This window comes from Hibiscus syriacus, unplaced genomic scaffold (genome assembly GCF_006381635.1).
Source record: "Hibiscus syriacus cultivar Baekdansim isolate YM2019G1 unplaced genomic scaffold, ASM638163v2 tig00111273_pilon, whole genome shotgun sequence".
Taxonomy (NCBI): Eukaryota; Viridiplantae; Streptophyta; class Magnoliopsida; order Malvales; family Malvaceae; genus Hibiscus; species Hibiscus syriacus.
Genome location: NW_024063040.1, coordinates 2,244,847 through 2,316,935, shown reverse-complemented (window position 1 = coordinate 2,316,935; position 72,089 = coordinate 2,244,847). Strand labels below are relative to the sequence as shown.

At 34.3% G+C, this 72,089-nt stretch overlaps 3 protein-coding genes and 2 pseudogenes across 3 annotated transcripts; 3 read left to right on the top strand and 2 right to left on the bottom strand.

Annotated features, from left to right (window-relative positions):
* Positions 1–22,610: 22,610 nt before the first annotated feature.
* Positions 22,611–23,185, bottom strand: LOC120157642. The gene is made up of 3 exons (XM_039168718.1): positions 23,158–23,185; positions 22,949–23,094; positions 22,611–22,862 (listed from the first exon to the last, which is right to left on the bottom strand). Exons 1-3 carry the CDS (start codon positions 23,183–23,185, stop codon positions 22,611–22,613), a joined length of 426 nt encoding a protein of 141 aa, XP_039024649.1.
* Positions 23,186–24,120: 935 nt separating this feature from the next.
* Positions 24,121–26,611, bottom strand: LOC120157579 (annotated as a pseudogene).
* A 2,605-nt stretch (positions 26,612–29,216) lies between these two features.
* LOC120157556 (adenylate kinase, chloroplastic-like) lies at positions 29,217–31,403 on the top strand. Its single transcript, XM_039168653.1, has 7 exons — positions 29,217–29,492; positions 29,587–29,682; positions 29,793–29,921; positions 29,993–30,127; positions 30,252–30,398; positions 30,533–30,607; positions 31,297–31,403. The coding sequence occupies exons 1-7, from the start codon at positions 29,274–29,276 to the stop codon at positions 31,399–31,401; spliced, it is 906 nt and encodes a 301-aa protein (XP_039024584.1). The 5' UTR covers positions 29,217–29,273; the 3' UTR covers positions 31,402–31,403.
* A 2,025-nt stretch (positions 31,404–33,428) lies between these two features.
* On the top strand, positions 33,429–33,990 carry LOC120157563 (cell wall / vacuolar inhibitor of fructosidase 2-like). Its single transcript, XM_039168658.1, has one exon. The coding sequence runs from the start codon at positions 33,429–33,431 to the stop codon at positions 33,969–33,971; it is 543 nt and encodes a 180-aa protein (XP_039024589.1). The 3' UTR covers positions 33,972–33,990.
* A 176-nt stretch (positions 33,991–34,166) lies between these two features.
* Positions 34,167–70,059, top strand: LOC120157641 (annotated as a pseudogene).
* The last annotated feature ends 2,030 nt before the right edge of the window (positions 70,060–72,089 follow it).

Here is a 72,089-nt window from a genome sequence, read left to right as displayed (position 1 = left end):
AGGTGTTTACATGTAATTAAAGTTTTGAATCACATATGCTCTGATAGTTTTTGTAAACATACTACTATATTTATGTAAACTATTGAGTTTTTAATTTCAATATAAGTTAAATTCTGTTTATTTACTTTTGATCAAATGTTCTACCACTTTATTTTAAATGTCTGTTTAAATTTCAACTATCTTTTAAAAATAAATGTTTTGAAAAGTCAATGTGACACCTCAGATTCGTATCTGGATCAGATACGGGTTGGGGTGTTACAATACAAAAAGACATTGTTAGCGCAGCTACTAGTGAGATTACTTGTGCAATTATTTATGAACTTGGAAATGATTTTTTTGCTATTTTGGTTGATGAGTCTCATGATATATCTATTAAAGAACAAATGGTTATCGTTCTACGTTACGTAGATAAGTAATGAAGAGTTGTTGGCTTTTTGTGTCTTGTTCATGTTTATAATATTGTTGTTGCTTCACTTATGAATGCTCTTGGAGATGTGTTTGTAACTAATGGATTATGTTTTTCAAGAATAAGAGGACAAGGTTATGATGGGGCAAGTAATATGCAAGGAGAATTTAATGGGCTTAAAAGTTTGATTCTAAGAGACAATGAGTGCGCTTTTCATGTTCATTGCTTTGCACATCAGCTTCAATTAGCACTTGTTGTTGTTGCTAAAAAACAAGTTGAGATTGCCTTTCTCTTTAATTTGGTTTCTAGTGTGGTTAATGTGGTTGGTGCTTCATTTAAGAGAAAAGAAATTCTTCAATCTAGTCAAATGATTAAAGTAAGGGAAGCATTACAAATTAGTGAAACCTTCAGTGACCGAGGATTAAATCATGAAATTGTTATAAAGAGAGTAGGAGATACTCGTTGGGGTTCGCATTATAAAACTTTTGTTAGCTTGATTACTATGTTTTCTTTTGTGATGGATATACTTGAAATTATTGAGGAAGTTCGAACACACTCAGAGCAAAGAGCTGGAGCATGTATGTTGTTGAGTTCTTTACAGTCATTTGTGTTTGTGTTTAATTTCCATTTGATGAAAAAATATATTAGGGGTTACTAGTGAATTATCTCAAGCATTGCAACTGAGTGATCAAGACATTGTGAATGCTATGCAATTAGTTAGTGTGCCCAAGCAACAATTACAAATGATGAGAGTTGTGGGGTGACAATCTTTACTTGAAGAAGTTTCTTTGTTTTGTGAAAAGAATAACATTGAAGTTCCAAATATAGAAAATATGTTTGTTGTTCCAAGGAGGTCTAGGAGAAAAGCTCGTGAAGTTTCAAATTTGCATCATTTTCAGGTTGAATTGTTTTATCATGTGATTGATAGCCAACTTCAAGTGCTTAATAATCACTTTTTAGACAAGTACAAAGTTACATTTTGTGTGGCTTGCTTAAGTCCAAGGGACTTGTATCTTTCTTTGATAAGAAAAAATTGATTATTCTTGTCGAATGTTATCATTGTGAATTTTCTATAGAAGATCTTATGTTGCTTGATTGTCAACTTGAGAATTATATTATTGATGTTCGTTCATATGAAATATTTTGTGATTTAAAAGGAATTTCCGATATATCTGAAAAGATGGTTGAGACAATGAAGCATTTTATAAAGAATCGATTGCGCAATCATGGATGATTTTAACTTTGTAATAAATATAAATTATCGAATTTATTTTCTTGAGAATCCTGGATGATTCTATCCTTTAAAGAAATAAATTGTTAAATTTATTTTCTTAAGAATATTAAATGATTCTATTTTGTTAAAGGAAATAAATTGTTAAATTTATTTTTTCGAGAATCTTGAATAAAAAATAAATTGTTGAATTTATTTTATTATATGGTTATATCTTTTAAATGAAAATAAATCATCTATTTTGGAAAAGGAAACAAATCGTTAAATCTAGTTTCCCGTTTTGTATAAGAAAATAAATCGAAAAATTGTTTAATTTATTTTCCCGAGAATCTCACATGATTATGATGTGTAAAAGGAAAAAAATCGTAGAATTTATTTTCCTGTTTTGAAAAAAGAAATAAATCAATAAATTTATTTTCCTAAGAATCTTGAATGATTCTGATCTGTAAAAGAAAATAATTCATAAAATTTATTTTCCTATTTTGAAAAAGGAAATAAATCGGTAAATTTATTTTTCTAAGAATTTTGTATGATTTGATCTGTAAAAAGAAATAAATCATTGGATTTATTTTTCTATATTGTAAAAAGGAAATAAATTTTTTGATTTAGTTTCCTATTTTATAAAGGAAATAAATCGAAATAAATCATTTGATTTTTTTTGGGTTTGTAAAAAGAAATAAATCGTTTGATTTATTTTCCTATATTGTAAAAAGGAAATAAATCGTTGGATCTAGTTTCTTTTGTAAAATAAAATAAATTGAAACAAATCGTTTGATTTATTTTCCTATTTTGTAAAAAGAAATAAATCGTTAGATTTATTTTCCTATATTGTAAAAAGGAAATAAACCATTGGATTTAGTTTTTTATTTTGTAAAAAGAAATAAATCGAAACAAATCGTTTGATTTATTCCTGTTTTGTCAAAAGAAATAAATCGTTGGATTTAATTTTCATGTTTTGTAAAAAGATATAAATCGTTGGATTTATTTTTCTGTTTTATAAAAAGAAATAAATCGTTGGATTTTTTTGGAATCTTGTATGATTCTTGTTTGTGAAAGAAAATTAATAGTTTGATTTATTTTCATAATTTGTAAAAGAAAATAAATCATTGGATTAAATTTATTTTCTTGGAAATAAAAAATAATTCTATTTTGAAAGAAAGAAAGAAATCATTAAATTTATTTCTTTAAAATCTCGACATGTTTGTAAAGTGATATCTTGTAAGTGAATTTATTTTGAAAATTAAATTCCTATCATAATAATATATTTATCCGATCTACTTTTACAAATAAGAATAAATAAATATTTTATTACCTCCATTGGTTATAACAAAAAGTATCGTTATATATTTGCTGAAGAGCAAAGGTGAAGCTATAAAGAAATTTATTCTCTATAAATTCACAGTTGAAAATCAACTTAATAAAAACCATAAGATGGTAAGAAATGATAATGGTGGTTAATAAATTGAACCATTAATTGGTCAATACTATGCACAACATGATATTATTTATAAAGTGACACCATCATGGGGTAGCAAAGCAAAATAATTAATGAACGCAACAATAAAAAGTTTTGGGTTATCACAGAACATGTGGGGAAGCTGTTTTTCAGTTAATTACCTTTTAAATATGGTTTTCCAAAAACATTGACAAGACACCATATGAGTTATGAAAATGTAGAAAATATTTCTACAATTACATAAAAAAATGTGGGGGTGTCTTGTAAAGATAATGATCTCATTATCAAAAGAAACGAAATCCAAAATCGGTGGATTATATTGGCTATGTAGATTATAACAAGACATATCGGCATCTTGTGCATGAATCAAAGAACCCTGAGATTCACACGAACACGATAACTGTCGTAGCCGTCTTTCGGTTTGGGCCCTGGAATTGGGCTTCGACTTAGGAAAATGGATTGGAGTCACCACCGACCACTTTAAAACGAATTTAGGTGGGTCGGACACCATCTTACCTGATCTGCGTTGTACCAGAAACGTGTCGGGTTCGGGAGTCGATTACGGTCAAGGAAGGATTAACACCCTTGAACCACCCTTTCGGTACCAATTAATTTGTCGGTTGTCTTAGTTGCGAAAATTAAAATTTAAAATTGAAATTTAATAATTCGGTTTGAACCGCATTACTTACCTTTGATTAATTGAGATTATTACTGAAAAAGGAAAAAAATGTTAGACAGAGAAAAACAATATATAAAAATAATGGTACTAAAAAAATAAACTGAAGGAAAAATAATAATGAAAATATGTATACCAAAGAAATAAAATACAATAAAATTAAAATTAAATAAATAAAAAAAATAAAGAAGTATTAAATGGATAAAAAAATTGGTTTAAAAGTAAAAATGAAAACCATATGAGGGAAAAAATACTAATAATAATTAAAAAACATGATAATAATAAATAAATAAAATAAAATAAGAATTTAGGGATCAAATTACAAAATATGTAAAATATAAATGAGGACCAAATTGAAACAATTGAAAATCCAGCGGCCAAATTGCATGTGGTGACTAAAACGAATTGCGACTCAAACTTACAAGGATCACGGAAAGGATTTAACTTTCCTGTAATTGCAACTTAGTCCCCCGTATATAAAAGGCCTAAAACCCATAATTTTCCCTCATTCTCTCATTTCACTCATTTCTCTAAATTTGAGAGAAAGAAAAATCTCTCTGAAGCTCTCTCGCCTGGGGGTATCCGGCCACTGCTCGATGACCCTTCCGTCGTGTCGACCACCGTCTCGGTCGCCGCGAGCGGCGGCCGAAAAATCTAAACGCCCAAAAATGCTTTCCTTAACCCCGTAACCCCAGATTCGAAGCCCGTTTACCTTAAATCGTTCTGACCTAGAGTAGATCTAAGCCGAAAGGCTTCGACTTTTACCTTTCCGACGATAACTCTTCAGTTTTTTTTTGTCGTGCTTGGTTCTTCTCGCGACCGGAGATGCTTTATTTTTTGTTTGTTTGTTTTCGATTTCTTACTGTGAGGCTTCGGCTTTTGGGTTCCTGTTTGGTTTTTTGTTGTGTTATGGTTCGAAGATGGTCACTGCTGTTTGTTGTGGTCTTTGTGGTCAGTTTTTTTTTTACTGTTATCTTGCTTTGATGGACTGGTTCCCTCCTTCTGTGGATATCTCCTCTTCGTATTTATAGCCCCCCAGTCGGGGCTGTTCTCCGTTTGTTTCGGGGGTCGTTCACCCCTGTTTCCCGACTAAATCGGGATGGTCGGTTGTTGTTGGCTGAGGATCTGGGATGGTGCAGTCCCGGGGATCTCGGCAGGAGACTGTTTGACGTTTTGATTCGCCTGGCTGTTGGCTTCGTTCTTTCCATGCGGCGCTGACTAAGACTGGGAAACCCTAATCCTTTACCGGGCTGGTTCAGGCCCATTAGCCTATGCTGGACCCGAACGTTCTTGGATCTGGAAAAAACAAAATAAACAACACAAAATTAATAAAACGAATAATAAATATAAAAATAAAAATAAAACAAATAATAAAAACAAATATATATTATATATTTTAAAAATGTTTTCAAATTTTCAGAAACCTTTTTCAAACTATATAATATATACTTTCAAAAATGCTTTGAAAAAATATGTTTCCAAAATATTTTAAAAATTATATAATATATATTTTCAAAAATGTTTTAAAAACTATATATTATATTTATTTTCAAAATGTTTTAAAAATTATATACTATATTTTTCTAAAACATTTTCAAAGATTATATTATATACATATATATATGTATATATATATATATATATATATATATGTATATAAAGCAAACAAATTCGGGAGTAAATGGGTGTCTACAATAACAAAATCAAAGAATATCTTATTCTTTGAAAATATATTCCCTTATATAATTAAGGAAGATGATTGAAGACTATCAATAAATATAAGTTAACGAAAGGTTGAAACAAAGATATTGTCATTATGACAAACCTATAAAAAGCAATTATGAGAGAACTTAGATATCTCATATATGCTCAAGAGTATGAATTGTATTATCACAAGATCATACTTTCTTAGAAGGATACTTTGACGCCAGTTGAATATCTGATGTTCAAAATATCAAAGGCATAAGTAAATATGTTTTACATTGGGAAGAAGAGTCATGTCATATAAATCCTCGAGAAAACGGTTATAACCAACTACAAAATAGAATAAACGTTTGTAGCTCTAGACAAGTTTATATAATAAGTTGAATGACTTTAGAATTTATCGGAGGATATTCTTGAATGGCCAAAGTTTATGCCCACAATATTATTATATTGGTTGCACACAAGAATATTATGGTTCATTAAGAAAATAAGTTGCTATATGGAATGATATTTTTTCAAATGCTTTAATTAATATTAAAAATACTTTTCAAATGATTTAATTACTTTTAAAGATTGATTTGATACTAAAATAATATTTGATTTGATATATTTAATGATTATGGTTTGAACAACGATATTGTTAACAAACTAAAATAACTTATGAAAAACATAGTTTAATAATAATACTTGACTTAAAAAATGTAATCAAGAGGCTGAAGCAAGGTACATATGCACGTTGTTAGATTTGTCTAGAAATTAAGTTGACAAGTTGGAAATTTCATCTTGGTTGGTGGCCAAACTTTGAACATGTGAATTTCATATTTGGTGGCTAACTTGTACACATTGGAAAATTCTTGGTAGGTGGCCAAACTTTGAACATATTGTTCTTGAAACTCAACTATAAATAGGCCTAAGTATTTCCATTAGAAATAATCCCAAAAACAAGTTCTCTCTTCCTCTTGTATTCTTCATTACCCCACTTTGGGAATTCCAAAGAATTTCATTTGTTGTAATATTGGTGATGAAGTATCATCCGGTGTGGTGCGAGGAGTAGACGATATTCTCGTCGAACCTCGTGAATTTGGTGTGTTCTCTCATTTATTGTTTTTAGTCGGTTCTTTTCCATTGTGTTTCAATATTCAATAGTTTGACAGGTTTATCCGTTGTGCAACCTTTGGTGGTTTTAATCTTGACATTTTAGGTCAATTTTAAAACTAAGTTCATGTGGGAAATAACCCGTTTTCCCCAATAATTGGCATCAGAGCTTCGGTTGAGGTTATCATGGTGGTTTCGTTGCTGAAAAGATACAGTTCTTGATATTGAATATTGTACGTTAGAATTAAAATGCCAAAATACGGATCAGTTGAGACATCAAGCTCTTCATCTGGACCGGTGAGGAGGGTGATGTCAAATGCAAATTTTTCGGTGGAGTTGTTCGATGGATCCGATCATTTTGGCATGTGGCAAGGAGAGGTGTTAGACGTTTTATTCCAACAAGGTCTAGACATCTCAATTGAGGAAGAGAAGCCCAAATATATGGAGGGGAAAGAATGGGGAACAATCAATCGTTTGGCGTGCAGCACGATTCGATCTTGTCTTTCCAGGGAGCAGAAGTATGGCTACAAGAACGAGACTTCTGCAAGTAAGATGTAGAAAGCTTTGGAGGAAAAATTCCTGAAGAAAAGCTCTCAGAATCGTCTCCACATGAAGAAAAGATTGTTCAGATTTGATTATCAACCAGGCACCAGTATGAATGAACACATCACTGCGTTCAATGAGCTAGTGGGAAGATTGGGTATGGATGAAACCTTCAAAGATGAAGATTTGGCTTTGATGTTGTTGTCATCTCTTCCAGATGAATTTGAGCACCTTGAGATAACATTACTTCATGGTAAGGATAATGTTACCCTTAAAGATGTAACTGTTGCTTTGTATAGTTATGAACTCAGGAAGAAAACCAAGAAATAGAGCAAGTACGAAGCAGTAGAGGCCATGGTGGCAAGAGGTCGCTCGAAAAGTCAAAAGCCAAAGTGGAGAGGGAGATCAAATTCGAAGTCCAGACCGGGAAAAGATGAATGTGCCTTTTATCATGAGAAATGCCATTGGAAGAAAGATTGTCCGAAGCTGAAGAAGAAAAGAAAAGCTGCTCCAGATGCATGTGTTGCAGAGCATGATGCACATGACTCTGACATATCATTGGTTGCTTCATCAACAACATTCCATTCCGATGAGTGGATATTAGATTCGGGTTGCACCTATCATATGTCCCCTAATCGGGAGTGGTTCTCCGATTTAGTGGAACTAAATGCATGAGTTGTTTATATGGGCAATGACAATGCCTGTAAAATTGTTGGGATAGGTTCAATTCGATTGAAGAATCAAGATGGATCAACCAGAGTTCTGACGGATGTCCGATACGTGCCCAGTTTGAAGAAAAATCTCATCTCGTTGGGAGCCTTAGAATCTAAAGGCTCAGTAGTCACTATGAGAGATGGAGTTTTAAAAGTCACATATGGCGCACTTGTGATGATGAAGGGCATCAGGAAAAATATTTTGTATTACTACCAAGGTAGTACAATTATTGGAGCAGTTGCAGCAGCTTCCGGAGGTAATGATTTGGACGCAACCCAGTTGTGGCATATGCGGTTGGGACATGCTGGAGAGAAATCCTTGCAAATTCTGGCAAAGAAAGAATTGTTGAAAGGTGCAAAGGCTTGCAAATTGAACTTTTGCGAGCATTGTTGTTGAAACATTTTAATATTTCGATATAACAAATTAAGTTAAATGGATTTTAAGATTTTCCAAATGATTTTCTAAGTATATTCGATATAACTATTCGAATATCAAAACATTACTCCAAATATTTCAAAAAATCATTTTGATCCTTACTTAAGTGTAAAATTAAGTTTTAATCATAAACAATTTCAAAATATTTTACAAAGTATTTCGAACCAATTCAAAGCCAAAAATTCCAGATTGCTCAGAGGGAACCGATTCCCCCCATAGGAGGAACCGATTCCCCCCTGAATGGTTTGGCTCCGAGATTTCCAGAATGCTCGGAGGGAACCGATTCCCCCCCAAGGGGGTACCGATTCCCCCCTGTTCAACGGTCGAAATATTTGAATTTTACACTTAGGGAACCGATTCCCTATGAGAGGGAACCGATTCCCCCCACGCTCCAAGCTGTTTTATTAAATGTTTTCACACTAAAACGGCTATAATATCTTCTCTAATTATCCCCAACGTTCAGAAGTGATCCAAGGTGTATTTAAGCAAGCTTAGAAGCCATTGATCAATAACAAGAAACATCAAGCAACTAGAACAAGAGAGAATCAAAGAGAAAGCATCAAACCTCAAGTTTGAGCATTTCAAGCCCATTTTCATTCAATATTCATTTTGCTTTCAAGAACACTTTTTGTGCTCAATTGTATTCATCTTTGAGTGTTCTTTTCTTTGTTCTAGAATTGTACAAACATCTTACCTTGTGAGGTTTTCTTGTAAGTTTGCAAATTTGTAATCTTCTCTTTGAGAAAAGAGTGTTCTCAAGAGTTGGGGTATACTCTTGAGGGAATTGTAAGGTTATCTCTTGGCCTCAAAAGAAAGAACAAATTAGTGAATTTGTTGGAAAATCCTTAGTGTGGATAGCTAAGGTAGTGGACGTAGACTTTGTTTGAGAAAGTCGAACCACTGTAAATCGCTGTGCAATTGCTTTCAATTTTCTGCAAAAGCTTCCACAAAATTTTTATTGCCAATTCACCCCACTCTTGGCCAATTTCGTCATTCGATTAACTCAACAATTGGTATCAGAGCCTAACTCATTTGAAGGTTTAATCGCCTCTTGAGTCGATCCGGGAAGAGTTACATCGATTACAAAGTCATCAATGGCCTCCACTTCAAACTTCGACTCCGGTCTCGATTCGATGCCCGTCAACAAGCCTCCTTTCTTCAATGGAGCTAACTACGCCTATTGGAAGAATAGAATGATGTACTTCATTCAAGCAAGTGACATGGGAGCATGGAATGTCGTAGAAGAAGGATACATTAAGCCTATCACTCATCCAAGGTTGTGGAGTGAAGGAGATACAAAAATGTTCCAGCTCAACTCCAAAGCCATCCATATTATCTTTGTGCTCTTGGACCAGATGAATACGGAAGAGTTTCATCGTGTACAACCGCCAAAGAATATGGGACAAACTTCAAGTCACACATGAAGGTACAGATGAGTAAAAAATCAAAAATTAGTATTCTAACGCATAGCTATGAAAATTTCAGGATGAAACCAAATGAAGACATCAAAGCTATGACGGATAGATTTTCAACGATTGTCAATGGTCTCAAATCATATGGAGAGTCATCTCAAATGAAAAGCTTGTGAGGAAGTTAGTCTACTCCCTCCCAAAATCATGGCAATCAAAGAAGACGGCAATCATCGAGTCTAAGGACCTATCGTCCTTAACTCTTGAAGAACTTATCGGTTCACTCCTCACTCATGAGATGATGCTTGAAGATGAGGTGACCTTGATAAAGTTGAAGAGACACCAAAGGAGAAGAAGAAAAACATTGGAGTTGCTCTCAAATCCACAAAGATGAGAGTGATTCTAATGATGATGATGATGACGAGGAATGGCATTGTTTGCCAAACGGTTCAGAAAATGAGACCTTACCAAGGAAGAAAATTCAAACGAAACGAAGGCCTCAAAAATGAACCAAAGAGAAGGACCCAATCATTTGCTATGAATGCAAAAAGCCGGGGCATGTCAAATATGATTGCCCACAATTGAAGAAAAAGGTCAATCAAAGAATAAGCACAAGGCTCATGTGGCTACATGGAGCGATGAAGAAGGTTCCGATGAAGAGGAACAAGAAGTAGCAAACTTGTGCTTGATGGCATTCGGGGAAGATTCTAAGGTAACCTCTAACTCATCTGATTTGATGATTTATCTTATGATGAGCTATTAGAGGAATATAATGGGTTGGCTTCGGATTATGAGAAATTATTTTTAAATATAAAAATGATGTTTCAAAGTTGAAAAATGAAAATAAACTCGTATCCAAAACCAACAATGATCTTGAAAGTAAATTAAGATTTGCAAATCAAACTAGAAGAGTTTGAAAAGAAAATTTAGATTTGCAGAATTTACTTTCAAAGGTCAATGATGATCATCAAAAGAAAATTGATGATCTTAAAATCTCTTTGATAAAGTTGGAACAAAACGTTTTGAAAAAGGAGAAAATTCAAAATCCAACTTTGTTAGAAAAGATTTTAGAAACTACAATCATAGAAATCCTCAACGAACCTTAAATGGTAAAATATTTAGAAGTATATGGGTTCCTAAAGGACTCATTACTACTAAAGATAAAGATATCCTACAAAAATGGATACCTAAGGGAACTAGGATTTTGGAAACTAATGAATATGGACCCAAAAGAATTTGGGTACCAAAAATCAAAAATTAATCTATGTTTGTAGGGAAAGGAGCATTGCTACAAGGCACGGGAAACAAATTCAAATTCATGGTACCTTGATAGTGGATGCTCAAGACACATGACCGGAGACAAAAGCCGGTTCATTGAGCTTAACGCCAAAAATGGAGGAGAAGTGACTTTTGGAGACAATTCAAAAGGTTACATTGAAGGTATTGGTACAATAAGTAATACCTCTTCCATACAAATTAAGAATGTTTTATATGTGAATGGATTAAAGCATAATCTATTGAGTATTAGTCATTATGCGATAAAGGATTCATGTCTTATTTGAAATTAATGGTTGTAAAGTCATTGACATTGCATCTAATCGGATTATGCTTGTTGGTCATAGAATAGGAAACATTTACATGGTGCATTTAGATTCTATTGATATGACTAATTTATGGCCTAGTTGCTAAGGATGAGCATGATAGTTGGTTATGGCATAGGAGACTGGGTCATGCTAGTATGAGTTTTGCAACGGTTAATTCAAGGAGACTTAGTAAGAGGGTTGCCTAAGCTTAAATTTGATAATGATAAAATCTGATGCTTGTGCTAAAGGAAACAAAACGAGTTTCTTTAAATCTATTAATGATGTATCAACTAGTAGAGTATTACAATTGATCCATTTAGATCTTTTTGGGCCAACTAAAACTACTAGCTTGGGAGGAAAACAATATGCATTTGTCTTGGTAGATGACTATTCTAGATACACTTGGGTTCTATTCTTAAGTACTAAAGATGAATCATTAGAAAATTTCATCACATTTTCAAAAATAATCCAAAATGAAAAAGGATACTCTATCACTAGTGTTAGAAGTGATCATGGAACTGAATTTGAAAATCTTGGATTTATTGAGTTTTGTAATTCTAATGGTATTAGCCACAATTTTTCAGCACCTAGAACCCTCAACAAAATGGAGTTGTTGAAAGGAAAAATCGAACTTTAGAAGAAATGGCTAGAACCATGCTTTGCGAAAATATTTGCCAAAATATTTTGGGCGGAAGCCACAAATACCGCTTGTTATGTTGTAAATCGTGTAATGATTAGGCCAATTTTAAAGAAAACTCCATATGAAATTCTCAAAAATAAAAGCCTAACATTAGCTATTTTCATCCTTTTGGATATAAATGTTTTGTTTTAAACACGATAAAGAAATCTTGGTAAATTTGATGCTAAAGTGATGAAGGAATTTTTCTGGGTTATTCCTTAAATTCTAAGCTTATCGTGTATTTAATAAAAGAACTTTAGTTGTAGAAGATTCTATACATGTTGTTTTCGATGATAATCCCCTTCCGAGGAAGGATTCTTCTGTTAATGATGATGTAGGTATTGTACAAGCAAATGACGTTAGACATGACGTTGGAGAATCATCATCAAAGGAAGAAACAAAGATGAGGAAACTCATGATCCCCTCGAGAATCCAACCATTGAAGAAAGGGAAGTATCTTTTCCAAGAGAGTACAACTATGTCAAGGATGGTGAAATTATAGGTGATCCATCAAAAGGGGTAACTACTCGATCTTCTCTTAGAAATATCTGTAATTATGTTGCATTTATTTCATGCATAGAGCCTAAGAACATCAAGAAGCATTAAAATGAACATTGGATTATGGCTATGCAAGAAGAATTAAATCAATTTGAGAGAAGTAGTATGGACTTAGACTGTGACTAAGTGGTAATATAGTGAGGAACAAGGCTAGACTTGTTGCTCAGGCTATACTCAAGAAGAAGGCATAGACTATGATGAAACATACGCTCCCGTAGCTAGGATGGAAGCAATTAGAATGTTATTAGCATTTGCATGTTTCAATGATTTAAATTATATCAAATGGATGTTAAAAGTGCATTTTTAAATGGTTTTATAAAGAAGAAGTGTACGTGGAACAACCTCCAGGTTTTGAAGATTCAATTTTCCGGATCATGTTTTAAAATTGACAAAAGCTCTTTATGGTTTAAAACAAGCTCCTAGAGCTTGGTATGAAAGATTGTCAAATTTTTTAATTGAAAAAGGTTTTTAAAAGGAAAGGTTGACACTACATTGTTTTTAAAGAGAAAAGGTAAAGATTTATTAGTAGTTCAAATTTATGTTGATGATATAATATTTGGTTCTACTAATGATGTTCTTTGTCAAGAATTTTCTAAGCTAATGCAAAGTGAGTTTGAGATGAGCATGATGGGGGAGCTCTCATTTTTCTTGGGACTCCAAATCAAGCAAAGAAAAGATGGCATCTTCATTAATCAAGCTAAGTACGTCAAAGATATGCTCAAGAAGTTTGGACTGGAAAATGGGAAACCTCTAACACTCCAATGAGCTCTTCAACAAAGCTTGACTTAGATGAAGGAGGTAAATGTGTAGATGTTAAATTATATAGGTCATGATTGGCTCTTTGCTTTATCTAACTGCAAGTAGACCGGACATTATGTTTAGTGTTTGCTTATGTGCTAGATTTCAATCATGTCCTAAGGAATCACATTTACTAGCTGTTAAGAGAATCTTTAGATACCTTAAGGACACTCCTAGTTTAGGACTTTGGTATCCTAGAGACTCTAGCTTTAGCTTGCATGCTTTTTCTGATGCGATTATGGAGGATGCAAATTAGATAGGAAAAGCACCTCCGGTACTTGCCAATTCCTTGGAAATATGCTGATTTCTTGGTTTTCAAAGAAACAAAATTGTGTTGCATTATCTACCACTGAAGCCGAATACATTTCAGCTGGTAGTTGTTGTGCACAAGTTTTATGGATGAAACAACAACTTTTTGATTATGGAATTGAAGTAGGTACTATTCCTATCAAGTGTGACAATACTAGTGCTATTTGTCTCACTAAAAATCCCATCCAACACTCTAGAACTAAGCACATTGAAATAAGACATCACTTCATTAGAGACCATGTCACTAAGGAAGATGTAGTTCTAGAATTTGTTGATACTTTGCACCAATTAGCGGATATCTTTACAAAACCTTAGACAAGGAAAGATTTTGGACACTTAGGAGAGAATTAGGTTTGACCAACCTATCTTCACTTAGTGTTTAAAATAATTTTAGCACTTTTAATAAATCTTGAAAAATGCTTATAATAATAATTTTTGATTGCATTCTTGCTATTAGTTAGGGGAGTTTGTGATTCTTAATGAAAATTAATTTTATGTTCAAAAATCAATTAAAGATTAATTTAATTATTTGAACATAATTAATGTTTGATATGAGTTGCCAATACCACTAGAAAAGATTAATTTAGCATTTTGTGCTTAAAAATTCGGATTTTAGCATTTTGGTGCAGAGGGAATCGATCCCCCCTGAGGGAACCGATTCCCCCTTTGAAGGGGAACCGATTCCCCCCACAGGGGAATCGATACCCCCCTGGGTTCTGTTAAAATCGAACAGAACACCCCAAAATCCCAAACCCTCATTTTATTATATATTCCGCCGTTCTCACCCTCTAAACCCCTCAAATCTCCATTTTTGCCTCAAATCAACGATATTAATCGGAATTTGCTTCATAAATCATCTTCCAAACCTGTTGGAATCATTAAAATCGTGCAAACAACATCTAAATCCCCTCAATCTTCATATTTCAAGGTAAATTTTTCTAAACTCTTTATTTCATTATTTTTGAACATAGGATTAGTTTCAATTAGTTCTAGGTTGAATAGTGATCGGCATTGATTATTTAGTGATTAGAAACTAGATGTTACAACTAATTTCATCAAAACACAAGAATTTTTCAAATTTTTTAAAATTTTCGAAATAAAAAAATGTTATTTTTCAAATTATTGTGTTTTGATCAAATTATATTGTTGTTATGAAAAACTATACATATATTGTTTCTCAAAACCATATTTTTCAAAAGTTTTTCAAAAACTTTGCCCATTAGGATTGATTTAGAGAATCTTGAAATATTGAGGACTCATTTGAGTTTTGGGATTAATTGAATTGCATACATTTGTTTTAAAATTGCAGGTTATTCTATCTATTCCGATTTCCTTCACCATGTCAAATCCTAAACGACCTAGGTCTTCATCTAGTCGTTCTAGTCGTCAACCAAATCCACCTCCAATCCTCATTCTATTCCAATTTCTAATCCCAATCCCACTGATCCTAACTTGACTATCCAAATTCGTGTTTCAATCATCCTGGGTCTAGAATCACCGATATTGGTATTATCAGTATTTCGATTCTTACAAAATCCGGGAAGAACGTATTCCTTCTCGTCAAGCTATGTTAGCTATCAATTTTAAATATCTTCCCATTTTACAAGAATGGAAATTTGATAAACTATTTGATCTTGAACCCATCGTTTACCATCACTTGTTCGTATATTCTACTCTAATGCCGTATGTGTTAAAAACCAAGCTGAAACCGAAACCATAGGAATTCGTTCCTACCTTCTAGGACAATTCTTATATATTGATCCGACATATATAGCCAATACATTTGGATTAGATAATGATGGTATTTCGAATGAAAAACAAATTTTAGGTTCTCGTTATAAAAGAAGAGATAGTGCGAGTGTCTTAGACCTACATGAGCGTTTTCTTCATCTAATGATTTCTTGGTGGTTTCGACCATCCGGAGGTCGTTATTCTACTCTTAGAGCTTTGGATCTTTGGTGGTTACATTGTTTCGAAACCGTATTAAATTAACCTACCTCAGATTATTTTTGCTGAAATTGTTGAAACCGTAAATCTTGTTCCTAACAAGAAACACTGTTCATCTCTAGTTTACGGTTGCTTTTTGAGTAATCTGTTTTCCAAAGCTGGGCTTAGAGTCGGTCTAGATGCCGTTTTTTCCTCTTAAGAAACAAATAAATCTTTTTTCCTTAACGAGAGCGGGATGGGTAAAGGACAAAGAAACCGGTGAATGGGTTCGTTCTTCTACTCCGGGAGCTAGTTCTTCACAAGCTCCACCCGAAGCTGACGAAGATCCCGAGTTTGAACAATTAATGAGGGATATTGATGAAGCTGAAGAAGAACCTGAACAACCCGAAGAGCAGTCCGAGGAACAAACACAACAAACGCATCAAATGCCTCCATATTTTCAATCCTTTATGGAGACATTCAATTTCCGATACGCTACCATGGACTCGCGCTTTTCCTCTATAGAGTCCCATTTATCCACAATGGGAGCTCAACAATTAGAGATTCTTCAGGAGATGCGTACAAACAATGAATCAACCAACGCTCGTATCAATGAACTCACACACGAGATGGCCGCTATGCGAGCCCGTTTTCCTCCTACCGATCCGGATGCTTGATTTTATGTTTAGCGTTAAGACTTTGAACAAAATGAATATTGTTTCAACATTTTGATTTGTTTGATTTTGTGGATTGTTGGATTTTGGATATATGATGGTGTGAACTTATATTTGGTGTGTTTTATTCATTTTTGCATCATTTACATTATCATTAGCAATATGATCAATTTTGCCATATCACATTATTTATGAATATTGATTTATGAAACTAATGGCTAACCTCTCTTTTGATTGTGATCTTAGCAGCTTAAGCTTATAATTAATAAATCATTGGCTAAATGATTTCAAAACCTTGTTTTACAATGTCTTTTTGATTTAACAAAACGGGGGAGAAGAATAAGTGTTAAATGTTTTACATGATAAATTGAAGAAGTGTTAAAGTAAGGGGGAGTAATTTTAAAAACTTGATTTCAAAAATCTTAAAATTACTAAAATGTTTTGTTATATCAAAAAGGGGGAGATTGTTGAAACATTTTAATATTTCGATATAACAAATTAAGTTAAATGGATTTTAAGATTTTCCAAATGATTTTCTAAGTATATTCGATATAACTATTCGAATATCAAAACATTACTCCAAATATTTCAAAAATCATTTTTGATCCTTACTTAAGTGTAAAATTAAGTTTTAATCATAAAACAATTTCAAAATATTTTACAAAGTATTTCGAACCAATTCAAAGCCAAAAATTCCAGATTGCTCAGAGGGAACCGATTCCCCCCCATAGGAGGAACCGATTCCCCCTGAATGGTTTGGCTCCGAGATTTCCAGAATGCTCGGAGGGAACCGATTCCCCCCTGTTCAACGGTCGAAATATTTGAATTTTACACTTAGGGAACCGATTCCCTATGAGAGGGAACCGATTCCCCCCACGCTCCAAGCTGTTTATTAAATGTTTCACACTAAAACGGCTATAATATCTTCTCTAATTATCCCCAACGTTCAGAAGTGATCCAAGGTGTATTTAAGCAAGCTTAGAAGCCATTGATCAATAACAAGAAACATCAAGCAACTAGAATCAAGAGAGAATCAAAGAGAAAGCATCAAACCTCAAGTTTGAGCATTTCAAGCCCATTTTCATTCAATATTCATTTTGCTTTCAAGAACACTTTTGTGCTCAATTGTATTCATCTTTGAGTGTTCTTTTCTTTGTTCTAGAATTGTGCAAACATCTTACCTTGTGAGGTTTTCTTGTAAGTTTGCAATTTGTAATCTTCTCTTTGAGAAAAGAGTGTTCTCAAGAGTTGGGGTATACTCTTGAGGGAATTTTAAGGTTATCTCTTTGGCCTCAAAAGAAAGAACAAATTAGTGAATTTGTTGGAAAATCCTTAGTGTGGATAGCTAAGGTAGTGGACGTAGACTTTGTTTGAGAAAGTCGAACCACTGTAAATCGCTGTGCAATTGCTTTCAATTTTCTGCAAAAGCTTCCACAAAATTTTTATTGCCAATTCACCCCCCTCTTGGCCAATTTCGTCATTCGATTAACTCAACAATTGTGTTATGGGAAAGCAGAAGAGAGTGAAGTTTGGCACCACTATACATAATACAAAAGGTATTGTAGATTATATTCACTCAGATGTATGGGGTCCTTCAAAGACATCGTCTTTGGGAGGAAACCATTATTTTGTAACTTTTGTAGATGACTTTTCCAGAAGAGTTTGGGTGTATCCGATGAAGTCTAAAGATGAAGTGCTTCAAATTTTCCTGAAATGGAAAAATATGATCGAGAACTAGACTGGTAGAAAGATCAAACGTCTTAGGACGGACAATGGAAGGGAATATAAAAGTGACCCATTCTTTGACGTTTGCGATGAGTATGGTATTGTTTGACACTTCACTGTTAGACATACACCACAACAGAATGGGGTGGCAGAGCGTATGAATCGAACACTATTGGAGAAGGTTCGATGTATGTTGTCTAATGCTGGGTTAGGCAAGGCATTTTGGGCTGAGGCTGTGACATATGCTGGCCATATCATTAATCGTCTGCCGTCATCAGCGATAGAAGAAAAAACACCATTGGAGGTATGGTCTGGAAAACCTACTACTGATTATGATTCCTTACATGTATTTGGATCCACTGCTTATTATCATGTGAAGGAATCCAAGCTTGATCCGAGAGTAAAGAAGACTCTCTTTATGTGAATCACCCATGGAGTGAAGGGATTCCGCCTTTGGTGTTTAGACACCAAGAAGATAATTTGTAGCAGAGATGTTACATTTGATGAATCTGCCCTAGTAAAGAAGGTAACAAGTGAAGCTGTCCAAACAAGTAGTACTCCGCAGTAGGTGGAGCATACTCCAAAACAGGTGGAGTTTCAGCAGACGATGATCCCAGAAGTTGATGCGGCTGATTCTTCAACTCCAATAAAAGAATTAGAAGATGAAGAGGTTCAAACCCAAGAACCATTAGAGACACCAGAAACACTTACAGTTACAAGGCCAAGGAGAGAAATTCGTAGACTTGCTCGATTTGTTGATATGGTGGCCTATGCTCTTCCAGTTGTTGATGATGATATCCCTATCACTTACCAAGAAGCAATACAAAGCATGGAAAGTGATAAGTGGAAAAGTGACATGGATGAAGAAATGAAATCTCTCCAAAAGAACAACACTTGGAAACTGGCACAATTACCGAAAGGTAAAAGAGCCATTGGATGCAAGTGAGTATTTGTAAAGAAAGATGGATCTCATAACAAGAAAAATGTTTGCTATAAGACACGGTTGGTAGCTAAAGGCTACGCTCAAAAGGAGGGAATCGACTACAATGAAGTATTTTCCCCTGTTGTGAAGCATTCCTCCATTAGAATATTGTTGGCCTTGGTAGCACAGTTGAATTTGGAGCTAGATCAACTTGATGTAAAGACGGCTTTCTTGCATGGTGATTTAGAAGAAGAGATCTATATGACTCAACCAGAAGGATAAAAAGATGGTGGTCGTGAGAAATGGGTTTGTAAGCTGAACAAATCGCTATATGGATTGAAGCAATCTCCGAGATAGTGGTACAAGCGATTTGATAGCTTTATGAGGAGGCAAAAGTATACTAGAAGCAAATATGATCATTGTGTGTATTTGCAAAAGCTCAAAGATGGATCTTTCATTTATCTTCTCTTGTACGTTGACGATATATTGATCGCTTCGAAGAGTTAAAAGGAGATAGACAAATTAAAGGCTCATTTGAATTAAGAGTTTGAGTTGAAAGATCTAGGTGAGGCCAAGAAGATTCTTGGTATGGAGATAAGCAGAAATAGACAGAGAGGAAGGCTTTGTTTAACACAGAAGCAGTATCTGAGAAAGGTATTACATTGTTTTGGCATGAATGAAAATACCAAACATGTAAGTATCCCATTGGCTTCTCATTTGAAACTTAGTTCTATCTCCTAAAACTAACGAAGAACGAGTGTATATGGCAAAAGTTCCATATGCTAATGCAGTTGGGAGCTTGATGTATACAATGGTGTGTACGCGTCCTGACATTTCACAAGCAGTTGGAGTTGTGAGCAGGTACATGTATGATCCTGGAGAAGGACATTGGCAAGCTGTGAAATGGATTCTACGGTATCTCCAACAAATCGTGGATGTTGGTTTAGTTTTTGAACAGGATGAAGCACTTGGTCAGTGTATGGTTGGATATGTTAATTCCAATTATGCTGGTGATTTGGATAAGCGTCGATCAACTATTGGGTATTTGTTTACTCTTGCTAAAGCCCTAGTAAGTTGGAAGTCTACATTGCAATCTACAGTGGCCTTGTCTACTACAGAGGTAGAATACATGGCAGTTTCAGAGGCTGTAAAGGAAGTAATTTGGCTTAACGGGTTGATGGAAGACTTGGGAGTTGTTCAAAGTCACATTAGTCTCTATTGTGACAGTCAGAGCGCTATTCACTTAGCGAAAACTCAAGTCTACCATTCAAGGACTAAGCATATCGACGTGAGGTATCACTTTGTGCGGGAGATCTTTGAAGAAGGAAAGATTCTACTTCAGAAAATTGCGACATCAGAAAATCCTGCAAATATGATGACCAAGGTGGTAACAGTAATCAAGTTCAATCATTGTTTGAACTTGATTAACATCCTGAAAGTATGAACACCTTCGGGTGTGTGGCGCTTGTGAGCGCAATTAGAGGCACTACAAATTTGGGGAGTTGAAGAAGTTGAGTAGGCTTGGTAATTTCAAGCCAAGGTGGAGATTTGTTAGATTTGTCTAGAAATTAAGTTGACAAGTTGGAAATTTCATCTTGGTTGGTGGCCAACTTATTAGAAATTTCATCTTGGTTGGTGGCCAAACTTTGAACATGTGAATTTCATATTTGGTGGCTAACTTGTACACATTGAAAAATTCTTTGGTAGGTGGCCAAACTTTGAACATATTGTTCTTGAAACTCAACTATAAATAGGCCTAAGTATTTCCATTAGAAATAATCCCAAAAACAAGTTCTCTCTTCCTCTTGTATTCTTCATTCTCCCACTTTGGGAATTCCAAAGAATTCCATTTGTTGTAATATTGGAGATATAGTGAAGTTATCATCCGGTGTGGTGCCCGAGGAGTAGACGATATTCTCGTCGAACCTCGTAAATTTGGTGTGTTCTCTCCTTTATTATTTTTTAGTCGGTTCTTTTCCATTGTGTTTCAATATTCAATAGTTTGACAGGTTTATCCGCTGTGCAACCTTTGGTGGTTTTAATCTTGACATTTTAGGTCAATTTTAAAACTATGTTCATGTGGGAAATAACCCGTTTTCCCCAACACACGTCTCATAGGATCAAGGCACCTGACCTTGTCGACAAGTTGAGAAGTACATTCCCTCGATACAATTATCTTAAAAGGTGCATCTCTCGCTGAAGTATAATATGTATATTACTATATTCTTCTTTTTATTATTACTATTTTACATGCTAGGGTTTTTCTTTTTCATGTATAATTCTCTTCTGGGAAATGCTCACGTGCGGCAGTCTTAATATACGGCTAAAAAAAGTTATCGGCTTTGTTATTGTTTAAATAACAAAACATGTAAAAAATGACCGAAAAAATTATTAGGCGCTAAAATATGACCGATTTTATTATTATTGAGGTTTTAACCGGATTTTCAAAAAAATAACTGGAAATATTATTAAGCGCTAAAAAATGACCGAAAATATTATTAGACGTTAAAAATGACCGAAAATATTAAAAAATAATATTTTAAGTAAAAATAATAATATTATCAGTAACTTTTTATGAGTTTTATTATTTAAACAATAATAAAATTGGAAACACTTTATTTTAACATTATATTAAGGTCACGCAGTGTAGAACTTCCCTCTCTCCTTTTTGATCAAAATCACTTGTGCATTGGCAGCTTTATTGAGGGAGAAATGCTTAGTTCAGAAAAATTACACTGGTCTTGGAAGAAACTCTCGAGGTTTCCATTGAAAGCTACATACAGATATTCTTTATTTTATAATTCGAAATTAAATTCAAATGTATGTAACAAATTGTATTTGCATTCAGGTAAGGGGTAAGTAATGCTGGTTCAAATATAACTATTTATATATATTTCAAATATGTAGGGAATGGTGATTTTAACATCCGAATCTATAAATTATTCAAGTTCAAGTTCAAATATATATATATCAAAATCGAGTTGGCATCTCTATTTGAGAAAGAAGACGACAATGAGATATTTAGGGGCATTTGGTTCACGGAATGTAAGATTACCAGCGAGAATAAAAGATTACCAGGGAATAGGATTACTGGAAATGTTACATTATTGTGTTTGGTTAGTTTGGCAGGAATATAAGATTACAGTGTTTGGTTGAAGGAATAAAAGATTACTGGAATGTATATTTTACCAAATTGTCATTGTTCTATATTTTTTAACAAGTGAATTCTAAATATTTAAATAAAAAATTATTTATAAAAATTTTATCTGTTGATAATATATTACTTGAGTATTTAAATATATCATGTATTATTTTAATTTTAATTAATATTAAATTTTACATAATTTATGTAAAAAATTATTAAAATTTTACATCAACATTTAACTAAATGTTTACATTGTGAAAACTAGCTTCGGTTCATACTTGATGCATTCACTGAGAGGTTTTTTGTATTTTTCAATCGACAAGGTTTACATTCTTTTATATACAATAATTTATTATAGATATTCATAATAATAAAAATATGTAAATTATTTTTGTTATCTAAGATATAATATTTATTATATCTTCTATATAGAATAATTTATTTATTTTTTATATTTATACTTAATTCTGCATACTTTATCATTATTATTTATCTCATGAATTTATATTACAAAAACATAATTCAAATAAGTAAGAAAATATAACACTAAAAATCATATTATCTATAATTTTATATTTCACCATCATTCATCATTATCTTTGTTAATATTTTAATAAAATTATTAATACTCGGTCCTAAAATGATTTGCATCGAAACTGAAGGGCCCTCCTGGTCCGAAGGATGAGAGACTAATGGTGGTTGCCTTTGCAGCCAATGGATTGAACTTGGGTGGGGCTGTTTCAGACTCTGCCTTCTTAGCATGCAAGGAAGATTGTTCTGACAGCGGAACTACTCCATCGCGTCCATGGAAAAGCCTGAATGCCATGTCAAAATTTGGCCCGTCTTCAAAAATCGGACCATTTGCTCCTCGTACCTGAGGTGTAGAAGTTAATTTGAACTTGAACCAAGAACATGATGCAAGAAACATAAAGCTCATAACATAATGATCCATAATCTTACCGGCAATGGAAAGGACATGGCTGACGAGAAAGAAAAGTTTGTAGGCTCATTAATGTTTCTAAAAAATGGACACCTGAGGATTTCCATTTGAGAAGTTGCGAAGTCCTCGTGTAAGCTTCTGAATGGAAAATTCATTTTAAAGTTACCTGCACAAAGACATAAGAACTAGTAATCCAAATCTAAGAATAGATAAAGCCCATAATGATTACATCTCTTAGCATCAAAAGAACCGTACATATATGAACAAATTAAGACCGAATAAAACCATTGACAAAACAAATCGATGCCAATTTTACTGTAAAATAAAATCAAACATATTTGAACAATTACAGCAATCCGATACAGAGAAAAAAAAGGTAGAGTTTAAGCTTTCAAACAATAAAATGTCAAAAGCACAAACAAATTCAGAACCATAACTCTACCAAACACAAGGAATTCATCCGTGAATGAATATAAAAGCATTGCAAATTACTCTTAACAAACTGGTATGAGGAATCTTAAGCTAAAGTAAAAACAATCGATAATGGATGATAAAATTGAAGCCTATAAATAGTTGATTCTCCAATTATTCTTCCAAAGACTTGAAATCTAATAACTAGAACAATTACCACATAGATCAAAGAACAGAAGCCCGTACACAGTTGAAATCCATTATGTGGATCAACAAATTTCAACAAAAACAACGAATTCCCTTTCAAAATAATACTCGCATGGAATTATGAAAATTTTACAAATCCAGGAAAATAAGTGAAAATTTTACCTTCTAGATGAAATTTCAATAAATTTCAACAAAAACAACGAATTCCCTTTCAAAATAATACTCGCATGAAACTATGAAAATTCTATCACAAATCCATTTTTCTTTTAATATCCTTTTCACTCAATTAACCAATAGACTCATGCAACATTATTTTATGCATTTCTACTCAGAACTCTGTGGGAGGAGATTACTAAACTAAAACTAACAAAGTTAAAAATGCAATTTACAGTTTTTGACAAATAATAAGAGAATTGGATTAATTTGAACCCATCTCTATAATAATAAGAGGATTGGATTGAACCCATCTATATACTAAACAGACCAAATCGGCAAACAAATAAAATTTACCATCAACTCCATTTGCTAGAACACTTGAATGCCATCACAACATAGTTGTGTTTCTCTACAAGTTTTACAGTATACTACAACATTGATTGTTACTCTTAGCCCGGCTGTAGAACATCTATTTCAATAACCAAAAGAGGATTGATATTAGAAACAACATGTGGTTGTTCCAAAGGTACAATAAGGTTCGACTCCCAGCCCGTGTACTGACTCTGGACAAGGATGGACCGAGCGGGTGGGTGTTGCCTCCTTAAAATTTTAAAATTGCCATATATTTTAGATTTTTTCTATGTTTTTTTTAAAATCTGTTTTAATCCTCCTAGAATTCTATAAATTTGTTCATTCTTAAAATTTTAGATGTTCGCCCACTGATTCCGGATATATTTCGATTATTTAGTCCACAGTTGCGCTTTATAACTATTAATTCTAATTATAGTCTATTTCGATATAATTGTAACTCCAAAAGAAAAATAATATGCAAACTGGATAATGCAAAATAGGATTATATTGTGTTGCACATGTACCTGAGATGCCGCACTGTGATCTAAACTCTTTTAAACTAAACTGTATAGCTTCTCACCTCGTACAAGCATGCTATCAATTGTTTTATGCTGCATCAAAGACATAATCATTTCAATGATTGAGAGAACTTCTAATCAATCAAATCCAAGCTAACACAAATATACCGATATTTTTCTATTTATGAACAAATCTTTCTTTTGAGATGATATAATTCATTACAACATTACAAGGAAAAAAAAAGATTCAAATATGGAATAGTGAACAAACAGAACATTGGAGCTGAGGATGACATCGCAGTACGATAGCTCAAAGCTAAAAGGAAACAACACAAACTCGTCATTTTTCCCACAAAAATAGAAAATTGCATACAAGGATGATTTTAGTCTCATCCAACTCCCTTTGAATTTTCAATAATTTATCAGCCTCTACAGGGTCCTGAAAACGGTAAAAGGGTTATGTAAGGTTTTTCAAATATAACACTCCTATAAAGCTATAATATTATACTTAGAAAAGAAAATGTGAGATTAATTTGAAAGGTGTAAGTCTCCATATTTAAACACACCAGAAATGAATAAGAGATAAAACAGATACCTGAAACTTGGTCAAAGCCTCATCCAAATAGGGCTAAATTTGAGTGCTATCAGCTTCTGCAGTTCTCCATGATTCCCCAAAATTTCTCTGATATTCATCCACCACCTGCCAAGCATTACCGTTTGAAATTTTCCAAAGATCTCACAGAAGAACATCAAATCTCACAAACATATTTCAGAACACCATATGTCAAACGTGAGGAATGTGACCCACAGACTCTAAACGTCATCTTAAACTCTTAATGTATTATACTCACAGACACAGACATAGACACATCCACCTCCACCCATCGTCCCAACAATCTAGTTATTGCTATAAGATGCAAAGAGAGGGATTGAGCCGGAAAATAAGACTAAGCTATAGTTAAGCTAGCAAGTAAGCAGAGAAACAAGAATGAGCTGAGGTCCGAGACAGGAAATGAAGAAAAACTAAAATCTAGGAACATGGAAGCTAAACAGGGAGTTACAAGCTGAGAGCTGGTGGGTCAAGTACCAAAAAGAGGGACGTGTAGGAGGAATAAATCAGTGGTTACTGAATAAGGTGAGATTATGCCAATATTAGGACAACTATCAATAATTGTTGCTCCTATACATTATAGTTCATTCCACAATAACTGAATCTATAAAGATCTATTCATGTAAACACGACCGCAATCATCAATGAATATATCATTTCTCTAATTCCTCTCTTCTTCTCTATTTTCCCTTTCCATTCATTTCCTGCTATAATCAGTCTCAGGCTATGAGAACCTGATAATATAACCACAGAGAACGCCAGTGCAGAACACCAATAGTGCAGTCAATAAGATTTGATGATACTGAATTATAAGGTAAATTATGACACAGAGAAGATAAGAGTTACACTCCGTTATATTACTTGGTTGAGAAGTGAAAAAGCACTTCGAACAAGATAATGACTATCCATAAATCCAATTGCACAAAGTCCATTTCTGTTGTAAGAATGTACCATGTACTCTACATTAAAATCACCAAACATAAATAAATAAATAATTATTATCATAATTAACCAAAGATCTTCTCAAACCTAAAACATAATCATGATATTGATTTTACTGATAAAATCGAAATTTCAGAAAATATTTTCTTTAAAAAAAGGCAATGTAATACACGATAAAACAAAAGAAGATGCACAGACGATGTTATTGATCTAATTGCCAGAGATATTAATAATCAAGGAAACGAATATTATCTTGTAATGAGAAAAAATTAAGAAAGGTTCACAGAGGAGGGACCTTCGTGCTGGACGGACTGGCGCTGACCAGGAGAGGTTCGTTTGCCGACGGTTCGAGAGACGAAGACGATGAACTCCCTAATGCTTGGCCTTTGGAAGAAACCGAAATGGCTCACGTCGGATGCATTGGCTAGTATTATGGGATCATATCCTTCCGGCTGGCACTTCAACACCAATAACACAGTGATTTTCATCTTTCCACTTCTCTTTCAATTTTCCCTAACAAAAAAATGACAAAAACAATTTAGTATCTTTCGCTCTGCAAAAAGATAAATATAGAAAATATAATCTGAACGCCAGAAGGGAGATGGGAGACTAATACACCAGAAGCAAATCTGAACGCCAAATGGAAGAAGAAGCATATTTTCTTTCAGCCAGAACCAAGCGGGGAGAAGGGTGTTTTAGACAAGAGGACCGGAATGAGCAAATACCTAAGAAAGATGGGGGAATGATATTTCTAGGAAAACAGGAAAAAAATATCACTGACGGTATTCATTCTTTACCTGCACTTGAGAATATAACTCCATCCAAACGTGGGTATCATTACCTGAAAAAAAAACATTCCTCCTAGGAATAAAAGATGACGTGAACCAAACGAGTCCTTAGTCTTTTAGCGGTTGTTATATTAATTATGATTAAAATTAAATTAATATAATATATAAATATCTAATATTAAATTTTTTATTATTTTAATTTAAAAATTGATACTCAATACATTCATTAAGGGGGTGTTTGGTTCAAGGATTGTGGGATTCCCACATGGGAATCCCACATTCCCATGTTTGGTTGGTCGGGAATCTCATTTCCGGTAATGTTTTATTACCAATAATAGATTTTTTAGGGTATATTACCGGGAATGTCATTACTTCTCTTCCCTTAGGTATTGTAACATTACCGGCGTTTTGGACTAAAATGCCCTTAAATTTTTATTTTTATTCAAAAATATCATTATTTTATCATTGAATAATAAAAATTCTACGAAGGTTAAATTACAAATTTATCCTTAAATTATTTTAATTTACAAAAAAAAAGTCTATAATTAAAATTTTATATGAAGTTCAAGAGTTAAAATTTTTGTTTACCCTTTCATTAAACCTTTTTTATATTTTTAATTTTGTAAAAAATATATATATAAATATTATGAATTTAATTTTTTTAAAGAAAATATATAAATATTTTACAATTTGTAATATTATACAAATATATAATAAGAACAATTTGGTCAAATATATATTCCAATAATCTTTTATTCCTTTAACCAAACACGGTAATCTTACATTCCTGCTAAACCAACCAAACGCAAAATACAACATTCCCAGTAATCCTATTACCTGATAATCTTTTATTCCCACTAGTAATCTTACATTCCGTGAACCAAACGCATCCTAAGTGCTCTTAGCAGTTAAGAAAAAGTTTTATTCTTCTTAAAGGTCTTATGTTTATGTAACTCCGTCTGCGTGATGTGTATTATTGTTAATAATTAATTTTTTTTAAATATATATTACTTTTTAATCATCTCAAACTATTAAAAATGATATTCTAATAAATTTCTTAATAACTTAATGAAATATAACTAAAATGAATAACATTTATAACTTTAATAATAAATTTGATTTTTTTAATTCAATGATTAAATTTGAATAAAACTAGTAATTGATTGACCAATGAAATACTTTACCAGATAAAATTAAAAGACAACATAGGTCAAATCTAGATACTCATAGGTCAAATCTAGATACTCAATTAGACCTAATAAACTTGATCTAAACCCGATGTATCTAATTTAATACCCGAAATTAACTCAAATATGATGATCAAATTTTATCCGAAACTCAATCATAGTCGATCTAAAATTTATCTGACCCAATATAGATCCATATCCAATTTGACCCGAACCGAAAAACAACCCGAATCAAAAGCAATTCGAACTCAAAACAATCCGAACCGAAAATAACTCAAACTGAAAGTAACCCAAGTGAAGCCTAATTTAACCCGATCCGAAAGTAACCCAAACTGGAATTAATCTGAATTGAAAGCACTCTGAATAGAAAATCTGTATATACTTGATTATACTTATAAGCAAATTAAGCCTAAATGATAAAATTAACAAAAAAGAATACATATTTTTTACAAGAATATATCAATAATTATATAAATACTTAATTAGACTCATAACAAATTTAACCCGAATTGGCATGATTTAAAGGTTGACCTAAATCGAAAATTAACTGATCCGATATTGACCCGATTCGAAAATCAATCGATTTGATATTGATCCGATCCGAAATCTAATCGATCTGATATTAAACCGACCCAAAAAGGCAACTGATCCGATATTAATTCGAATCGAAAAATAACCCGATCCAAGAATCACTATATCCGAAAACTGACCCACCCAAAATTGACCTGACCATATACCCGACCGACCCGATTTATCATACACCCGAACTAAATCTGAACCAAATCAAATCTGACCTAAATAAAATTAAACGAATATAATCTAAACTCAAAATGATTCGACCTACACCATATCCGAATAACTAGTTTGCCACCTCTCTAGTCAATAGCCCAAAGCCTCCGTCTCAACCAATTCTTTCAATGATTCGTTGGCTTCGCTCCTTAAAAAAAGTTACATTTTTATTAAAAAAATTGCTACGTTTTTTTTATAGAAAACAAAAAACAACCCAAGCCATTGTATAATAATTTCCAGGGAAAAGAGTAATTTTGAGGAGCAGGAAAATGTAGAATTATATAAATTTAGCGATGGCGGTTGTTCGAAGTAAGAAGTCCTCCTAAATTCGTTCAGATTTGTCCACAGAGAGAGAGAGAACAAAGGGAAAGGGAGATAGTTACACGATGCTAACAATGGGCAACAGCACTTGTTTGTCTCCCTGCGTCTCTTTGTCCCCCTGCGACTCTTTGTCCCCATCTCTTTCTCCTCATCCCAAGTTCCCCAACCCCAACCCTAATTCATTCCTCCTTTCCCATCCGCCTTTTGCTCCCATTTCCCTCCGGTCAAACCAAACCCCTTCCCGTTTCAAGAAGCTCCTCTCCCCAAATGCCCCCAACTGCTTCGTAATTCTCCATACCGTTCGCTTATTACTTCCTGTTTCAATCTGTTTGTGGGTTTTGTTTGCTTACTTTTTTTTCATATCGTGGATGATGGCAGGTTGTCGCGTCGGCTAAGGGAGAGCTGTTGAAGGTTATCATATCAGGGGCTCCGGCTTCTGGTAAAGGTACCCAATGCGAGCTCATCACCCAAAAAGTAATCTCTCTCTCTCTCTCTCTCTTTATTTTTAACTTTATGCATTGATTTTTTGTTTCTCAATTGAAGTTAAACTTTTAAATCATAATTCAATGTATTTGTTTGTTCAGTATGGTTTGGTGCATATTTCTGCCGGGGATTTATTGAGAGCAGAAATTGCCAGCGCTAGTGAAAACGGGAAGCTAGCAAAGGAATACATGGAGAAAGGGCAATTAGTCCCAAACGAAATTGTTGCTATGGTAGGGAAGATATTGTTCAGTTTATATAGAACGCTTTTCCTATTCATGAATCCTATAGTTTTTGGTATTAGATGGTCAAGGAGCGTCTTCTGCAACCTGATTCTCAACAAAGGGGTTGGCTTTTAGATGGATATCCTAGGAGCTCATCACAGGCAGCTGCTCTCGAGGATTATGGGATCCGTCCTGATGTTTTCATTTTGTTGGATGTAAAAATGGTTTATTGCACTTTTAATTGATCAACCTCTTCGACTGTTATTCGTTTCTTTTTTTTAGTTTTCAAATATAGGTGTCTAAAGCCATTCTAGTTTAACATGTCCAACTTGTTTGCAGGTTTCTGAAGACATTCTTGTTGAGAGAGTGGTTGGTCGAAGGTTGGACCCTCTTACCGGGAAGATATACCACTTGAAATATTCACCCCCGCAGAATGACGAAATTGCATCCAGGCTTACACAACGATTTGATGATACTGAAGAGAAGGCATGTCTGATATTCCTTGCTTGATTGCTTTCGGTTGGGATTATATGTTTGAATTATTTTGGGATTCTTCTTCTTTTGTAGTAGTGACCTTTTGTTTGATTGACAAATTATATTCTCTTATTTGCATTTTGCAGGTGAAGTTGCGGCTGCGCACACATCATGAAAATGTGGACGATGTGCTTTCTGTATATAAAGATATCACAGTCGAGGCATGCTAAATTCTTTCTCTATGGCCTAACTGATTTAACTTAAAGCTTGTGTAGGTTCATGCGGATAAAGACGAGAAAATGAAAATTTTGAGTCACACATGTTTTGTTTTATAATTAACAGAGGTTCAAAAGTTAGTCGTCCTAAATTAAAAGCCAAACTCTTTGGCTTGTTTTATTTTTAGTTTTTGAAACCACATCTGATAAGATCAAGTTAGACTATTAAAACGCAAGCTTCCAATTTCCTAGGCATTTAATCAAAAGTTATTGGAGATAGCTATAAAAGTTTCTTGAAGTACTATTGCTATTTATGATGGCAAAAAGTCAACATCAGAAATACTCTTGCCTGACGAACCAAGTAGAATTCAAATTGTCTAAGCATGATGATACACATGAGTTGGTTATTTGTCAACATGAACCGGTATCCACATAAAATATCGTTTTCTCGTGTGTTAATTTGTTTCAAAGAATTAAAATGAGCTATATTCTGAGAATTAAAATGAAAAGACGAAGGGTTAATGAAAGGTATTATCATGAAATATACAGGATGCCTTATTGTTTGAGACAATTCCAAAGCTGAGGCTATATTCTGCTAAATTCAAAATTTGACAGGAAAACTGGTTTTATGGATCTTTAAAGTTCAATTATCTTAAATCATTCTGTTTGATGAGAATATATTGTTCGATTTTCAGGTTAATGGAAATGTGGCGAAGGAAAATGTGTTTGAACAAATTGATGCTGCTCTTACACATGTAGCTGAGCAAAGGAAGGTGAATTCTGGATCTCTAGCTGCATAAATGAAAAATATATTTAAGAGATTGTTTCTTGGTGGTTCCCATCAACTAATGATATCCCATAATTCACATTATATACTTGGATTTGTGTTATACGGTAAGTAGTTTGATTTTCTTTTTTGTCTTTTTCTTGGGATTGAGGAATAGGAGTTTTAGATTCAACACCGAGCTTATGATCTTGAGATGCTTATTAAAAATTCCCATCTGTTATCATCAATTCTTTATACTTGAAAAGGAAAATTACCTCATCCACCCCACAAAAAATAACTGTATGCGGAAGATTTGGTATAATACTATATTTCTCCTATATTTATTGAGAAATAATTACTATAATGTCTTTTTTTTTCAATTTATTTCTTTGTTTTCGAATAAAAATGAAAAAAAAGGTATTTGTATTGAGTTGGTTACCACAGAACAGAATTCTGCCTTTTGGGGGTGATTTGAAATCCCCACGAAGAGGACAGTGTAAGTGGATGGTTGGCCTATAATCGTAGTTATTTAAAACTTTTCGTGATTCAGTAGTATAATTGATGTTAAAATTGGAAAAATTAAAAATTTACTGGCGTGAGTGATGTATAACTTAAAACTAAGGGGTGTTTGAGGTAATTTATCTTAAATTCGATTATTTTTTAAAATATGTTTTTAAAAATGAGTTTATTTATTTTTAAAACTCCAATCGAGCCACATCAACGCACCATATGTTTCAGGTTTACATTTCCCGGTACCATCACCCCACACACACACAATATTAAACCAAAATCACCTCGTAGAACTTCTCAGCTATCATTAATATGTAATTTAAGTTAGTTCTTAATGGATGATGGATAATTGCATGTTGATTTATTGCTCATTTTAGTTTTAATTTAATCAAATTTGACTTCTGATCAACTAATTTAATGTTTTAATTTAGATTTATGAGTTAGTGAAATTATAAGTGTTGCACAAAATACGAGCATCCATTTCTTCATTTTCAGCTTCCTTTGCTTTCTTCTAATTATGGAGGATTAAAAATAGAGAAAAAAGCGTTAGTGACCGAAAATGTCTTATAATATACGATTTTAATCAACTTTTTTTTGATTTGCCAAAATGACCAACAAAATCGCAACGCGATATCAAAACCGCAACGCGATTTAGAAAAGCGCAACGTTGAAAAGAAGATCGCAACGCGATCTTCCAAGAATCGCAATGCGATTCATAAAATCGCAACGCGATTCATAAAATCGCAACGCGATCTTCCAAGAATCGCAACGCGATTCAGAAAATCGCAACGCGATTCCAAGAATCGCAACGCGATCTTCCAAGAATCGCAACGCGATTCTCTTAATCGTATTGCGATTCTTGGAATATCGCGTTGCGATTTTCTTTTGACCGTTGCGATTTCTTTTCAACGTTGCGATTTTCTAAATCGCGTTGCGATTTTGTTGGTCATTTTCGCAAATCACAAAAAAGTTGGTTAAAATCGTATATTATAAGTCATTTTCGGTCACTGACGCTTTTTTCTCTTAAAAATATTGCATTTAAAGTATTATTAAGATTTTGTAATTTTATTTTCACCTTCTGTAGTCTTACCCAAAACTGTATAAGATTAAACATATATCAAAAATTAAAATTTCCTTTTTAACAAAGATTGCGCTGCAGTCGGCACCTGAAAAAGAAAAAATATGAGCAAACAAGTGCATAGACAGTGAAATAAAATAAAAAATGTTGAATACAAGAAGATGTAATCCATTTCCAGCGTCAGCAGCAGTTTCTTTGAATGCATGCGTTTGTCCAATAATCCCTCCCGACCTTGTAAAACTTGAGATGGGTCAACATGGTTTTCGTTCAAATGAAGAGACTTTTGTCTAGGGCATTCCTCAAAGATCGTGCGAGCTTCAAGGGCAAACCTTACTGATAGCATTTCAATAGGTTGAATGATTGTCAAAATAATTTTGGTTAATCACACTCCACTATAAAAACAACAATTCCGATGAGACCAACCATACATTCAATAGTCAATAATTGTGTACCTATCCCCTAACCTATCAAATATGAAGAGCTTGATGCTAATGTTTGTGTTCCTTATGTTCCTTCCGGTTAACGCCTTCCGTCCGACCCTTCTAGGCAACCTGAACCTGATAGAGAGAACTTGCAGGCAAACACCCTTCTATGATATTTGCATTTGGTCCCTGAAATCGAGTCCCGAAAGCCGTAACGCCAACCTCAAGAAGCTAGCTCAAATCATGGTGGACTCACTCAAAACTCGAGCAACGGAGACACTCTATCTCATCGAAGAGCTACTCCATGACGGGCTTGCGCTCGACCCTGCAATGAAGAAGGCCTTGACATCTTGCATTGAGCGCTATAACGTGATCATAAAAGGAGATGTCCACGAAATCAACGAAGCTTTCAAAACGGGTAACTACAAATTCGCAGAGAAAGGCTCCAATGATGCAGCCATGGAGGCCAACTCTTGTGAGATCGAGTTCCCTGCTAAATCACCGTTAACTGATATGAACAAAGTGGTGCACGATGTATCCGTTGTCGCAGCTTCCATTGTCAAAATAATGCAAACTAAGTTTTCCGTAATGTGATCAAGATTTCGATCTTGATGTTTGATCCTCATCAATCAAATAAATTCTACTTTAGTAGTAACCAATTTTCTTGTCACTTCTGACTTTTAATTGATGTGGCCATTGTGTTTTCGATTTATCAATAAAATAAATAATTTATACAGAATTCCAAGAGCTGATGTTTAGTTAATGAAATAAATAATTTATACAGTGAGAATGCACGCTGATAGATGGGGTGGATACTCTCCAATACGAATCGAGTCCACCTACGTGGATAGTGCCCTGGCCCCGGCACTTTGTGGTGAAATCATGATGCCTGATAGGCCCCGATGGGATTTCCATAGAGTTCACGCGGTTTTTCAATATGTCGATGCTACTGCCATCATGAACTACCTGATTGCATCGGTTTCCTACGACGTTATGGTGTGGAGCGAACACTCTTCCAGAGTTTATTCGGTGCGTTCGGGTTATTTTCATCTCTTACGTCAACAATGTACAATCGTTCCCTCTATCCCGATGTGGTTATCTATGTCTCAATTATCTATCCCCCCGCCCCAAGATTTGACTGCTTGGGTGGCGCGCGATTCATGAGGCACTTTTGGTGTGTCGTCGTCTTCAATTGGAAGGAATGTTTGATGGTCGATGTACGATGTGTGGTTTGGGGGACGGCACTAGCCTCCATGTTCTTAGGGACTGTGCTGATACAACCCAGATTTTGCATGCATCGGATTTAGTGCTTCAGCGTTTTTTTGCTCCTTGAACATCCTGCGGCGCATGGTTGCATTCTTTGCTAGGCCTCTTAACTATTGACCAGTTCCGGTTGCTCATTGTGGTGATGTATAATGTGTGGCATCGAAGAAATGTTATTGTTCATGATGGCCGACTGTTTCCGGGCTAGTATGTAGTTCTCTCTAGTCGTGTATTGCCTGCGTCATTTGCAGGTAGCACGACTTTTAGGAACATCAATGACCTCGATTGGGTCTCATGTGGATCATTGGATGAAGCCTTCAGTGCTAATGCTCAAGATTAACGTTGATGTCGTATGTCCGATCTTGGTCGGTAATCCTGCGGTTGGAGGCCATCAAGGATTGGTGGTGGCGTGTCAAGCCATCCCAGTTGCTGGCCAATCTGATGCAAACATAATCGAGGCGGAGGCCATTCTCTCTGCCATTCGCATGGCTGTGGGGCTGAATCATCCTAATGTATGTGTTGAGAACGATGCTGCGAATGTTGTACGCCGATTGAATTTCCAGCAGGTTTACATGTCTACTCTTGGATTTGGTTTTTTTTGGCTCAATGCCGCAGCCGGGCGAATTATTTGGCCCAATAGGGCACCCAGTAATTATTTTGGGATCTACAGTATTTTCTATAGTTTAGGGCGAAATAGTCATGGGATATATATTTTTTTTATTCTGAGCCCAATATTTTAATATTTTCTTTAGAACTCGTCACCTCGAGGTGTCGAGTTCCATAATTTTTTTCAAGATTATTAAGTGAATTAATATTTTTAAAAAACTCGAAACTCGTCACCTCGAGGTGATGAGTTATACCATATTTTTTGGCTCTAAAATATGTGATAGACTATTCTGAAAAGAAAAAAACTACAAACTTAGTACATTAACATGAGGACGTAAATAGGACTATTCTTACGAACACCATAAATATTAAATAAAATCATCAATATAGCAGTATTGATTAAGAAGTTTTAGCTTTCATAATCAGCAGACTCGTCAGAAATAAGATTAAGTTCTTCAATTCCCCATTCTTTTTGTTGTTGTCGTTCGCGTACGAATTGGAATCATTCTTCTGGGTCTCCATCATCTATGTTTTTTCTTGGTCATTTGTCTGAGTTGGTGGGATATTCGAGCCAGAAGCAACATCCTTAATGATACGAGCAAAATCGAGATCATCGAACTCTAAAAACAAATTGATATTAAACAAAGAGTGTTAGAAATATGTCAATAATGCCATCAAGGTTTACATCATTGCTTAGATGAAACCTTATGCATGATACTGAAAATTTATAATATATGGAAGATACTCTTCCATTGCTTCCGAGTGGAACTCTTGTTTCTATATTGGACTTCAACTTGTGTAGTTGGATATTTTTTGGGAAACACATGGTTATAGATTTGCAATCGTAAAAAACAGTTGCATAAAGAGTTGACATGTTTGAAATAAAACTCAAGCTTTGGAAGTGAAAGATTGAAGGTGTTATAGTTTTTTTACCTTCAATGTCATAGTTAAATGGCTTTCAACATATTAATAGTTGCTGAAGATGTTAATACACCCCTATTTCACTCGTTTTCTGAACAGTTGCTTGAATTATGCCTTAAATGGCATCCGAAATGTAGCTGAAACGATGCATTATTACTGCAATAAATGACATCTGAAAAATAATTGAAATGATGCATTATTACTGCAATAAATGATCTCTGAAAAGTAGTTGAAGTAGTGAATAGTTAAAATACATTTTTTTTATGATTTGAAGTGACAATTTAATACTGGAAAGTTTTATGATTTGAGTTATATACCATTGAGAAGTTGCAAAAGATGATAATGCAACACTATTTTCACCCGTTTTTTGAATAGTTTGAATTTTCATTAAATGGCCTCTGAAAAGTAGCTGAAATAGTGCATTCTTGCCGCAATAAACGACCTCTGAGAAGTAGTTGAAATGGTGCAATAAATGACCTCTAAAAAGTAGCTGAAGCATTAAATAATTTGACCTGGTTAAAATACACATTTTTTATGATTTGAAGTGACAATTCAACATTGAAAAGTTTTCTAATTTAAGTTGATATATCACTGAGAAGTTGCAGAAGATGATAATGCAACATTATTTTCACCCGTTTTCTTCAATTATGTAGTAAATTACCTCTGAAAAATAACTGAAAATGTACATTATTGTTGCGATAAATGACATCTGAAAAATAGCTTAAAGTAGTTGAAAGATTGAAGATTGAGATGACATTTCACTAGGGATTTATTGGATGGTATTTGTTTTAAATTTGCTCACTTTTGATGAATCTTCACAAGCCTTGTTATTTTGCTGCAATTGTTTTGAACAAGCTAAAACCAATCTCTCTGTGAAGCTATAACAAACAAGTTTTTCGCATTCGTCCACCCAAATTACCAAGTTGTTGAAGCTGAAGATGGTGTTCTGTTCATGTCAGAGTCTCGTGAACATGATGTTCCCGACAAATGTAACTCATGGGCAAATGAAGATGAAAATCAAAAACAAAATTAGAGCTTCTATTTCAAGTTTGAGATATCAACACATCAACACATCATTTTAGAGGCTCTACTGAAATATAGAACAATGTGCTCGACGACGACGACAATGTAGTTGTCATGGTTGATCTTCATCAATCTTTCAGTAATCAGATGATTCAAATTATTGTCAAAACTATATATGTTCCTACTTCCTCAACTGTTGCATCAGTGACTGCAGAAGCATGACCATCAAAAGATATAGATAACCTCGTCGAGCGATTCGGTGCAATCCTTGTTGATTTTAGCGATGATGATACTTTTGTTCCGCTTATGATAGATGATGACAAACCAATAATCGATTAATCTGATATCGCCGAGGCTGCTTCAGAGGGATAAGCCTGTGACATAGAGGGTGATGTCTGGGAGGTAGTCGTTCCTTGTGGCTATGCAATGTAGAATTCTCTGCTAGTTTGGGCACATCCACCAACAACCATGCAAGCAGAAAGTCTGCACCCTCAGATGCCTTAATATCGTCATGTAGTTGCAATGCATGAGATAAACTATGATGTCATGAGGAATCCTGAGATTCTTTATATGCCCGATACATGCGCAGCCCATTGGGGGACCTCGGATGAAGGATCGACGGAGCTTGGAGTTGGGTCACAGTTTGGGAGTAAGAAAGATGCGCAACTGGCTGTGAAGGAGTTTTGTATAAAAGCTCATAAAGAATTCACCGTTGTGGAGTCTGACCAGAAGACATATTTATTCAGATGTATTAACAACAAACGTCAACTATAAGTGGATGATACATACCTCGTTCCTACAATGAAAGATGTTGTGGAAAGTTACAAGGTTCCACAATCAACATAATTGCACGTTAAGCTCCTACACTCAAGACCACAAGCACTTAGACTCCGATGTCGTATGTGCTTACGTGAAGCTACTTGTCGAGAAAAATCCGAGGATCCTATCATCAATGATCGTGGCATCAATACATAATACATTTGGTTATATTACGTCTTATTACAAGTCTTGGATGGACAAACGGAAATCTATGACATTACTCTACGGTGATTGGGATCATTCGTACAATGAGATGCCCCATCTGTTGCACGTGATGGAATATTTCATCCTAGGGATCATTGTTCGCTCCTACACTTGTCTTGCAACCATATTTGATGTATAAGTTATCTTTGGGAAGAGCGCTTTCGGAGATTTGTTATGGGCTTTCAAGTTACAAATTAAAGGCTTTTGTTACTGCAAACAGATGGTTTAAGTGGATGAAACTTTTCTGTACGGCTTATACAAGCACATCCTTATGGTAGTTGTTGCATAAGATGGTGACAGAAACATCTTCCCCATTGACTTCGCCATTATTCTTAATTTCTTTCTGTCAAACTTGGTTTATCCAAATGTACTAATCAATCTCAGCAACCCATTTTGTAGTCCTAGGAAATTCTGTAAATGTTTATTTTCAGTAACGTAGTTCTCTAAGGATGTTGGTCCTTATTTGATGAGGTTTAGCGCTGGCTGTTGCAGGTCTATTGCAACCCTCTTTTATCTGGGCTTGGGATTGGCAGTGCAAGCACATGCGGTGTTCTTTAGGACTAAGACTTGTTATTTGGGTCGCAGTTTTCTAGAATCAATTTTGTGCTTGATCCAATTTAGTAGATTCAATATTAATGGTGAATGATTTTCTACGTAATTTCAATATAGATAAGCTTAGCAATGTGCTTTATGGCCTTTTAAGAATTAAGAATAACGGTTGCTAAAATTGATGATTGAGCATTGTGGAATAGGATTGACAAGTATGGTTAACTGCAACCATGGAAGTGCTGAAAGTGTGGTTACTTGGTAATTTAACATTGTTGGCTTTGTGTATATTTAGTATTTACAGATAAAAGGTGTCAGACAGCAAAGAAACAGGTTACTGAAAATTTTGTGTCTTGTAAAAAATAGTGAGGTTTAACAAAATACAGTGAGGGATCGGTTATGAAAAGGAAAATTATGCTGAGCGACACGTTTGTTGACCTTACTGAGGAAATTTCAAAAAGCATATATTAAAGTTTAACTACTTGTCAGTACTCTGTGTTATCATAATTCATAGAGGTCGACTAAGTCTGGAAATTAATGAAAGAGTTAGGGAAAGACTTACTAATATAGACTGAATTAGGGAAATCTTTAAGTTTTAGAAATCATAACCAACTTTTAAGAAAATAGTTAATCACATTATTAAGGTTCTATAATCAAGTTCTGTTTACACCAAAATTTCCAATACTTGTGGCCACTTAAACCAACAATGAAGTATTGAATCAATGATCTTAGAACTACCGACATGATATTCTCCTTGGACCATAAGTTCTTTGTTATTCTAAGCCCATGAATTGATGTGCGTGCCCCTTGTTGTTGGGCATTTTAAGTAAAAACTAATTACCTCCCGTGGCTTCGAAACGGTGTAATCTTTTGTTTAAGCAAGTTATTGATATTATTTTATTATGACTTTGAAGTATTATAGCTTGGATTTTCACCATGCTTAGTTGAAGTTTAGCACGTATAATGTATTCAATATGCCCAAATATGTGACTCACACTTGGTTGCATCCAGCAATATGTTGGAAAGTTTGGAAATGGAAATATTACTGTATGATTATGGCAAACTTAAAGAATATTTGCTTCACAGGAAATGGGTTTGTTGGAGGTGAAGCATGGTTCGCTTCAGGTTGCAGAAACCTTGGATTTTCTTCATAACAATGCACACCTTATTCATTGCGATATATCGCCTGAGGTTACTTCTTTACCTTTTTTAATGTTTTATTTGTATTTTCCCCCTGATTTCTACCTTTTTAATGCTTCAGAATCTTTGTTTCCCTTTTCCGCAAATTAATTATGATGTGATGTTGTAAAGAACTACTGGTGGTTTATGGGCTGTCACTGGTTTATCCTCTTGTTCCTTTTGTTCTTTCAAAAATTTCATCTTTTTTTTTATTTTTAGTATGTTTAGGCGTATCACTCGTTTCATCTTTTATTACTTTTTTTAATAAAATTTTGATTGTAGACAAGAATTTATTAAGTGTGCCCTTTTCGGCTGCAGGATAGATTGCGGTGGGTAGGATACATAACTGCTGTATAGGTTAGTCTAAATAGTAAATACTGACTTTGCTCTTTGCAGAATGTCTTGATTACGTCACATGGAGATTGGAAGCTTGGTGGGTTTGGTTTTGCTGTTTCAAAAGATCAGGTCTTGAGTGATTTGGCTAATGTGCCAACCTTCCATTTTGCTCTAACTTCTGATATTTTATGGTTTAGCTCAAGTCGTAAGGGTGGAGATGGTGTTTAAGAAGAAATGCTACTCTTTCTTGTATTCAAACGAAAAACAAGAACATTTTTCATATAAATTGAAATCATTGTACTTGACCCTACAGAAATCAAACTATGACACGGGAAAAGTATGAAAACTCATTTTCTTTAGCTATTCTGGTAGTTGTGGGTATGGAGGTTTGACTGTTCATATAAAAGGAAAACCTTGAATTTATAAGTCTAACACAACTGAACCTCTAATGCTCATCTCATGAACATAGTCTACTACACTATTGATAATTTGCTTATGTGACTTCTTTCGTTAGGTTAGCCTTAGGCACTGGGAATACAAATATCCTCTGTTTTGTCTTAATATGATGTCATAAATGTTGCATATGGTCATATATATTTATCATTTTTTGAATTTAGGAATGCCATTTTGACTCTTTTCTTTAGCAACCTTTTTGGCTTCTCTTTCCAGTTAGGCTCTGCTTTCATGTGTGTTTTATTTTTTCTTGTTGATTACATGGTGCTTTCTCTTCATAAATATGAGTACGCTCCTTATGTTAATTTATCAAGTCATTGATCTTGATGGATGGAGTTATCATTTTGCAGTAATGATATGTATTTAGCTATTATATCCTGATATGTCTGTGCAGGACTGTGATACTGAAGATTCTGTCATTTCTCTTCAGCCATCACTGAATTACACTGCACCTGAATTGGTTCGTAGTAAAGCATCTTCAGTTGGATGTTCTTCTGACATTTTCAGCTTTGGATGCCTTGCCTACCATTTAAATTCTCGAAAGCCTTTGTTTAACTGTCACAACAATGTCAAGATAGTACTTACTAATTTTAAATTTCATCCTTTTGATTTGATCCAATATTTGTTTTTTTCGTAAACTAGAATTAATGCCTTCTTGTCATGTTTACATTCAATAAAGTTTTCTCTCAAATTTGGCTGCCTGGGACCTTCCGTTTTTGAGTAAAGAAATTCATTAAGATCAATTTAGTTTACGATCAGAAAATAAATTCATTTGGGTATGCCTTTCATTGATGGGCACTCCGCTGTTCAGAAATCTTTTCTACAACATTGCTAGAAGTATTAGAAACAAAAAAAGGAAAACTGAGAAATCAAAGCATCAGCAATCTTACATTAAGAATATAGAGTTTGATATTATCCACTTCATTACTAGTAAAGGCACAGTTAATGAAAAAAAATATAAAATAAATCAAATATAACTGCAATCTTTATCTGTAGTCACTCGCATAGGATATATATTCAGATGTTGGCAGTGTTTCAACATGCTGTCCATTTGTTCCCTTATGCAAATTAGAGATGTATGTGCATCAAAGACTGTTCTAAAGACATTGTAATTCAACAAAATATAAACATGTTGCAAGTATATCCCTTTGCACTTTGCAGCTAACCTTATGTCATTCATTTCCTAGTTTTATTTGTCTTTTCCAATTTTTATGTATAGTAATAATATAGTTAGCATATTAACATATTTCAGCTTCACTGTTTTATACTCTTTCTAACTTGATTTTATAGTATTAGTGGTTGACTGTTGTGTTTCTTTCCTGCAGTATATGAATAAATTGACATATTTATCCACTGAAGACTTCTCCTCTATTCCACCTGAACTAATTCAAGATTTACAGAGGATGCTCTCTGCAAATGAGTCTATCAGGCCATCAGCACTTGATTTTATTGGTAATACTTGGAATATTTCAGACTTTAGACCTTGTCATTTTTATATGTAAAAAAATAAAAAAAGGGGGAAAGTATTTTCAAATGGAATAACTTGTACACTTCATGCAAGTTCATTTAGAGTTAAACATTGTAAGTGTCTTTGTAGCAATCATCCTATGCCATGAGTTGTAATCAATGTTCTGTGATCATGAAGTCACTGTAACAAGCAATTAAGCTTGTATTCAAATCATTATTTATTGAATAATAAAACTTCTCATCAGAAGACAGTGGCTCTGTTTTGAGTTCAACGGTTAAAGTTTCTGCTGTTCATGAAAGGCTTGGGCCCTTATTATCAAAATATTTATATTGCTGCAGGATATAGAAAATTTTCAAATCTTAGATGGTCTTGTGCTGTCTCTGTAGCCATCTAGCTATTTAGCAAAAATGGTTAACTTGGATGATATGTTGTTAAATTAAAGCAAATAGCTTGGAGTATCCTGCCAGTTCCACATAGTTATTATTGAACTGCATTGAAACTCTCCTCTTTGGATTAGTTTAATGGTTTTTAATTTGATTTAATGTATTTGCAGGTTCTCCATTTTTCGGGGATGATACTAGGTTGCGTGCTCTTCGTTTCCTCGATCACATGCTTGTATGAATTTTAATTTTCTCTCGTCTAACATATGCTCATTAAAATGAATCATTTAGAAGTAATTTGCTCGAAATAAATGCTATAAAATGCTTAATTCTTGGGTGACTCTTTTTTGGGCAGGAAAGAGATAACAGGCAAAAGGCAGAGTTTTAAAGGCTTTATCTGTTATGTGGAAAGATTTTGACTCACGCGTGTTGCAATACAAGGTTGAGATTTTTTTTCCTTCTACTACTGTTGCTTTCCTATGTGTACTACAAGTTTAAGTTTTAAGCAAATCTTAGATGTTAAAAATGGCCCTTTTACTACATTGGGAAACTAAATAAGAAAATAGTGGAAAATAGACTTGTTCTTTTATTTTATAAGGTGATCTTCACATGTGAATTCACCTTCCTCTCTCCCAGTCTCTTTCTCTCTGTCAGTTCTGCATTTGATATTTTTCAAGATTTTCAAGTATCATCCATTGCCCCTTTTATTTTGTTGGTATTCGTGGTTCAGAGAGCTAGAGGAGTTGATAGTAGTGTTCCGGTTTCATTATCCATTGCATTTCGCTGACAGAATCAGGTCAATTCATAAAATTTTCTAAATGCAGATACTTCCGCCTCTTTGTGCGGAACTGAGGAATTTGGTTATGCAGCCAACTATTTTGCCGATGTTCTCATGATCGCAGACTCTCAGGTGCTTGTTTTGCTATTAATTGGGTTTTAGCATATCAAAAGGATTCTTATTATCATTGCTATTATTTTCTTAGTATCTTCATGCTAACCTTTCTTGATTAATTGTTAAACTAGGAATATCTTTTGACATTTTCAACATTCTAGGTATTTTCTCTGTAAATGGTAGATTAATCCATCCTTTTTAATTAAGTTCTGTTTCTGTGATATTGCCTAAACTGGACCTTGGTTTTAAAAGGCGCGAGGTGCAGGCACAGCGCATAACGGGAAGCGCCGTCTGGCGCGTGCTTCTGCCGCCTTCGGGAAAAGAATAGAAAGAAAACAGAAAAATAAGAAGAAGAAGATGATGATGATGTTGGAAAGTGTTGCAGAAGAATGTAGAAGACGAGCCGCATGGGGTGACCGGAGAGCACGGCAGTAAAGTCGCATTGTTTCTTATCCCTTAACCCTAATATTCTAACACACATAAAATTATCCATTAATCAGCCCAAATCTATAACCCATCTCTAACATTTATTTATTTATAATAAACCCATTACAACTTCCCTCCAATGTTATATTATTTAATTTATTTATTTAATAATATTTATAATTAATTTAAAATAATAAAATATTAAATTAAATAATATTTAAATAATAAATTTTATTAAATGTAAAAATTATTTTTATAATAATTTGAAATTATATAAAGATTTTAAATTAATAATAAAATTAATTTATATAATTTAAAATTAAATAAATTTTAAATTTAAATATTAAAATAATTAAATATAAATTAATAATTGATAGATTTTGGTGAAAGGAGAAGAGAGCAAACCGCAAGCAATTAAACATGGGCAGGTGATTTTAATCAAATGATAGGTTTCCTCAATGTTCTTTTGGTTAGGATAATTCCCAACTATGTGTGAAACATGGTTATCAGAACCGGACCGATTAGCGAATCGGTCATGCTACCGGTTCACTGGTTCAACCGGTCCGACCGGTCGGAAGAACCGGACGATGTCATAATTATTTAAAAAATTAAACAAAAATACCAAAAAATATTTAATAAAAAATAATTTTTTATATCACAAGTCATATTCAAAGCAAGTCATAACATATATAAGTTAAAACCCATAAAATCAAGTGAAACAAAATGATTCAAATTAACTACAACATAATATTTAAGGTAAAACATATTAAATAATAAATATAATTATATAACTATAATTAAAAAATAAATTTAGGGTTAAAAAATTATAACAAAATGATATTGTTTGGTTTAATTTAAAAAAAACAATCTCACATGGCTAAAAAACATAGAAGAGCATCCCAAAAGTGTAAAGAGTAAAAATATGAGAACAAAACAATCTCACATTGCTAAGAAACATAGAAGCGCATCACAACTAACTTCTATAAATAATAGAGGTAATTTGGCATTCAAAATCATGGAGTCTTTTGGTGAGCATTGAGTGAACTATTCTTTCACTTCAATTGAAGATACTAATTTTTTACCCATATTGATTTATTATTATTATTTTTATTATTATTATTATTATTATTATTATTATTATTATTATTATTATCATCATTATTATTATTATTATTAAATATATTAAATACATACATAAATAAATATTAAAATATATACAAGCCCAATCGACCGGCCCAATTACAATGGCCCAACCATTTAACCTAAATATGTAACCCTAAACCCTAGCCGCCATCATCCATCCACCGTTGGATCTGGCATGATCCAACGGTCCAAGAACCTCCAGATGCAAACCCTAGGGTATGATACCCTAGGGCCACGCGGCCGCCGCTGCTGCTCTCGCCGTCTCCACCGCTGCCACGTCCCAACCGAAGGCTCCAGAAGCTCCAACGCCAGCCGTCCACGCCATGGCTAAGGGGTGAGTCACCACTGGTAGTCCGGTGACTCACCGAAGGGTAGTCTATTACCCGGTCCGATGACCACTCCGGTGATGGCTATAAAGCCATCACCCCATCTGCAAGCAAGAGAAGAGACAGAGACAGAAAATACACAGAGAGAAGAGAAATACAGAGAAACAAAATACAAAAAAAAAAAAAAAGCTACCAAGATCTCAACAACAACGCAGCAGAAAAGAAAGAAAAAAAAAGAAAGAAGAGAAACTTACCGAGGAAGCCCTGACCACCGGACGTCACCAAAACCTTCGGAAACCGAAGGTAATTCTTTAGATTCGCTTCGATTAGGAGCCATTTAGAAGAAAAGAACACCGGAACCGCCCTTAGGACGGTCCGATCTATTTAATGGTGGAAAAATAAAATTTTCCGGCCACCAGATGCGGTGGCCGGCGGTGACGGTCACGGCGGCAGACGGTTACCGTCCGGTGACCGGCTTCCCTCCGGTGAGGGAAGCTAGAGAGAAGGCAGAGAGAAATTTTGTTCTCTCTCTGTTAGAGAGAACAGAAATGAAATAATGAGAAGCTGGCCCGTAGGGCCAGCCGATTAGGGTATTAATACCCTCTCCCAAACGACGTCGTTTTGGGGAGGGTATTTCTGTAATTTCACAAAGGGTAAATCCCGTCCGAAGCCATCCCAACTCGTAATTTTTACATTCTAGTCACTAAATCAAGTTTATAATATTTTAATTCAGATCTTTAATTTTAATTTCATTTATTTTAGTCCTTTATATTAAAATAATATATTTAGGATAAATAACAGATTTAATCCCTTAATTTTAATAAATAATATTTTAATCCCTAGTTTACATTTTTAATTTATTTTAATCTTATATTCGAATTTTAGATAAATTTATTTTAGTCACTAAATTATTAAATAAGAAAATAGCATGTTTAATCCCTGAAATTTTGATTAATTATGAATTAGGTTTTTAATTTTAATTTTACTATAATTTAGTCATTTATTAAATATTTTTTATTGATTTTAAATATATAGCTCTAATTGTATTTTATTTTATTTTACTTGTTTATATATTTAAATATTTTTATTATGTAGTCATAAATATATATATAATAAATAAATATTTATTTTAAAAATAAATTATTTTAATATCGAAGAAAAGGATAGTCTTAATACAACTGGATGTCCTATTCTGGTATTTTAAAATTAAAAATTAATAAAAAATATTTAATTTAATTTAAATTAATATTTATCAATATCAAAGAAAAGAGCTGTCTTAAGGCACCTAGAAGTCCTTTTCCGATATTTATAAATATTTTTTTATAATTTTGAAATAATAGGATTATAAATTAAATATATTTTGAATTTTTTTATTTTTAATAATAGAGACAATTTATAATTAAAAAGTACCAATTTTGGGCGTTGTAGGGGTGCTAATCCTTCCCTAAACGTAACCGACCACGAATCCCTTTTTATTTTTAAAAAGAACGAATTTTGGTTATAAACGCAGATCAGTTCATTTTTTAATTGATGTTTTCTTAAAACTCTTTTAAAAAATAATTTTAGGTATTCGACCTACCTAACCCAAAAGGCCGATGGCGACTCCCAAATTATTTTCAAAACCATTTATTTACATCAATTTTCCCGTCAAGAAAATATTTCGTGCCCGGACGAAAACCGGTTACGACAGCTTGGCGACTCCGCTGGGGACTGGTCAAACTTTTAAAAATCAATTATAAATTGTCTCTATTAATTATAAATTAAAATTTCATATATTTAATTTATAATTTTTTTTATATATATACATATTATTTTTATAGTATTTATATATATTATTAATATTTCATTTTATTTGTAAGTATTTATTTCATTATTTATTTTTCTGTCAGATGTATGAACATTTCTCCTCACACACAACACTTGCATTGCATCACATAAAGCTCTATAATTGAGTTGTCCCTTTTAAGTGGGAGTGAAAGCGACGTCTTCGTGAGAATTTATTCTCCGTGTCAGACCTAGCAAGTAACTTTCGGGGTTCATATGCTCTATGTCTTCGTGAGAATTTATTCTCCGTGTCAGGCATAGAGAAATGTATCCCCTCAAATTGAACTCGATCCACTTTAGTCTGTGATGGACTAGGGTTGAGGGTTAGCAACCCAAGGGGGCACTAACAAGGACAATTTGGGTACCTTTATTCTTAGATCTGAAACCTTGCATATAGAAAACCCTAGAAACTCTTCCGATCCGAAGTCATGCCAAAATTTTGTCCAAAATAGGTGTACACACAGGAGAAATGAATTCTAACTTTCTTATTTATTTATTTTCTTTACTGATTAAATTACATGTATATTTAAATTATTTAAATTTAGAAAAAGCATGTTTAAATAAAATATTTAGGTAAATGTTATTATTAATTTTTTTATGTAAACTAATTCATTTCTTTTTGTGTGTTTTTTATTTTTTCCTGTTTGCATAGCATCATACATGATAAAAGAAATTGATCCTAGTGTTAATTGTCTCATTGGAAAGCCTTCATCTATGGATAAAAAGTGTTCAAATCAAGTAATTCTAAACTCAGAAGTAAGACAGTGGGCTGAGGATTTACAAAGACAAGAAGGAGACAGTCTGCAGGATGATTATGTATCTGACTTAGCCAGTTATGCTCCAGTTTCGCTAAAAAGAAATGATATGCAAGATTTGCGAAGTATTTGGGAAAGTTGGGATTCAAACAAAAAATTGCAGTTTTATCAGACTTACGGAGACATCCCATATTTGCTATATGTTGAAGTTGATGATGAATTACTCAGAGCCCTAATTCAATTCTGGAATCCAGGGTACAATTGCTTCACTCTCAATAAAGAAGACTTGGTCCCTACTATTGAAGAGTACACAACTTTGCTACATATCGAAGGGGCTTTGGAAAATCGAATCTATTCAAAGTCAATTAAAACTCAACCCTTTCGAGTTAAATTAGCAAAGATTGCCGGGGTACGAGAAGAATGGGTGGCATCCCGTACAAAACAAAAAGGCGAAAGCGAAGGCATTGCTTGGACCAACATTAAAGAACTTATTCAGAGTAATCCAGATATTAAAGTACGATTCGATTTATTTGCTCTGGGTATGTATGGTATGGTCATCTTCCCAAAAGTGTTGGGATATGTTGAAGCTGCAGTGGTAGATTTGTTTGAACAGCTACCGAAAAAGATTAATCCTGTTTCTGCAATCCTAGCAGAGACCTTCAGATCGTTAAATGCTTGTAAAGGCTAGGAGGTGGACGATTCTCAGGGTGTACCCAGTTGTTATATGTTTGGATCCGTAGTCATTTCTGGAGGACAGAAAAGGTTTCATACCGACGTTTTAATACGGATTACTCACCATTAAAAGAATTTCTGGAGCAGGAATGGCCGAAAGAAATTAAGAAAGATATGTGGATTAATGCCTTTCGAAATCTGCAAAGCAATGACGTTGTTTGGCGAGCCCCGTGGCAAATACAAAGGGAATTCTTTTACAAATGTGGAGATTACAACTGGATAATGCTGCTCGGATTATGGGGAGAAATTGGATATGCACCACTTCTGGTCATAAGACAGTATGAAGGTCGTCAATTTGTACCTGTCACTGCTGGATTACAGTCATCTGAGTTCGCATTCCATAGCAAAAATTATAAAAGAAGTATCATGGAAGCCGTTACAGCTTGGAAAACAACTTTTTGTATCCGAGCTAAAGCAGCAAAAGAAATGCTAACTCCTGATTATGAAGAATGGAGATCTGTCAGGAAAAATGAAAATATTCCTCTACCAGATCAAAAGAGGATATCTCTATGGAAGATCGCATTAAGGTGGTTCCATCAGAGATTGAAATCCTGAGAGCTGAGTTTGAAGCAGAAAGAGAAGGCTGGTCGAAAGAATTAGAGCAAATGAGACAAGATAAAGCTATGTTGGGGTTGACATTGACTTTCATTCATCACAATGTGCAATGTTGAGAAAAGATAAAGAAAAATTTGATGATGAATTCAGAGCATTACAGAAAAATTACCAGGAGTTATATAAATCCCGGAAAGCATCAGGATCAAGCCAAGCAACAATACAGATGACCAGAGAATTGAACATCGAGAAAAGACGAGTTGAAGATCTGAAAGGAAAGAATAGCCGTCTACTCAAAAGCCTTGAGAAAGGAAAGCAAAAAATGGAAGATTTTGAGGTTGACAAAAGAGAGCGAATTATAAAAAGCAAGGCTGAACACCGCGAGATCATGAATGAAATGCAAAGAGAAAGGGATCGAGCCAAAGATTTAGAAGAAATGAAGAATGACATCTTTGATAAATTTGAAGGTGAGAAAAATATCATGTTCAAGGGATTTGAATCTGAAATGAACCAGCTGATTGCTGAACTAGAAGTCAGAGGCTAAAAGATGGAAGAATCCAATATCGAAAAAGAAAAATGGGAGTTAGAAAGAAAAAATTTCAACACCAGACTTGAGGTAGAGCAGGAGGTGGCTAGCAATTGGATGCAAAGATGCAGAAACAAGGATGTTCAAATCCAGAAGCTTAATCAAAGAACACAAGAAACACGAACAAAACTTGAAGAAGATCTGGATCAATCTAGAAACAAAAATACAGAGTTTAATGCTTACATTTTGCAACTTGAAGAATCGTTGTTTCAAGAAAAGGTTCGTCTAGGACCTAATGATCTCAAAGAAAGTAATGAGGAAAGTGCTTCACTGCGAAGACGCATTAGAGATCTTGAAAAACTTCTGCACAATTGTCAAGTCAGAACCACTGAGTTAGAGCAAACTCTTGAAGGAACGAATGAACAATGGAAAAAGTCAACTGAGTTCTATGTTGAAAGAAGTGAAGAAAGAAGTCATATGGTGTTCGAGGCCATGGTACAAATGAGTGAAGTTGCTAGATATGTTGGGGAACTAGCTGTTGAAGCCAAAATAATTGAGCATCATGTTGATCCAGTTTCTAAGTACGGAAAGAAGGTGTCATGGTTAATGAAAGAAATTATAGAGCTTAATAGGAAAGCTATGCCTTATCTGTAGTTATGAATTAGTATAAAGAAACTTTTGTATACCGATGAAAGTTGTTCTATGACAGTTAACTTTTTGGGATCAATACCTTTTTTGCATACATACATTTTGCATACATTCATCATTCATTTCATGATTTCTTTATGAATATTTTTTTTATTAAGATAAAATTCATTAATTAAAATTTGGAAAAAATAATATTAAAAGATTTTTCAATCGCAGTTATTCTGGCCAAAAGAGAAATACAACATCACTACGGTACTAGACAAGCTACTAAGAGAATTATGGAGGATAAAATACAACGTATTGAGGCACATCATAATAAAGAACAAGCATAAATGAGAATGAAGCTGGAGAAAATTGAAGCCAATATTGCAAATTCACAAGACAATATAATGCAGAAAATAGAGGATATGTTTAAAAGGCAGGCTATCAATGGAAAAATGCATGAAAATCCTGTATCTTTCGACCAAGAACCCATATATCCTCTAGGTTTTCCACCAGAACCAATTTATCACTCTGGTACTACACCTATACAAATCAATGCTCGTACATCTGCATTTCAAGAAGCCAAACCACATGAAAATCAACAAGTGGATCCTGTATCTTCAAGGAAAAATCCGCTTATATCAGATGTGAAAATAGGGGATCTTAATACTGAGCATTTAATCCCAGATTTGAATGAGCTGAATGAGAAACAAAAAGTAAATGAAGAATTGACCAGACAGATCAAGAGCTTAGAAGAACGAATGAAATCCGTGGAAATAACTGAATCATTCTATGTGTTTGACGCTAGTGAATTGAGTTTGGTTCCAGACCTAATCCTCCCCATCAAGTTCAAGGCTCCCGAATTTGATAAATATGATGGTACTACATGCCCTTCATCCCACATTACTATGTTTTTTCGCAGAATGACAGGATATGTGAAAGACGAGAAATTGTTAATTCACTGCTTTCAGGATAGTTTGACAGGACCGGCTTTAAAATGGTATACTCAATTGACCAAAGCCAACATTAGATCCTGGAAAGATTTGGCTAAAGCATTTTTAGAGCAGTACCGCCACGTAACAGACATGGTTCCTGATAGATGGACTCTCCAAAATTTGGAGAAAAAGAATAACGAAACGTTCAGACAGTATGCTCAGAGATGGCGTGACACAGCAGCCCAAGTTCAACCACCTTTGTCAATAAAAGAGGCCACAGTAATATTTGTCCATACATTGAAAGCTCCTTATTTAAATCATCTAATAGGGAATGCAACCAGAAATTTTGCAGATTTGGTCATTTCTGGAGAACTCATTGAAAATGTTTTGAAAAGTGGTAAAATTGAATCAAATGAGGGGTCTAGTTCTAAAAGACCTATGTACCGGAAAAAAGAGAATGAAGTCAACAATGCAAATTCTTACAACAAGGATTCATCGAAATGTGTTACAATAACCCAGCCAAGGGTTAAGAAAGAGGAAACAAACACTAATCGAGCAGAGTCCAGAGGGTCTCGAAAAGAAAATGAAAGGTTGTCTTTTACACCTTTACCAGTACCATATGCGGAGATCTATGATTCGCTGTTAAAAGCAGATGTCATACGGCCCTATCCTTTAGTTCCCATGCAACCACCATTCCCTCCTTGGTATGATACAAAGGCACACTGTGTTTACCATGAAGGAATTACGGGTCATTCTATTGAAAACTGTTTGGCATTCAAAAGGGTGGTTTAAAATTTGATCAACAATGGGAAGTTGGAATTCAATACACCATCTGCATCAAATCATCCATTGCCAAATCATGGAGATAAAAACGTGAATGCAATTCAGGAAGAGAACAGAAAGAAAGCAAAAACTGACATTTCTGAAATTAAATCTCCATTTGTTTGGATATTCCAACAACTCTCTTTAGCCGGTATAATTCCACAACAATTCAGGCCAAAGCAGAATGAAGGCAAGAATTATTGTGAATATCATCAGGAGAAAGGGCATAAAATTCAACTATGTCCTGAGTTTAGGGATTTGGTGCAAAAATTGATGAACAACAGAGAAATAGAATTCTTTGAAGAAGAACCAGGGAAAAAAGAAGATGATGTTTGCTCATCAGAGGATTCTAAACCTAGTCAAAGAATAAATGATCCTGTGATCATTAATGTGAAATCATCTACGGCGATTCCTGCACCAATAAAGCCGAAAGTAGTTATCACCACTCCTCTACCATTTCCATACAAAGATACCCGTAGGGTACCTTGGAATTATACTACCAATGTTTCAATGGTAGGAGGATCTGTTTCTCTAGAAAAAACAGAAGAGAAAATACAGAGTTTGGGTACAACATCGAAGTCTGAAGCAGTGAGCGAAGTCGGGTTCTTTACTAGAAGTGGGAGATGTTACTCTCCCGAAACATCCAATGCTTCAGAACAAGTAAAAGCAAAAGGAAAAGCCATGGCAATACCTCAGAAGGTATTTGATGATGAATCCCCTCCAGCATTCAATGAGCCTGTGACAGAAAAACAAGCTCAAGAATTTTTGAAATTCTTGAAACATAGTGAGTATAGTGTGGTTGAACAACTACACAAACAATAAGCGAGAATTTCTATTCTTGATCTATTGATGAATTCAGAAGCACATAGAAATGCTTTGATGAAAATTCTCAATCAAACATTTATCCCTGAAGATATATCCCTCAATAAACTTGACAGAATTGTGGGACATATAGCCGCTGACAATTACATAACGTTCACAGATGATGAAATACCAGAAGGCGGAATGGGGTCAGTAAAAGCTTTGAACATCACGACACATTGTCATGGTCATGTGTTGCCAGGAGTATTGATTGACAATGGGTCCGCTCTCAACTTGATGCCTCTAGTCACACTTCAAAGAATGCCTGTGGATCAATCACACATGAAGAGTTATCAGAATGTAGTGCGAGCATTTGATGGTACTCAAAAGAAGTGCTCGGGAAAATGGAAATACCGTTGTTAATTGGACCAGTCGTGTACAGTATTGACTTTGTGGTGATGGACATCCACCCTACATATAATTGTCTATTAGGGAGGCCATGGATTCATTCAGCAGGAGCCGTTCCTTCTTCATTACATCAGAAATTGAAATTTGTTGTTGATGGACAACTAATATGCGTAGGAGCTGAAGAAGAAATCATTGCGTCAGTAACAAGTGATGTTCCATATATCGACACCAATGATGATGCTCTTGAATGCTCTTTCCGAGCTCTTGAATTTGTAAATGCAACCTTCATTGCAGAAGGAAGCAAAATTCCATATCCCAGATTGTCTGATTGCACCAAGATGACGGTACAACAAACTTTAGGCATTGGAGCTAAAGCTGGGAAAGGTTTAGGAAAGAATCTTCAAGGGATTTCAGTTCCTGTCAGTATAAAGATGAAGAAAGATCGTTTTGGACTTGGATTTAAGCCCAATTTTCAGTAAAAGAACAAAGAAATGAAAAGAAGATGTGAAGACATAAAGGCAAGGTCGAAAGGGAAAGAAATTCTTTGGAAACACATGTCTTTCCCACAATTGAAGACCACATTTAGATCAGGGGGAACAATTAATGTAGAAACAGCTGTTGAAGCCTTTAAAGAAGAAAAGTTGACGAAAGATCAAGACATAGTTGAAGAAGCTATGAATGGATTATTTATCAACATGATCATGAATAACAACAAGACTGGCAAATACTTGGATAGGATTCACCCATGTTTTCCTGGAGAAACACTCAACAATTGGACCACTGAAGATCTTCCTATAGTTTTTAATATTAACGCAGAGTAATATTCAGAACTAATCTTTATGTTTAGCTCAAAAATATGAAAACTTTTGTTATCTTGTAAAAGAAATTATGTTAATATAAGAAATTTTCTTTAAAATTTTCAGATGGCAATCATTCTTTACATTTTCTTACATTTATTTATTTATTTCATAAATTTACTATATTCTTTCGGAAATATGTCCGACTTAAATTTGCAGGTGTCACCATGTAATAGCATGTTTATTCCTAAATTTAATCAAGAGATAAATTTAGAGCAACCTATATGTCTGGAAGAAATCAATGGGTGTGAGGATGAACTGGAATGTGATGTTCCTACTGAACTATTAAGATTGGTAGAAAAAGAAGACAAACAAATTCTACCCCACAAAGAAGAGATTGAGAATGTGAATTTGGGAACAGATGAAGAAATAAAAGAGGTGAAAATTGGTACTACTCTGACAGTCCAGATAAAACAAGAATTGACAAATCTCCTTCAAGAGTTCAAAGATATCTTTGCCTGGTCTTATCAAGATATGCCTGGTTTAAGCACAGATATAGTGATGCACAAGCTTCCAATCAATCCAGAATATAAACCGATCCAACAAAAGCTCAGACGAATGAGGCCAGAAATGTTGTTGCAAATCAAAGAAGAAGTGATGAAACAGATCAATGCAGGTTTCCTCCAGGCAGCTAAATACCCCGAATGGGTAGCCAACATTGTTCCCGTACCAAAGAAAAATGGGAAAGTTCGAATGTGTGTGGATTACAGAGATCTCAACAGAGCTAGTCCGAAAGATAGTTTTCCATTACCCCACATAGACACATTGGTGGACAATACTGCAGGGCACGCATGGTTTTCATTTATGGATGGATTTTCAGGATATAATTAGATAAAAATGAATCCTGACGACATGGAAAAAACAACATTTGTAACCATGTGGGGCACATTCTGTTATAAAGTAATGCCATTTGGATTGAAAAATGCAGGGGCAACGTATCAAAGAGCCATGGTAACTTTGTTTCATGATATAATGCACAAAGAGATTGAAGTATACGTGGATGACATGATTGCCAAATCCCGAACTGAAGAAGAACATATTAAAAATCTGAGAAAGCTTTTCCAAAGATTGAGGAAGTATCAATTAAAACTCAACCCCGCTAAATGCACTTTTGGGGTAACTTCCGGGAAACTTTTGGGATTTGTGGTCAGCAAAAAAGGAATCGAGATTGATCCAGATAAAGTAAAAGCAATTCAAGATCTTCCACCACCCAATACAAAAAAGAAGTTCGAGGCTTTTTGGGAAGATTAAATTATATATCTCGTTCATTTCTCAATTAACTGACAAATGTGATCCAGTGTTCAAATTACTTCGAAAGAACAATCCTGAAGTCTGGAATGAAGAATGTCAGGAAACTTTGGATATATTAAGAAATATTTATCCAATGCCCCAATTTTAGTATCACCAATGCTGATAAACCGTTAATTCTCTACTTGACGGTCTTCGAAAATTCGATGGGATGTGTACTAGGACAGCATGATGAATCTGGAAAGAAAGAAAAAGCTATTTATTATCTGAGTAAAAAATTTACTGATTGTGAAATTCGATATCCACCAATACAAAAACTATGTTGTGCCTTGGTGTGGACTACTCGAAGACTCAGACAATATATGTTATACCATACTACTTGGCTGATATCAAAACTTGATCCTTTGAAATTCTTAATGGAATCACCAGCTTTGACAGGCAGAATGGCTAGATGGCAGATGTTATTATCTGAGTTTGATATTGTATATGTCAACCAAAAAGCAATAAAAGGAAATGTAATAGCTGATTTTCTGGCCAGTCGTGTATCAAATGATTATCAGCCTTTGAGTTTCAATTTTCCTGATGAAGATTTGTTATATATCCATGAATGAAGAAGTCAGAACAAATGACACATCTGCATCTTGGAAGCTTTACTTTGACGGAGCATCCAATGCTTTGGGACGAGGAATCGGGGCAGTGTTAATTTCTCCAGAAAATGTTTATTATCCCTTTACAAGTAGACTGGAGTTCTTTTGCACTAATAACATGGCGGAATACGAAGCTTGTGCCATGGGATTGAAAGCAGCTATAGAAAGAAAAATCAAATGTCTCAAAATATATGGAGATTCATCTTTAGTGGTGTATCAATTACGAGGAGAATGGGAAACAAAAGATCCCAAATTGTTGGAATATCGAAATTTTACCCTCGAATTAGTGAAAGAATTTGAGAGAGTTACCTTCAATTATCTCCCTCGAGAAGAAAATCAAATGACAGATGCTTTGGCTACATTAGCTGCTATGTTTCAGGCAACTAAGAAAGTTGATATGATGCCAATCAAAATGCAAGTTTATGAAATTCCTGCACATTGTTATAGTGTGGAAGAAGAGGTAGATGGTAAACCATGGTATCATGATATCCTGTAATATATCAAAAATCAAAGTTATCCACCAAATGCATCGGAAATTGATAAAAGAACCTTGAGAAGAATGGTGCTGGATATTTTCTTGATGGAGAGATTATGTATAGAAGAAGCATGATCAAATGCTATTGAGATGTTTAAATACCAGCGAAGCTAGAAGCATCATTGAAGAAGTACACAGTGGAATATGTGGAACACATGCAAATGGTCTTTCCATGGCCAGAAAAATAATGAGATATGGATACTATTGGGCTACCATGTACACAGATTGCATTGATTATGCAAGGAAATGTCATAAATGCCAGATATATGCAGACAAGATTCATGTACCCCCATCTTCTTTACATGTAATGACAGCACCCTGGCCATTTTCTATGTGGGGAATAGATGTCATTGGTGCAATCACACCAAAAGCATCGAATGGACATTGTTTCATCCTTGTAGCAATTGATTATTTTACCAAATGGGTTGAAGCTGCTTCATATACCAATATTAAGAGATCTACAGTCTGCAAATTCATAAAGAAAGAGATAGTTTGCCGGTATAGCCTACCAGAAAGGATCATTACAGATAATGCTCTGAACCTGAACAACAAAATAATGACCGAACTTTGTGCACAGTTTAAGATCAAACATGCAAACTCAGTGGCATATCGTCCAAAGATGAATGGGGCAGTTGAAGCAGCAAATAAGAACATCAAGAGAATCATTACAAAGACTACTGAAACTTACAAAGATTGGCACGAGAAGTTACCTTTTGCTCTATATGCATACCGAACTACTGTTCGAACATCTACTGGGGCAACGCCTTTTTCTTTAGTCTATGGGATGGAAGCAGTCTTACCAATTGAAGTTGAGATTCCATCGCTTCGAATATTGAGAGAAATAAAATTGGATGAATCTGAATGGATCCAAGCTAGATTTGATCAATTGAACCTTATTGAAGAGAAAAGATTGAAAGCTATTTGCCATGGACAGATGTATCAAAAACGGATGATGAAGTCTCATGACAAAAAAGTACATCCAAGAGAATTCCAAGAGGGTGATCTAGTACTAAAAAGATCTTGCCTATACATAAAGATTTCCGTGGGAAATGGATGCCTAATTGGGAAGGGCCATACGTTGTAAAAAAGGCCTTTTCCGAGGAGCATTGATCTTAGCAGAAATGGATGGAAAATTCTGAGAAATCCAATAAACTCAGATTCTGTCAGAAATATTATGCTTGAAGAAAAAGAAAAAAAAAGAAAAAAAAAAAAAGAAAAAAGGGTGGGTCAAGGTGAAAACCCGCAAAGGGCATCTTGTAACCAAAAGAAGAATTTGAGTTGAAAACCTGAAAAGGCGGCTCAAATGCAGGTTGATATTAGGCATCTGGCAATTGAACCCTTTTAAGATTTTGACAGTTTGGGAGAAACTTCACATCTACAAGCATTTTGACAACGTTTGAGATCTTCCAGACAAAAGCTTACATCATTTCTCTAAATTGTGTCAACTTGATTAATTTAGAAATACTTATGCTAATAATTTGTTGAGACATTTGAAATTTTATCAATCTTATGTTTGTCATAACTTTGAATACAATTCTATATTTCAAGTTCAATTTATTTGAGATTCAATTATTTTGGAAATTCAATTTATTCTTCTATGAATTAACATAATTTTGAAATGAGTTAAAGATTTCTGAATATCACTTTATGTTAATACTTTTAAATACATGGAATACAAAGTAAGCAAATCATCACCATCTTAAAGCCATGGACATCAAGATTGTTACACGGGATGCTACCGACAACAAGGTCGAATCCGCCAAATCTACTCATCAATTGCTCGATCATTCAGTTCTTGCACCTCTGTTTTCAAAGATATGCTAGGACAGTAGAAGGCGATCTTTGCAGCACTGATTCCAGCAAAAAGAAACAAGACATTGATATCACTGTGAAACATGTCTCTGTACAGATCCTTGTGTATGGTTTTTAAGAAAACCTAGAAGTATTTCTACCTCATCAGGTTCAAGTGGAGCAACTTTATTCCTTCCAACCCATACTAGATTCCATTTTCAGCACTCATTAAGAACATACTTCTGGACACTCGAAGGAAGGCCATCATTTCTTTGTCAATGAAAAATCATCAGCACATGGAGGAAGCAGAATAAAGAGAAAATATGTTCTTAATTGGCAGAATTATGAATATAGCTCTTGTCAGTGTAGTAGCATGAAAATGTTTCAAATCTACAAATTATGGCTTTACATCTAATAAGTACTGTGATATCCCAGTCCAAACCTTAACTGGAAGATGAATGTGCTCATAGCATCTTCTGGAAGTGTTCTTTGAGTTATCTGATCTGGTTTGGCAGAATCAATCATGAATTTGAAGATGAATGTGCTCATAGCATCTTCTGAAGTGTTCTTTGAGTTATCTGATCTGGTTTGGCAGAATCAATCATTGAATTTGAAGATGAATGTGCTCGCCATCTTCTGGAAGTGTTCTTTGAGTTATCTGATCTGGTTTGGCAGAATCAATCATTGAATTTGAAGATGAATGTGCTCATAGCATCTTCTGGAAGTGTTCTTTGAGTTATCTGATCTGGTTTGGCAGAATCAATCATTGAATTTGAAGATGAATGTGCTCATAGCATCTTCTGGAAGTGTTCTTTGAGTTATCTGATCTGGTTTGGCAGAATCAATCATTGAATTTGAAGATGAATGTGCTCATAGCATCTTCTGGAAGTGTTCTTTGAGTTATCTGATCTGGTTGACAGAATCAATCATTGAATTTGAAGATGAATGTACTCATAGCATCTTCTGGAAGTGTTCTTTGAGTTATCTAATCTGGTTGGGCAGAACCAATCATTGAATTTGGAAGATGAATTTGCTCATAGTAGAAATAAGGAGACTCAATAGCATCTTCTGGAAGTGTTCTTTGAGTTATCTGATCTGGTTTGGTAGGAACTACAGAACCAATCATTGGAATTAAAAGATGAACTGCATAATCGTCTTCATTAAGAAGTTTCTTGTCAAGCTTCTTTTGCTTATCCCTTTCCCAAAAATCATAGCACAAGTTTCGCCTTTTCTTGTAATTGGGATCATCACATAATGGCTTCCCATCTTTTACCGGAAGAAGTGCGTCAGCATCCTTAGTCATTTGAACAGCACATATAAAATTTGTCAATTCTGCAATTGATGAATCTGGACCACATCTCTCCATAGATATTGAAGCTTCAACCTCTGAGAATCCTATTTTTGTCAAGTATAACAGTTTATTCTCTCATCAGAATCAGAATTCAAGATTTCTCGATATTAAAAAAACTATTGATATATGTGAAATCATCTGAAAAGGTCACTTCATAATCAGATGAGTTGTTATCAGAATCAACATTGTATGAATGCAAGCTTTTCAAGAGCCTATATTATTGAGTTTTATTCTCAAGAGGTTTTGTGACATTATATCTACATCTACATTTGTCAAAGATGATAGATTCTCTGATTTGAAGAAGAAAGATCTATTGGGTTTTTACAATTGAAGAAATACTCAATTCACCAATCTGAAATCAAACAACTTAACATTCATGCATCATATTTAGGCATTTGCAAAAATAGATGCATTTTCATTCATTTTTATTTTTGTTGAATTTTTAACAGGAATTTCAAAGATTTTAGCAAAGATTCAAATCTATCATTTGATGGATTGACATTTCCAGAGAAAGTTCATAATGAGAAGAACTCATCTGAAGAAGGAAGAAGAAGTTCATAATGAGAAGAATTTGTTCAACCTTTTGCTCAAATCCATCACTTGATGGAGCAGCTTTTCCAGAGAAAGTTCATAATGAGAAGAACTCATCTGAAGAAGGAAGAAGAAGTTCATAATGAGAAGAACTTGTTCAACTTTTGTTTGAATTCATCATTTGATGGATCAACATTGCCAGGTAGAGTTCATAATGAGAAGAACTCGTCATCTGAAGAAGGAAGAAGAAGTTCATAATGAGAAGAATTTGTTCAACCTTTTGCTCAAATCCATCACTTGAAGGAGCAGCTTTTCCAGAGAAGTTCATAATGAGAAGAACTCATCTGAAGAAGGAAGAAGAAGTTCATAATAAGAAGAACTTGTTCAACTTTTTGCATAATTCTATCACAGAAGGAGATAGATTAGCATTAGCCTTTCTAGAGAAAGTTCATAATGAGAAGAACTCATCAAGAGCTTATTCAACCTTTTGAATGACTCTATCACAGAAAGAAAGAGGTCAACATCATCCCCAGCGGAAAGTTCATAATGAGAAGAACTCATTTGAAAGAAAGAGAAGAATTTATTCAACATCTCCATTATGATCAAGTGAAGCCAAATGGATAAAAAAATTTATTATCTTTTCATCTTTGCCCTATTCCTGTTAACACAAGAATGAGCAAAGAGGGCAGCTGAAGATACTAATTTTTTACCCATATTGATTTATTATTATTATTATTATTATTATTATTATCATTATTATTATTATTATTATCATTATTATTATTATTATTATTAAATATATTAAATACATACATAAATAAATATTAAAATATACAAGCCCAATCGACCGGCCCAATTACAATGGCCCAACCATTTAACCTAAATATGTAACCCTAAACTCTAGCCACCATCATCCATCCACCGTTGGATCTGGCATGATCCAACGGTCCAAGAACCTCCAGATGCAAACCCTAGGGTATGATACCCTAGGGCCACGCGGCCGCCGCTGCTGCTCTCGCCGTCTCCACCGCTGCCACGTCCCAACCGAAGGCTCCAGAAGCTCCAATGCCAGCCGTCCACGCCATGGCTAAGGGGTGAGTCACCACTGGTAGTCCGGTGACTCACCGAAGGGTAGTCTATTACCCGGTCCGATGACCACTCCGGTGATGGCTATAAAGCCATCACCCCATCTGCAAGCAAGAGAAGAGACAGAGACAGAAAATACACAGAGAGAAGAGAAATACAGAGAAACAAAATACAAAAAAAAAAAAGCTACCAATGATCTCAACAACAACGCAGCAGAAAAGAAAGAAAAGAAAAAGAAAGAAGAGAAACTTACCGAGGAAGCCCTGACCACCGGACGTCACCAAAACCTTCGGAAACCGAAGGTAATTCTTTAGATTCGCTCTGATTAGGAGCCATTTAGAAGAAAGAACACCGGAACCGCCCTTAGGACGGTCCGATCTATTTAATGGTGGAAAAATAAAATTTTCCGGCCACCAGATGCGGTGGCCGGCGGTGACGGTCACGGCGGCGACGGTTGCCGTCCGGTGACCGGCTTCCCTCCGGTGAGGGAAGCTAAGAGAAGGCAGAGAGAAATTTTGTTCTCTCTCTTAGAGAGAGAACAGAAATGAAATAATGAGAAGCTGGCCCGTAGGGCCAGCCGATTAGGGGTATTAATACCCTCTCCCAAACGACGTCGTTTTGGGAGGGTATTTCTGTAATTTCACAAAGGGTAAATCCCGTCCGAAGCCATCCCAACTTGTAATTTTTACATTCTAGTCACTAAATCAATTTATAATATTTTTAATTCAGATCTTAATTTTAATTTCATTTATTTTAGTCCTTTATATTAAAATATATATTTAGGATAAATAACAGATTTAATCCCTTAATTTTAATAAATAATATTTTAATCCCTAGTTTACATTTTTAATTTATTTTAATCTTATATTCGAATTTTAGATAAATTTATTTAGTCACTAAATTATTAAATAAGAAAATAGCATGTTTAATCCCTGAAATTTTGATTAATTATGAATTAGGTTTTTAATTTTAATTTTACTATAATTTAGTCATTTATTAAATATTTTTTATTACTTTTAAATATATAGCTCTAATTGTATTTTATTTTAATTTTACTTGTTTATATATTTAAATATTTTTATTATGTAGTCATAAATATATATAATAAAAATATTTATTTTAAAAATAAATTATTTTAATATCGAAGAAAAGGACAGTCTTAATACAACTGGATGTCCTATTCTGGTATTTTAAAATTAAAAATTAATAAAAAATATTTAATTTAATTTAAATTAATATTTATCAATATCAAAGAAAAGAGCTGTCTTAAGGCACCTAGAAGTCCTTTTCCGATATTTATAAATATTTTTTTATAATTTTGAAATAATAGGATTATAAATTAAATATATTTTGAATTTTTTTATTTTTAATAATAGAGACAATTTATAATTAAAAAGTACCAATTTTGGGCGTTGTAGGGGTGCTAATCCTTCCCTAAACGTAACCGACCACGAATCCCTTTTTATTTTTAAAAAGAACGAATTTTTGGTTATAAACGCAGATCAGTTCATTTTTTAATTGATGTTTTCTTAAAACTCTTTTAAAAAATAATTTTTAGGTATTCAACCTACCTAACTCAAAAGGCCGATGGCGACTCCCAAATTATTTTCAAAACCATTTATTTACATCAATTTTCCCGTCAAGAAAATATTTCGTGCCCGGACGAAAACCGGTTACGACATCAATCAAGTTCGAATTTTAGGCTTCAATCGAGCTTCTAATTTTTTTTTTGAGTTTAAGCCTTTTTGAGTTCAAGTTTCAATATTATATTTCGAGTTTGAGTTGAACTTGATAATTTTTAGCTTGTGAGTTTGAGTTGAGTTGAGCTTACTTTTAAAGTTTTCAAGTTCGAGTCGAGCTCAGCAATACTCGAGTTCGACTTGGCTCGTTTAACAAACGACGTTGTTTGGTTTAATTTAAAAAAAAAAAACAAAAATCCCGGTTTTTCCTGATTTTTTCCGGTTTTCAGCCGGTCCGGTTCGAACGGTTCAATGATTCTGACCGGTTCACTAATAGCAGTTCAACCGATTTAGATTGAACCGAATTAAATAACGATTCCCGGTTGAACCGATCGATCCGGTCCGGTTTTCAAAACAGAGGTGTGAAATACTTTAGAAATGGGTCTTGACTCTGAAGCAATAGACAAATAATGGTAAAAGCAAAGAGTGTAGAGAGGATATTAAGTGTTTTAGAAGTGAACAAGTGGGTAATGGGGTGAAAATATACTATAATTAATTTATAAACTTTTAGCATAAAAAGTGCGTTTCACCTACGAAAGGCGCGCGACTGCACCTTGTTCCTTTTAAAACCAAGAACTGGCCACAGTTGGCTTTAAATTGTTTGTCAGTAAATATTTTTATAAGAAACAAAATTTCATTGCCAACTATGATGCTTTAATGTTTTCCCAATAGGTCTCTATGAATAGTTTATTCCCATGAAAATAAAATTAACAAGAGCATATCACGGGGACACCATGAGGAGTGAGCCTTCTGGTTGTTGTAGTTTATTCAGTTTGAAAACATCAAAAATGGGGCCAAACCAACTAAACATCTCTCAATAACCAAACCAACCAAAATATGAGAAAGAAACCTAAATAACCGAACAGCAATAAATTGGTTGGTTTTGTTCGTTTGATAGATATTAGTTTTGCTAGCTTGCCTATGGCATATGAAGTAGACAGCACAGGGACCTTTCTAGAGGGAAGGTTTACCAAATAGCTCAGAATTGAATAGTAAATGGTATTTCTTTTATTAGAAACTTGGGGTGCTATTTGAAAAAGTTCATCCTTTTGAAAGTTTAGAATAATTGCAGCCATAAAATCTTATATTTAAACTCTATATCCTAAAATTTTATTCTATTTTTTTATGTTGGATATTATTTTCCCCCATAAATTTTGAAATAAAAATTAAAAAAATAATCAAGTTGAATATAAATTTACCGATAAAGAAAACATAAAATTATTTTTTTCAAAAAAAAAGAGCAGTCTATGAGTATTTGAAGTACCTTTTTGTTGGCTTGGAGAGAATAGAAATTGTAAACCAAAATAATCAATTCATAAAAGAAGAGTGCAAACGCCTGTGTACTTGTTGTACTGCTTCCCTCTGGTTGGACCTGTTCTGTTTAGTGAGGGGTGTTAGGCCATAAGGTGCGGGTGAATAATCTGCTGAGGGAGTTAGTTGCATTGGTGTAGAGGTGGAGATGAGTGATGCAGTGAGGAACTGAGAGAGGCTGAGGCAAAGTCTGAAAGAGAAAAGAATGAAGATGAGGCAGTGGTGGAGTCTTAAAGAGAAAAGAATGAAATGTTTGAGTGCTAGGCTTTTTTCTTTCGGGTTAAAGAAGTTGGGTTTGGGTTTATGAAATTGTGTATTATAAGGTATGAGTAGTATTATTGGTTACAGCTTGCTAAATGCATTTACTAGATACTAAATGAGCTGATAAAAGGATATTTCTGTTAATGATGCTGAAAATTATCACAGTGACTTCTAAGACAGTTGGATTATACTTTGTGTTGCTTGTAAATTCTCCATTGTATAGGCAAGCTAGCAAACGTAATCCTATACATGTTTAATATATAATTTTAAACCATGTTTAAATTTTCTCTCCAAAATTTGTTATATCCAGTTGTAACCCTGAATAACCTTTATAGTTCTCTCTTGTATAACTATAATTTTCTATGTTATTCGAGTAATGAACTGATTGCTTGAAATAAATTGTAGGATAGAAGTGATTTCGAGTTAGTTACACTGCCAGCTCTTTTACCTGTCCTGAGCACTGCTGCAGGAGAGACCTTGTTGTTGCTGGTGAAGCATGCAGAGCTTATTATCAACAAGGTACCTAAAGTAGTATGCTTTCTGAAAGAGTGCTCTCAAGGCTCTAAATTTCCTTTTCCTTTTTGTTTCTTTTAATAAAATTAGATTTGGTTTTCTTTTCAGTATGATGAAATTGCTATTTGGTAGCAATTACATACTATGGCTGGAAGTGATGAAGTTATCTGTGGTTTGGAACAGTTTTTAATAACCTACTTTTTGGTATGAAGAAATTGCTATTTGGTTTTCTTTTGGGCTTTTCATATTCTCCTTGGTGTTTTGTCTTGGATATCAGTTCCCCCAAACTCAGTCGTGTGTGACAGATAGGCAGTGAGTTTATTTTCACTACGAGATTCTCGAGATACAGAGAAAATAAATGGAAGGAAAGAGAATAAAAGAAAAATTGATAAGTATCAACAGTCGATGAAGAAAAAAGAAAAGATCCTACGCTTCACAGATGGGGTTCCTTAGGAGTTGCATCACAGACAGAATGTTAGAATACTGCTGGAAATTCTCTTATAATACTTTTATATCCCAAGTGAAGGAATCATTTGGTTTATAGACTCTTTTATTGCTAATCCTCAAATGACTTAATTGACTCAAACAACTACTGGGACTCTAGAAAACTAACAAAACGTAGTAGGATAAGACAAATCCAAACAACAATCGTATAGTAAAAATTCCAAATATACCCGTAAAGCTTTACTACTTCAGATTTACAATTAAGCTTATAGAACTACCTAGTAACAAAATAAAGTGGTTTAATAATTCAATTATCTTTCCATCCTTCGTTATCCCCCCTCCCTTTTGCTGTCCCCTATCTCTTCCTCTGTCCTTTTACCAGCATTATATTTAAGCTTTATTTAGGTCAGAGGTCATGTTCTTACTAATATTTCAACTACCAGTAAATACTAATATAGCTGTGGAATTCCTCCTGACAATATTATTGCTTAAAATTTTTGGATACCTTTTTTTGGAATAATGCAATTTCGCATCTATCATTAAATATTTAGCTAAAGGACATATAATATGCGTACTTAAATTTCTATGGTTTGCCATCTTTTTACTGCTATTAACTAGTGGATCCCTAGAATTGGAGAAACATAGCAAGAATCATGTAAACTAAGAAGCTTGATATAATTTCTTTCAGATATGACATCCAAAATTTTGAGCTTATGTGCGACAGCCCCACTAAATAAGAATAGCTGAAAACATTCCTTTATGAAATGACAATGCCATGTTTTCCCTTTTCTTCAATAAGCTCGTTTGTTATGAATCATGTTCAATCACAATAATCGTTGTTCCAGTTACTGTAGACAAATTCAGAGCACTTAGTATCCAATTTATTGCCCATGCTTCTTCGAGCTTATGATGATCCTCGCATACAAGAGGAAGTTTTGAGAAAATCTGTATTGCTTGGCTGGCAACTTGATACACAGGCGATTGTCATCAACTTTCTTTTTAATGGATTGCCATTTTCGTAAGTTTACCTTCTCTATATTTTGTTATACGCAATAATAATGATCATGAATGGATTGCAAATCTGCTAGAAAACAATAAGAGATTTTGCTGAACACCCATTGACTTGGATGTTACTTATGCTTGCTATTTTCAATTTTTGGGTACTGGGAAGGGTAAAAACCATTTGTACCTGTTGATTGTTGTATGATGTATATTCTCCCTAGACTATAGATAATGAGATGAATCTATGGATTTCAGATCTCATCTCTCCTTGCTAAAAGAAGGTGATTACACTGCCAGCAGAAGGAAAGAATAAAGTAATATACCATTTTCTTTGGCTGCATTTTTGTATGGATCTGAATGAAGCAAATATGAAGTCTGAGGATTAGTGTGTGCTTCTTGGAAGTTATCTTTTCTTCTATGTTTTCGTCATCTTAAAGAGGATTAATGTAAAGAAACATGGTTGGTTTGTGTCACAGTAAAGACTTCTAAATTCAGTCTATCCAGCTCTTTTCATTAGATTAAGTTTTGTTCGTCAACTTATAGAATATGTACACCATCTGTTAATTTACGTTGGATGGTTATCTCAATTCAAAAGAAAAGACCCTGATCTAATGGTGATGCAAACTTCATGCTTGCCATGAAACCCTGCAACAAGGACTGCAATTGAACCCAAGGGTTGTCCAAGAACAGGTTACAAAGACACGGATTATCAGCCCGTTGCTTATGAAGAATCAAGAATGCATTATATTGATTGAACTGAATTATTGATCTGCCGTTTATATAGAATCAGGAGATGGAAATTCGCCAGAATCCCTGTTAGAATTGCCATTTGATTTCATTTATTGTTGTTGGGTTGCATTGTAAGTACATGAGGTTCGCATCAGATGGGAAAACAGATTTACTCCTCCATAGCAAGGAACTTCATTCCCTTTTTATCATCATAATGGGTAACCTACCACAAATTACACACAATACCTATAACAACTTCATTGTGGAATTTTAGTTTTTTTTTTCTTTTTAAAAAAACTCGTTTAAAAGTATGGTAAAATATGTTTTCTTATCTTGTATGGTGTTCTTTATATTTCATTATTAAGCTGGTAAAAACATTTAACAACAGGTTTTTTAAAATTATTTTTTAAGCTTTATTTTTAACTAGCTGATATGCCTTGTGGATTTTGGTCAAGTATCTTTAAGCTATATTAGTGCATTGCAGCTTTCCAATGACTTATTTAGCATTTTAAAATAGGAATTTGTACAGAATGAAATATGGATTTGACAGTATGACATTCAGTAATTGTATGACCATCTTCATTCTTGCGTCTTTCTTTTATTTTTTCATTAATATACTCCTGTTTGAATTCCTTATGTTAACGTACTAAATTAATGTTTTGGTCATTCTTTATTGTCTTCAGCTTGTGAAACAAGTCATTCTACCTCGCATTCATGGCTTAGCTCTTAAAACAACTGTTGCTGCGGTATGTATGAGTTTTTTAGGCAATTAGCTTAATATTAAATTATAGTCTTGTTTTTAGATTTAATGTTATGACTAAAGACTGTTATGCCACGTAATCTATTAAAAAAAAGCATTTTGTAATAAATAAACTTAGGGTTTCCTTGTGCATCATTCCTGCTATTTTCCTGAACAGACGTGCTTCTAAGATGAAAATGATTGAGGTCATCCATAAATTTGAGTGTAATGGAAAAGGAAAAATGATACTTCTGGTTCTCGAATATTGTGCGGAACAAGGGCCTTTTCATTTTTGAAAATTCCAAAGATTTTAAAAAAGAAAGAAGACGGCATAGCTATCCTTTCTATTAATCTTGATTAATTATGAACCATTTTTGCTTCTTTGAGCAGGTCAGAGTCGGTGCTTGCTATGCTTAGAGAGTTTGTTCACACACTTGATAAAAAAGCCGTGCTGGATGTCTTGCAAACCATTCAACGTTGCACAGCTGTTGATCGTTCTGCTTCAACTCTTATGTCTACCCTAGCGGTTTCAAACTCAATTCCCAAGCAGATAACAAGAAACTCACATTTTGTTGTTTCAGTTGTTTTCCATTGTATATCGGGACCTCGAGGGGGCCATACAGCTCATTATCTGTCTTTTCCATTCATCTTGTTTAGTATGGGATCGAATTCGCTGCAGAGCACATCCTCCCTCTACTCATACTTCTTCTTACAGCCCAACAGATGAATGTTCAGTAGTTTGCCAAATATATGCTCTTTGTTAAGGATATTCACAGGTATAGATGTTATTGGTGTGCTTGTTAAATTCCCTAAACCTATTTCTCTGTACACCTGCGTGATTTCGTGGTAAAACATGAATTCTTTCTTCTGTCTCTTTCTCTCAATGATGCGATTCTTAATATTGTATTAACTCAGAAAGATGGAAGAAAAGCGAGGTGTTACTTTAACTGATTCTGGAATCCCAGAGGTCAAACATGCTGCTGCTGCCAATGAGCTTCAATCTCAAGCCTCGGGCAAAGCAAATGGAACAGTGGCTTCTGCAAAAAGCAGCCCAGTATGGGATGAAGATTGGGTTCCTACTACTGGAGCAGCTGCCAATGTCAGTAATACTGACCGTCAGCCTTCCAAGAATGATTTATCTGTTCACTCGATTTTGGGTGATAAGTCGATTCAATCAGCACCAGACAATCTCAGTCTTCCTTGATATCTGCTGTATCCAGCTAGCAAAAATCTAATTCTTGTCCTGCGGTTGACATTGAGTGGCCTCCTCGACCATCTTCAGGTGTTACTGCAGAGTCGGGCAATGGCGAGAGGCAATTAAATGCAGGAACATCATTGCCATCAAATTTTGAAGATATAGATCCTTTTGGTAACTGGCCTCCACGGTCTAGTACCTCCTCAAATGATTATGGAGCCTTTAGTAATGGTAGCATGGGGCCAGGCATGAACAATTATGAATTCAGTTGTATTGCAATCCCCACGAACTACCAAACAGACAACAGCAATAGTAGGATGTTCGGCAACCAAAACTCCGGGAATTCAACCTTGAAAGCAGATATTTTGAACGGCCCCAGAATACTATCGGATTCATGAAACAGAACCATCGGGCTTCAGCTTCAACGAGTTCTTCATACAATAACCAGAAACCGGCAGAGATTGGATCTATATTTGGTTCTAGTAAGAATGAGCAGACAGCTCCGAGACCTGCACCGCCACCGTCAACGGCTGTGGGAAGAGGAAGAGGCAGAGGGAGGGGCGGTAGTTCTGGTTCAAAGACATCCTACGGCAAAACAATGTCGTAACAGCCACCTCTTTGGATTTACTTTGATAGGTGGGGCGACCCTTTTTACCAACACCAAGTTTTGAGATTTTTGATACAGCTGCCAATCCATCCATCCCAAGTTGTGAGCTCAAAGCTGTTGGTTTGAAAGTAAATCGAATCATCTCGGAATGAGAGTCGTCATGTGGATGGGCATTATTTGTTACGAGATCCATGTAACAGGGTGCGTGTTTGTATGTGATAAAATTTGTATTTTCCCCCTCAATTATTATTCCTTGTCTGTTTCTGGACATATACGTTCCACATGCATACTGTAATTGTTGAAACATTTAGGTGATTTAATTGATTGGGTAAACAAAAACTAGTAAAGCAAGTCGATACATATGCGCATCATAATTATATGAGTTATAATTTACGGTAACTATTAATTTAAGCAGTGTTTAAAAATCATAGGTCTCGTCGGCTTCATTTGTCGCTAATTTTGACGAGACGGTTAGTTTATAGACTTGTCATTTGCCCTTCTTATTGGTTAATGGAATGGGTTGAATTCCAGTCGTTTTACGATTAATTGTTTTCAGAATGGAGATTAGATATAGCATTATGGTTTGGCTGAAACTCCAATTCCAAGTCGAGAACTAGAAGTAAGGTGCACGACCATAAAGGAGCGTGTAATCATGAAGTTGAGCTTGGAATAGGGACACCTACCCATGCGTAACACACCCCATGACCATGTAGGTCATTGAAATCAATCCCAAAAGGATCTTCCACTCCTCTTTTATTTACAAATCAAAATACGACACGTAATTACCATTTCCGTTTTCCAATTCTTGCCAGTCATTCTCTGTCTCCCCCACTCTGCATCTGCAATTAAGAATATTAGAAAAAAATGCTAATACATATAAATGAAACTTTTGTTTCCTTAAATCTTATTTTAAATATTTTCCAAGTAAAATGACATTTGAAATATGATAATCCTGTGCTAATTAGAAAGCGATATTAGCAAAAGACAATGGCATCTGAATCGGTAATCATCAATAATAAATGTATCATCTTGAAAGATTGTTCTATTTTTTCTTTGTATTTTAGATTCAAATTCATTCTAGATAAAAAGTACATACAAGCGACTTGAGATTAAAACATTTTAATATTATTCTTATAATATTTGATCTAAATAAATTAAATACAATATTATTATTATTCATCAACATCAACGTAATTTCGACATTGAACGACAACATTATAAAAAAATGATTAGTCGAGGGTGATTACAAGATAGTAAGTACTACATGTTTAAAGGGCTCTCAACCATTTTGATAATGAATGCTCAAACACCCATGTAAATAATGTGCTTGAACCTTAAATTTCTAGAACTAGTAATATCGTTTAATTCATGCTGACATAAGAAATCTTAAATGTGAAAGTTGGAGTAGAAAATAATCACCTTATAAAATTTAAAAGCATAGTGGGGGCATAATCTTAAATTTCTAGAACTAGTAATATCGTTTAATTCATGCTGACATAAGAAATCTTAAATGTGAAATTTGGAGTAGAAAATAATCACCTTAAACAGTAGAATAGCATTTTAAACCCAGAAACATGCAGAAGTAAAATCAGGTTGTTCAGCAGCCTAAAACGGGTCCATCCCGATGCAGAAATGAAGCGGTACAAAAAATACTTTAATTTCCTCGAAGATGTGTCCTTTTCGTTAGCTCCCACATGGAGTAATGTAGTCTCCACGGATATTTTCAATAAACATCACACGGAATACGACAAAACAAATGGGGATTATTATATAAATATTTCTGAAACCCAGGGATGAACAGGACACAAGGAGTTATTGTCAATGAATACAAGTCTTCTGCTTATAAAGTTTGTGGTGCTATACTATTGAAAGATGGACCGAAGAAGAAAGGCAAGGCCGCAAATAATAATTAAAAGGCATTGAATCCCCTTTTATGTGGTGTACATAAATAAGAGCTTAATCGTATTTTTGAACTTCATACAAGCCTGTGAAATCTTGGAACTTGCTCTTTAAAATAATTCATCTGTGAAACAACAAAAACTACATATGTTTATTGAAGAAGCAAAAAAATGGACGACTTTATTGGATCCCTCTAAACAAAGGGTTGGATAGATTTTTTTGTTGTTGTTGTCCTAGTTTCAAGGCTTCCCCTTGAT

What these genes read in the sequence shown, in the direction of transcription:
- LOC120157642 (XM_039168718.1), bottom strand. Translation starts at nt 23,185, where the DNA reads ATGTACGGTTCTTTTGATGCTAAGAGAT. An exon ending in TTCTTTTGATGCTAAGAGAT is followed by an intron (nt 23,095 to 23,157) that starts GTAATCATTATG and finishes GTCTTTGTGCAG; the next exon opens with GTAACTTTAAAATGAATTTT. An exon ending in CCATGTCCTTTCCATTGCCG is followed by an intron (nt 22,863 to 22,948) that starts GTAAGATTATGG and finishes TCTACACCTCAG; the next exon opens with GTACGAGGAGCAAATGGTCC.
- LOC120157556 (XM_039168653.1), top strand. Translation starts at nt 29,274, where the DNA reads ATGCTAACAATGGGCAACAGCACTTGTTTGTCTCCCTGCGTCTCTTTG. An exon ending in CAAATGCCCCCAACTGCTTC is followed by an intron (nt 29,493 to 29,586) that starts GTAATTCTCCAT and finishes GGATGATGGCAG; the next exon opens with GTTGTCGCGTCGGCTAAGGG. An exon ending in ATAAAGATATCACAGTCGAG is followed by an intron (nt 30,608 to 31,296) that starts GCATGCTAAATT and finishes TTCGATTTTCAG; the next exon opens with GTTAATGGAAATGTGGCGAA.
- LOC120157563 (XM_039168658.1), top strand. Translation starts at nt 33,429, where the DNA reads ATGAAGAGCTTGATGCTAATGTTTGTGTTCCTTATGTTCCTTCCGGTT.